General features: G+C 46.3%; 1 protein-coding gene across 1 annotated transcript; it reads right to left on the bottom strand.

Annotated features, from left to right (window-relative positions):
- Window positions 1-12,816: 12,816 nt before the first annotated feature.
- On the bottom strand, window positions 12,817-27,788 carry Efnb1 (ephrin B1). Its single transcript, XM_042694912.1, has 5 exons — window positions 26,944-27,788; window positions 16,938-17,215; window positions 15,948-16,040; window positions 14,921-15,046; window positions 12,817-14,680 (listed from the first exon to the last, which is right to left on the bottom strand). Exons 1-5 carry the CDS (start codon window positions 27,069-27,071, stop codon window positions 14,268-14,270), a joined length of 1,038 nt encoding a protein of 345 aa, XP_042550846.1. The 5' UTR covers window positions 27,072-27,788; the 3' UTR covers window positions 12,817-14,267.
- Between the last annotated feature and the right edge of the window lie 43,783 nt (window positions 27,789-71,571).

Raw genomic sequence — 71,571 nt, forward strand, 5'->3', positions numbered from 1 at the left:
TGGGCACTGTCCCTGAGCTTCTTTTGCTCGAGGTTAGCACTCTACCAATTGAGCCATAGCACCATTTGTGGCTTTTTCTGTTTATGTGGTACCGAGGAACTGAACTAAGGGCTTTGTGGATACTAGGCAAGCACTCTACCACTAAGCCACATTCCCAGCCCTGACCTAGTTATGAGTAAAAATATTAGAAAGTCTTTTCTGCTCTCTGTGTTATGGGAATCCACTGGGAGTTATTGACTCATTCTTGGGGAAAAAAACCCAAATTAAAAAAAATATCTATAGAACACAATGGAAGTCTGGGTGGTCAAATGTCCAGGCTCTGGCTCTATTTCGTATTGATGGGAGCTACCTTAATCCAAGTATGAAGGGATCAAAGCCATCCTTAGCAGATCAGAGTGGAAATGGGGAAGAGAAGGAGCTTCTGAAACAGAAACTCTGAGTTTGAAACCCCAGCTCTAACACTGAAGGATTGTGACGCCAGGCAAATTCTACGGCCTCAGCCTCACCAGGCCCCATCAATATACAGGGAGAATATGCCCTCCCTTATAGGAAGCTTAGAGGGATTTTGTAATATAACTCATTTAAGACACCCTTGGTTACTCAGAAAGCTCCCTCCCACCTCAGCCCCCTGCTTCCCAGTATAAGCTGTTTTCAGGCCAAAGAGCCAACTTGGCAAAGAAGGGGACGACAGTGACTATGAGGCTGACCAAGCCTGGAGATGTGGCCTCCACTTCAACAGAGAACAGAGTACATAGCAGAGACCTTGGATGAAGTGGAAGGGGCAGGAGGGGGTGGTAGCAGATGCAGGGCTGGGGAAGGGGAGGTGGAGAAAAAGGGGACCTCTGAATGGAAAGGAAGGGAAAGAGGAGGCAGGAGAAAGGAAGTTTATTATTCTTCCTGCAGACCAATCATGGGGCTCCTGGAGTGTCAAATTCCCGCTCCTGCAGCCAGATGTGACCTGTTCCTGTTATCATGGAATATTAATCAGAGGGGCCCTTGGGTAATTGGGGAGTTTTGATTAGAGAAATAGCCCTTACAATAATAAGCAGGCAGGAGCCTAGGGAAAGCCACCCCCACCCCTGACAGCCCACCTCTCAGACTCAGTACTTCTGAAGCCCAGAACCCTGGACTGATGGGCTGGAAAGTACAGAGAGAAGCATGGTACCATTGCTGGTGTGGAGACCAGGGTTGGACATTGGGGCAGTGGGGGGTGGGGGTGGGGGGAGACGCACAAGGATGGTTGACAAGAATAGGACTGGAGATGGGGGGTGGGGGTCTGAGGGCCTGGGACTGGCCTGGCTTCACTCACCTCCCCATCAATCATCACATTAGCTGTTCCTTGGGCTTCCCCCTCTTCAGCCCCCACTCCAGCCAACCCTCTGCCAGCACTGCTGCCTCAGGCTCTGGCCCTGCTGGGACCCCAACTCTGATGCAGGCTGCACATGGCCCCTGAGCTCTGTATATTTGGATGGTTAATGAATCTTCCTGTTTGGCTGAACCAGGCTAAAGCCTGAAATGGAGGGAATGATGGCAAAAATGGGAAGTGGGGAATCAACAAAACTGCCCCAGCTCTGAATACTCACTAGTTGCAAGGAGCTCAAACTCAAAGCCCAGCTAGAGTCCATGGGGTCCATTTTGTGGAATCTGAAAGGTGGCTCCCAATCTCACCATTACCCTCATAGCCCGAGAGACAACAGCGTGAAAACAGAGACCTTGGATGCTTTTTTTTTTTTTTTTGGTCAGTTGTGGGGCCTGAACTCTGGGCCTGGATGCTGTCCCTCAGCTCTTCAGCTCAAGGCTAGCACTCTACCACTTGAGCCGCAGCACCACTTCTGGCTTTTTTCTTTTTGCTTATGTGGTGCTGAGGAATCGAACCCAGGGCCTCAGGCATGCAAGGCAAGCACTCTACCACTGAGCCACCTTCCCCACCCCTCTACAGAGGATTTTTATATGGGTATGCTAGTACTGGGGCTTGAACTCAGGCCCTCAAGTCCTCACTTGGCGTTTTTGCTCAAGGCTAATGTTTTACCACTTGAGCTACAGCTCTGCTCTTTCAACTTTTTGTTGGTTAATTGGGGATAAGAATCCCTCAAATCTGGGCTGGGAAGGTGGCTCAGTGGTAGAATGCTTGCCTTGCATGCATGAGGCCCTGGGTTTGATTCCTCAGCACCACATAAGCAGAAAAAGCTGGAAGTGGCACTGTGGCTCAAGTGGTAGAGTGCTAGCTTTGAGCTGAAGAGCTGAGGGACAGCACCCAGGCCCAGAGTCCAGGCCCCACAACCCGACCAAAAAAAAAAGAATCTCTCAAATCTGTCTGCTTGGACTGGCTTCAGACTTTAATCTTCAAACCTCAGCCTTCTGAGTACCTAAGATTTCAGGTATGAGCCACTTGTGCCAGTTTTACAGAGGAATTTTGAAGAAGACTGAATGTGTGTTACACTGGAAAATGTTCAATGTTCTTGAAGGTACATTTTTTTTTGAGAGGGGTCATGTGCATGTACATATGTGCATGCAAATGTTCAAATGTGTGCAAAACGTAAATGCACAGATTTTAAAAACTACCCAGGGGAAGTAACATTCAAAATGCACTCCAGTTCTTTCAAATTAAAAAATCACTGAAGAGCCACGGGAGTATAATGCAAATCCCTTACATAGGCCTGCCATCCACACTGGAATTGCTGGGCCAGAGGATGCACACTTTCATGCTGTTGATGTATCTTATTATCTAAGTGGCTTTCAGAAAAGCTGTATCAATTTAAACCTCACCAGCATGAGACAGTATAGAAAGGAGCCACTTAGCAAAGCGTCCTTCTCTCCAATATTACCTGAAGCTCCAGTAACTGTGCCAAGGATAGAAATGAAACAGTCTCTAGGACCCAGGTTTTAGTTAGTGAGCTTCTCCTTCTTGCCCTGCAGCCAAAGTTCCAGGTCACTGTCAGAGTGAATGTGCAGCTTCAGAATTGGATGTCTGGTTATCCAAGTCTGATTGGGAGGAGCCCAGGTTGTGGGTGGGAGAAGCACTTATTCATTATTCATCAGCTCTTTACTGAGACTCAGGTTCTCTGCCCTAAAGGAACTAACATTGTATGCATGTGAATGTGTGCATAATCTGGTACTGGGGCTTGAAATCTGAGACTCCTGTGGTTTTTTTTTTTCTGTTTAAGGCTGGTGCTCTACCACTTGAGACACCCCCACACACACTTCCAGCTTTTTTGCTGGTTAGTCAAAGATAAAAGTCTCATGAACTTTTCTGCTGGCTTCAAACCTTGATCCTCACATCTCAGCCTCCTGAGTAGTTAGAACTGTAGGCATGTGCTACTGACATTCTGGCAGGAAATGATGGCTCTTTACATAGAAGTACCCTTGATACTTTTACAAAATAGTTTGTGAACATCATCGCACTCACGTTCAACAGTTAAGGAAGAGCCAGGCACTGGTGGCTCACACCTATAATCCTAGCTACTCAGAAGGCTGGGAGCTGAGTATTCCAGGTCAAAGCCAGCCCAGGCAAGAATGTTACTAAGACTCATCTCAAATGAATTTCCAAAAAGAAATAGGAAATAGAGCTGTGGCTCAAGTTGTAGAGCATTGATCTTGAACAAAAAAGGCTCAGGGATATTGCCCAGGCTCTGAGTTGAAGTCTCAGTATACACACACACACACACACACACACACACACATACACACACACACACACACACACACACACACACACACACACAACACACACACACACACACACACACAGCTAAGGAATTGGCTTAAATGGTACAAAGCTTGCCTAGCAAGCATGAGGCCCTGAGTTCAATATCCAGTTTCACATTGTGTGTATGTATTATGGGTATAAATATCACAATAAAAAAACCCTGTATAACTAATAAATACTAATAAAAAATCTTAAAAAAAAAAAAAGAGAAGAAACACAGACCCGAGAGAAGAGGTAACATATTTGAGTATTAGTGGCAGATTCAAGCCTCAAGTTCAAGTCTCTGGACCATGATCATAGGCTTTTTACAGCAGCCTGGATGTTCCTCCCCTTAGCTTTTGTGAATCAAGGCTGGGCAAGCTAAGCCTGCCACTGGACTAGGGCCTGGAATAGCTTGCAGCCCACCATCAGGGTACTTTTATCCGTATCATAATTTTCTGAGATGGCTGCTACTCTCAGTCTCATCTTTCAAATAAAAAAAAAAACATATTCAAATGGGATTAAATAACTTGCTTGAGATATCCTAATTCCAAAGAGCTAAAGCTAGACTGGCAGCTGAATCCAGGCTCTCAGCTCTCTATCACACTATATTGCCTTTGTGGTCACATAGCCAACATCAAGGCACAAAGGACTCAATCCTCATTCCTCCCAACCTGGCACCACCACTTCACCTTTCTATTTATTTGTGTGCTGGTCTTGGGGCTTGAACTCAGGTTCCAGGAGCTATCACTTAGCTTTTTCATTCAAGGCTGGTGCTCTACCACTTGAGCCACAGCTCTACTTCTGACTCTCTGCTGTTTACTTGGAGATAAGACTCTCATGGACTTTCCTGCCTGGGCTGGCTTTGAACCCTGATCCTCAGATCTCAGTCTTCTGAGATTACAGGTATGAGCCACCAATGCCTGAATCTCCTTAGTGTATGTGGACTCTGGATTCACATTTCTTGGGTTCAAATCCTTGCTTTATAACTTTCTAATCATGTGCCCATGAGCAAGGTACTTTCCATCTCTGAGTCTCCATTTCCTCAGTCATAAAACAGTACTAATCCTAGTCCTACTACAGATAAGGACCTCACTGGGCTATCACTACCACAGGAGGTGTCAATGAAGTAATCCACATGAGGTATTGACCAAGGTGCCTGGCCCATAATAAATGTTGGTGTTTATGGCAGGGTAATTTAAAGAGACATTGACTCTCCGAATTGGCTGCATAGTCATGTGGGCAGTATCAGGCAGGAACAGAGCCCTGCAATGACTATCCCAGCCCTGCCAAGCCCCTTCAATTGGACCAACATTTCAAAGGTTAATTGACAATACCTGTGTGTAAGGCTCTGTGCTGGGTGTCCCTGAATGCCTCAATGTGATATTGAGGAAACACAGTCCCTGCTCTCTAGAAGCTTACAATCTAGTAGAGAAAACAGACACAAACATATAAGAATGTGAGCAGAAGTGGGGTGAGGGATGCGTATTGAGCACCATCATGGCCTGCGTCAGAGTCAGACATGTCCATAAAAGGATTAATTGTAAACTGGGCATCAGCAGCTCATTCCTGTAATCCTAGCTACTCAGGAGGCTGAGAACTGAGGATCACAGTTTGAAGCAAGCCTGAGCAGGAAAGTCCCTGAGACTCTTATCTCCAATTAGCTACCAAAACAACAACAACAACAGAAGTAGAGCTGTGGCTTTAGTGGCAGAGCACTAGCCTTGAGCAAAAAAGCTCAAGGACAGCACCCAGGTCCTAAGTTCAAGCTCCCAAATGGGCGAGCGTGCATGCACGCGTGCACGCGCGCACACACACACACACACACACACACACACACACACACACACACAAGAATTAATTGTAGTTGGTGCCAGATGCCAGTGGCTAATGCCTGTAATCCTAGCCACTCAGGAGGTTGAAATCTGAGGGTTGCGGTTCCAAGCCAGCCTGGGCAGGAAAGTCTGACTCTTATCTTCAATGAACCAGTAAAGAGCAGGAAATGGAGCTGTAGCTGAAGTTGTAGAGTGCCATCTATGAGTAAAAAAGCTAAGGTACAGTGCCCAGGCTCTGAGTTCAAGCCCCAATACTGGCAAATAAATAAATAAAATCAATAATTTTAAAAAACAATTTCAGTTTGCTAGCTAGGAGCTGGGGGAGGCATTTCTGGATGATGGAAATGCACTGAGAAAGCACAGAACCTTAAGAGTCTCTGTCTTGAGTGAGGTACCACGAGTAAGTTGATGTTATTGGGGTGTAAGTTCTAAGTGGTGGTGTCAGGTAGAGGCAAGAGATGGGCAAGTACCTACAAGGCATGCATGCTGAAAAACTGATGAAGAATAGATAAGTTGGAAAGATAAACAGAAATGCACAAGATCATTTACAAAATACATTTTGTAAAGGTCATTCTGGCTGCTGTTTTGCAAGACAAAGGGGGTGGGATGGAGCCATCATCCAGGGAAGACATGAATTCAGCTTGAACCGAGGTAATTGATGAGGATGACATGGGTCAAAAATAAAAGGAGTCAAATGCACCTTCAGGGACTTATCTGAAAACAGGTTTCAAGGTTAACTTGGGCGTTTCTCGCTTAGGACTGACCATCTGTGGCCAGACCTCAGTGGAGCTGGGAGCAGACACCTGTGTTCTGTAAACCCATCTTTTTCCCTCTTTTGTGTTTATTTTTGTTTCCTTTCCTTTCCTTGTAAAGTTCATTTCTGAAATTTCCCCCATCTTGTTTAGTTAAACTAAAAGGAAGAAATTTTTATTTTCTATACTCCAGCTGGGACCAGTGTTCCCAGGGGCTCCCAGGGCCTAGGCTTTGCTGATGCAATTCTAGCAGTGACCTCGTACAAACCTAGGGAGATCTTCTAGGGCTCAGACTGGAGCAGGCTTGACAGAACTCCTTGGGCTATAGGAGAGCAGTTAGGCTAATAGGAAAGGAGAGGGGGGGGAAGGGGGAGGGAGAGAACTGAGTGCATCCTGCTTATTGCATATTTCAAAGGAGAATGGTTCCCTTCCCTGGGCACTGTCCATAAGTCATGGACACTTCTAACTTTTTCTTCTCTGGATTTCACACTCCCAGGACCCACGGAGGGGGCCAGATGAAGGGATCCCAGGGTCCATAATAAACAAGCTGTGATGGGAAGAGGTGGGGGGGTGGTAATTGAAGAGGCAATGGGCTGGAAGTCAGAAGACCTGGGTGAGGGCCAGTCCTGATGAACTCTCTGCGTGACTTGGGCAGTTCCTGCCTCCCCTTGCTGGGCCTCAGTTTTCCCATCCATCCAATAAGGGGGCTGGTCTCCAAGGTCTCAAAATGCCCTAACAGCTTGAAAGATTCCATTCTCTTCTCTGAATCTACCCAGGGGGAGGCCTTGGGGACTGGGGCACCAGCAGGGGCTGAGAATTCCATAGCAATTTGCATGTGAAAGCATGTTACTGCCATGGCTATTAGTGTGTGCTGGGAAGGGGAGGGGGGGAGACTGAGGACCAGGCAAGGACAGCTAACTGTCAGGCGGAAGGAAAGGGGAGGGGAGGAGAAAAGAGAGAGGAAGAAGAAAAGAAAGAAGAGGAGGAGGAGGAAAAGGAGGACAAGGAACAGGAAGAGAGAAAAAGAAGAGGAAGAGGGGAAATGGAGTATGCCTGGGGAGGTTGGACAGCCTTGCTCAGCTTCCAGAAATGGATAAAGTCCATAGATCTTTAGGCCTCTGCTCTGCCTGGAGATGCTCAATCCTGAGTCTAGGTCACACACCAATGGGTCTTGTCCCTACAGATGCCCTGCCAAACTGCCATGCAGATGAGTGGCTTCATTGTTGTGTGAAGTGCAGAGGGGTCTCCAGGGAAGGGAGTAGACCAGACCATTGGTAGTCTTTGAATTAGGGCTCAATCTCCCAGGGCCATATTTTCTTCAGGGTTATACAGTGTCCTTTTTTTTTTGTCGGTGTTAGGGCTTAAACTCAGGTCCTAGGCCCTGGCCTTGAGTTTTGTTTTGTTTTGTTCAAGTCTAACACTCTACCTCTTTGAGCCACAGGTCCATTTCTGGTTTTCAAGTGGTTAATTGGAGATGAGTCTCATAGACTTTCCTGCTTGGGCTGGCTTTGAACTGTGATCCTCAGATTTCAGCCTCCAAGAGTAGGTAGGATGTCAGGCGCCAGCCACCAGTGCCCTGCTATACTGTGTCATTTTAGCGATGTCTTATGTAAGCTTATTCTGTTTGTCAATATAAATATTGTATACATATTTTTGGTTCACACATACATGTGCATAACCATACACACTCTCCTAGGGATTCTGGGAAAACAAAGCAGTGTGCAAGAAGGGCAGGCAGCTCTGGCTAATGAGGCAAGAAGCTGGTTCCTAGGCCTGACTCTGCCAGCACTGTGTGCCCTCTGCGAAGTCCCTTCTAGACTCTGGGCCTCAGTCTCCTCCTGATGAGATGATCTGGGAGATCTCAGGAAAGCCCAAGCCCCACCATGTCTGGCCCCTGACTTGTCTGGTTTTACATGAGCAGACACAAAGGAAGCCAGTGAGGCCACTAGTCCCCAAGAATTCAGAAAATGTGGGGTCTTCATTGCAGGCAAGGATTTCAGGAACTATCTTGGCTTCTCCTGGAACCTGGAACTGGTAGAATCCCACAGTCTCCATAGGGATCTAGCCAGAAACGTGGGGGATGCCTTCTCTCTCAGTAGCTCTTCACCCAGCACCTCTGGGAAGGCTGCAAGAGATCAGCCACAGGGCCAGAGGAATAGGCAAGAGTTGAAGACACCTCTGTGACTAAAGAGAGTTTTCTCCAAAGGCTTTGGAAAATGTTTATCTTAGGGATGGTTTTTCCTCAGGAAGTAGGCTTATAGCTACAGGGTAAGTTCCTGTGTAAATGTTTAGAAACATTGCAAAAGAGCTGCTTTGGTCTTTTGGTTGGTGATGATGGGAATAGCCAGATCTTGGGGTGTACTGTCAAAGCAGCAAGAGTACTCAGGTAAGCCTTGTAAGCATAAACCAGTCTACTCCATTCCTCACTGGAGGAACAGTATCTACCATTCATTGGTATTCATTGCATGCTATGTATGTTCAACATTTATTGAAAAAAAATACAATGGATAAATGACTAACTTTATTCAGCGCTTTTTTTTTTTTTTTGGGGGGGGGGGGTCCAGTCGTGGGGCCTGAACTCTGGGCCTGGGCGCTGTGCCTCAGCTCTTCAGCTCAATGCTAGCACTCTACCACTTGAGCCACAGTGCCACTTCCGGCTTTTTTCTTTTTGCTTATGTGGTGCTGAGGAATTGAACCCAGGGCCTCAGGCATGCAAGGCTAGCGCTCTACCACTTGAGCCACAGCGCTACTTCCGGCTTTTTTCTTTTTGCTTATGTGGTACTGAGGAATCGAACCGAGGGCCTCAGGCATGCAAGGCGAGAGCTCTACCACTGAGCCACCTTCCCAGCCCCTAAATGACTAACTTTAGAACTCCACTTTTTCTGTTCTTTTAGGTCTGAGACTGGGACTCAAACTCAGTACCTGCCACTTTTGCTCACTGGCTAGCACTCTATCAACTGAGCCACAACTCCAATCCCTAAAACCTCACTTTTTAATTATTATATCCTCCAATCTGCCTGACATTTCCACAACCCATTTACCACCCATACAGAGCTAAGTTAGCCAAGCAGTCAAAGACCTCTCTGGTAGCCAAGCATGGTAGTGAGCATCTGTAATCCTAGCACTTGGGAGGTGGAAACAGGAGAATTGTGGGGGGGAAAAAGACCCTTTTAGAATAGGAGACACCTGAGACCAGGAACCTCATCTGTCCTGTTGATCACTGTACTCCAATCCCTAGACTACCAACTGACATTTGGGAGGCATTCAGCAATGATTACTTTTGCTAAATTAGTACATCTAATACTATCTCCAAATTATCAGACAGGAAAATCAAGGCCAAAAGAGACAGGGCACTGCCTGCCCATTGTTTTTTTTTTTTTTTCCTTTTAAAATGAGTCAAGGCAGCATGGACAGGCCCTTAGGTCTTCAGCCTCTCAGCTGGACCAGAGCTTTCTCCCCTGGATTAAAGAGCCCACGGTAAAGTCCTCCCACCTTCCCATAGCCCTTCCCACGTTCTTCATTCTCTCAACTCCCAGCTTTCCCTCTTTTATTTTCTCTGCCAGCTCCATAATTAGCCATTGGAAACAGAACCCATAATTATTTTCTCCCCCATGCCCTTAAATTGCTTTCATTTTGGGCTCTGTGACCCCTATCCTGGGTGGGGCTGGGCTCCCCTTCAGCATCTCCCCAAGGGGGAGAGCCAACTTAACAAGCACCAGCTGGGGCTATAGTCCCCCCCACACACCCATCCAATGCCAGCTGTGCAGGAGGCTAGCAGCAGATGGGCAAGGAGGGTCCCTAAGCAGGCTGGGGCTGACTCAGCTGGGGTGTCAGTGAGACTGTGACGTGCCTAGGCAGGACAGGAGGCTAGGCAGGCAGGCAGGCAGGCAAGCAGGCGGGCCGGATTTCCGAGAGTGATTGATGCCAGGTGGCCAGAGGGCCGCTTGCTCAGCAGGGCCCAACCTAGGATGGCCCAAGTTGGGTCTGGATCATTCTTGACATTCTTCAGCTTACCTTCATGCTCCTGTTTAGACAGTGCCAGGCCCTCCACATTGGTTGTGCCATACGGATGTCAGATGTCTCCTGAGAGCTTAAAATTGACCCAGTGCTGGTAGACACCAGTGGCTCACGCCTGTAATCCTAGCTACTCAGGAGGCTGAGATCTGAGGATTGCAGTCCCAAGCCAACCAAGCAGAAAAGTATGAGACACTGTTATCTTCAATTCGCCACCAAAAAACTGGTATCTCAAGTGGCACAGTGCTAGGGCTGAGCACAAAAGCCTTGAGCCCTGAGTTCAAGCCCCAGGACCAGCAAAAAAAATGACCTAGTGCCAATAAAGTTACAAGCACTTTGGCCTTCCAGTTTGACGACGCTTGTGCCTTTAGGAAAACCAAGGCCTGCACCTGCTCAGTTTGGCTTCATAGGCAAACAGAGTTCAGCCTGCAGAGGTAGACAGGCAGCCCCAACCTCACCTGGGAAGCATCCTCTATCCCTGACTCACCAGGAGCCTGTGCCCAGCTGGGACAGGAAGGAGTGGAGGGTGGGGCCTGTCTGGGGCCTACCACTGAAGGCTCACACCTCCTGCCTCCAGCTAGCTAAGCTCAGTCCCTCCCTGACCCAAGACAGATGGGAAGGGAATGGAGGTAGGGAAAACTCTTGTTCTTCAAGATTCTCAAGAAAGAGGCAAGAAGTTGGGGAGTAGAAGAGAATGGGAGTCACACCCCTCACTCTCATTTACTCCTAGTGTAATAAAAGGTCTAATCTTGAATCCTAATACCCCTGTCTACTTGATGTGCATTTGGGGGCAAATTATAGCCCCTAGTAGGGTGTCTGTTTCTTCCTTTCAAGGGTGAGGCAAATAATTCACCACCTGCCACCCTCACAGTGGCATTTTAGAGATAAAATATGTGTTGGACACTGTGAAACAAGGAATACAAAGTAGTGCCAGCTACAGCATCCATGCTGGGCAAGACCTAGTCACAAATATCCTGGGCTGTTGGGTGAACTCTTCATGCTTTCCTTGGCCCTCTCCTAGTGTTTTACTTTACATGCCCACAGCTTACTCCCTAGACTCCCAGGGACTCCATCTCCCATGTGTCACCAGCAAGGACAGCTGGTACCCTGTAGTGCAGGGTGGGGTGGGGTGGGGTGGGGTGGGGTGGGGGGAGGACTAAAAGACTCATCTAACCTGGGTCTAGCATTACCTCAACTGGAGGTAATAATCTGGCCTGAACCAGCCCTAGTTAGAGACCCCCAGCACAAGCCAGGCCCTACTCTGGGCAGGCAGTCAAACAGCAGAGGCCTCATCTGATCCAGGCACTTCCTTTGGTTAATGAGAAACCAAATAAACAGCCTCTGCCCCAGCTGGCTCCAGGAGCACCCCAGCCAGGCCCAGCCTTGCTCTAGCCCAGCCTCCTCCCTCCTGCCCTGCCCTGTGTTCCCAGGGCTCTCCTCCCCCTTCCTTCTCCATGCATTCCCTACTTCCCACAGAACCCTGCCTGCTCCTTGGATGGCTTACTGGGGTTTTCTGCACTGGATCCCTTAACTCACCTTTCCCTTCCTTCCTCCTTTCTTCTCTTGCCTTCTTACCCATTTTCAGTTATGGGATTTCACTTGTCCTCCTCCTCTGACATATGTGTTAAGTGTCTTTATGAATAACCCCTGAAAAGCCCTACAGGCTGCTCCAGGCTGAAGCAGGAAGGCCCTGGGCCGACAAGCCTGCAACTCTGTTGAAGGATAGAAGCCAAATCATCTTGAGGGCTTTCACTTCATTCTCTGACCTGGGCAAGTTACTCATCAGCCTGTGGGAGGGAGGTTGGGTGCTCAGGGCTGCTCTAGCCTGAGGGCCTCCACTACCGGACAGAAGCCCCCAAATAGATCATGGTTGGAGCTATGCTGTTGCCCAGCTCTGAAGACAGGAAAGAGGAGTTCATTCTGTCTGGAAAGTTAACTGGGAAGTCTCAAAACACCCTAGTATTCAGTGGGAGCAGCAGAGGCTCAGCTCTTGGGAAGTTATTTCTATCCACCTCCAGGCATCCTGAGGCAGGGCAGGGCTGGGCCTGCCAGCAGGTCCAGATCTAGCCCCAGCCAGGTGGTGGCACTACCTGTAGACACACCCAAGTCCCCATGGGAACACCTCCTCCCCCCATCAAACCTTCTTCATTGAATGTGCTGCCTATGGCCTGTGACAGGATAGATTGGGGGGGGGGGGGGATGGAAATGGACCTAAGCTCATTATAGCAGAACAATAGGGCAGAAAACTGGGGGGGGGGGGGAGGAACAGAGTGAGATGCACAGGCACTTGAAATGTCTTGCTCCCCTTGGATAGCACCCCCTTCCACTTCCCCATACCTATCTGGATGAACCATGATTTGGCTATAGGAAATCTCACACATGTGTGCATGTACACAAACACACTCCTGTGTACACAAATGTTCACAGTTCACACTCAATTCCCCAACACCATGACACCATTTTACACCCAGTTCTCCATGTGGTTAATTTTTTTAGTTCTCATTTTTTTCTAAGAAAAAAGCAACAAGAAAATAATTCGGAGTTTATACAAAACATCTTTACATTATTTCTTCCAAAAAGACTAGTATTTACACAAATGGCAACAGAAACAAAAACAAAACAAACAAAAAAAAACCCCTTCCAATTGCCACCTGGAAGGGGCTGGCTGTTCTCCTCTCTCTCCCACCTGGCACTAGGGTGGGCAGCCGGCCAGGAGGCAATGTGGAGGGAGGTGGCTGGTAGAAGGCCCAACTCCTTCCTTCCATGGCCACTGGGAGTGCCTTCCTGCAAGGCTCACTGGAGTCTGTTAGCAGCCATGCTAGCAAGGAGCAGGGGTCAAAGTGCACTGCAGGCTGGCCCAGCCCCAGGCAGCCTCTTCCTCTTTCCAGGCCCCAGCCCGTAGGTGGGGAGGGGCAGTGGGAACCAGATTGGGTAAAGGTACCCTACTTGTGCTAGAACCCAGAAAAGAAGCGGGCCACCTGGCTTTATACCCACATAGGTCTCCACCTCGGGTCTCTATTTCCCTACCAGGCCAAAGAATGCCAAAGTTAAGAAGAGAACAGGGCGGTAGGGAACTCCCAGCTCTGCAGGGCAAATAGCCACCTGGGCACCTCATCTCCCTCCACCCCCCATGAGGTCATCTGCCTGAAGCAGCTCTCTTGTTCCCCAGGCAACAGCCAATTAAGACATTAATTACTGTGAGAGTAAGAGAGGCAGGAGATGCCCAAGAATCCCATAAGGATGGGATTTTTTTTTTTTTTTGGTGGAAGGGTGGCAGCCATTACCCCACTGCCAGGATGAGCTTTATGGAAGGAGGGTCAGGAGTGGATGGTGGGACACTTTGCCCAGTAGCACTCTCCTATTCCCTTGTGGTCAGGAACAGCCCTGGCCAGCCCTCCCCCACACCCCACCCCTGAAATACCAAGGAGTCTATAAAAGAAATGCCATCCTATGCTTCCTGGCTGGCCACATCCTGCCCCAGGCCCTCCTATACTGGGTCAGGCCAGGCTCAGAAAGCCTGGGGAGGGGCTACCTTGTACATTTTTTCCATTTTTATTCAAAAAACAGATGAAAATGAGTTGACAGCTAAAAAAAAACGAACATAAAAGCATTAAAAAACAGTGATGATGATAGTGGACGAGCAGTCCTGGGAAAGGGAAAGGGGGTGAGGGAGGGGGCAGGGCCAGGGGGCTGTCTCCCTGCCTACTGTCCATCAGTGTCCAACCCTGCCCTCCAAGAAAGGGCGCCCCCACAGAGCCCACAGGCCTGGCCAGAGGGGGAAGGCACGAGAGCATGGGGGTCAGGGTCACAAGCACCCCCCTCCAAAGCCCAGGGGGCAGGAAAAAGGGGAATTATAAAAGCCAAGAAACTACAAAACTAAATACAAAGGTGGGCACAGCTGGCAAGGGGAAGGGTGTGGGGGACAAAGGAGAGGTCCATCCAGGCCATCTGTCCCTCGGGGCTCAAAGCTGCTTTGGGCACTCAGACCTTGTAGTAGATGTTCGCTGGGCTCTGGGGTGGCATCTCCTGGACGATGTAGACGGGGTGCCCGTAGTCCCCACTCACCTTCTCATAGTGGGGGCAGTAGTTGTTCTCTGTAGTCCGTAAAGGGATGATGATGTCGCTGGGCTCAGTGCCCGCTGTGCCACTACCCCCTTTAGGACTGGCCAGGGTACTGAGTGACAGGGCAGCGGCTCGCTGCTGTGTGTGCTTGCGGTGTCGCTTGCGCAGCTTAAGTAGTAGGACGGTCAGGAAGATGATGATGAGAAGGAAGATGACACAGCCAGCACCAACGGCTGCAAACAATGCCACCTTGGAGTTGAAGAAGCTGTCGGCGTCCCCGCTGCTGCCCCCACCTGCACCTGAGCCACTCTTCTCTTCCTGGTTCACAGTCTCTGAGGAAGGGGGAAGGAAAGGAAGGAACGGTCAGCCTGAGGAAGATGACGTGGCCAACACAAATGGCCACAAACAAGAGATGAAGAAACAGTCATGGTTCTTGCTGTCACCCATGTTTGCCAGGAGATACATAGCAGGTCTCAGGCTGGACTCAGCCTGCATTTCTTTAGACACAGGGCAAAGAAGGCAACTGAGCAATAATGACTTCTGCCCTTTAAGAATCACCTGTCTAAACTTACCATGCTTGCCATCAGAGTCACCCTGGTGGCCCCGGCCAGGGGCCTGGGTGGCTGTCTTGACAGTGTTGTCTGCCTCCTTGCTGGGCCGGCTGGTAGTTAGTTGCTCAGGTGTCACAGCATTGGGATCTGAGAGCAAGGAGACAGGTGAGAAGGTGGGACTCAGGATTCTGCTAGCATGAACACACTTAATCACGCTGGTGGCTCACGCCTGTAATCCTAGCTACTCAGGAGGCTGAGATCTGAGGATCGCAGTTCAAAGCCAGCCCGGGCAGGAGAGACCGTGAGACTCCTATCTCCAATAAACCACCAGAAAACAGGAAGTGGTGCTGTAGCTCAAGTGGTAGAGTGCTCGTCTTGAGCTGAAGAGCTGAGGGACAGCACCCAGGCCCAGAGTTCAAGCCCCACGACCGACCAAAAAAAAAAATAAAGAATGGCCTCAATGCTAGAAGGAATCATGTTGAGCGAGGTAAGCCAAGAGCAAAGAGACAAACGGTACATGGTCTCCCTGATAAGTGGATGCTAAATCCAAAATGTTAGGTGATACGACAAAATTAACAGGACTTAAGAAACAAAGAACTCCCACTCATCTGGTCGAACCACTACTAAATATCCCCATGCTGCTGATCACATGTATGGTGTATATGTGTACACCGTTATATGTTATTGACTGTGATAGACAATTTGCTCCAGGAAACTTAGAATGAACTTGTGACTTTAAATGAGCATCATTATTCCATAATACTGTGAAATTTGGGAAATTATGTAATCACTTAATCACAATTAAAAAAAAAAAGAACCTCGGGGAAGGTAGGAAGAGAAGGGATGGTGGGGGGAAAACAATGGAGGGGGTAACAAGGCTCAATAGGAAGTGTACTCATTACCTTGCTCATGTAACTGTCACTCTCTGTATAGTATATTTACAATAAAAAATTAAAAAAAGAAGAATGGCCTTAATATTGGACCTCAGCTACTCAAAGCTCTGGCCCCTCCCTCACTCCCAACATACCCAGTCAGCCTGAGTATTTACCTTGTCCAACTTTCATGACAATCTTCATGGTGCGTGTACGGCATACACCTCCCTCCCGGTTCTCCAGCCCCTCCAGGCTCCCATTAGATGTGGCTGCAGGAAGATACCAAAGCAGATAGAAGTTGGGAAGAGGGAACATGTCTGCCATCCTTACCCAGAAACCCCAGTGCTGCCTCAACAACAGTAACACAGAGTCATCTAGGAAGAATGGCCTAGAATGGCTACTAGGGGTGAAGTGTGGCAAGCAGCTCTGATTTACTCATGAACCCTTCTTCTGCTTTCCCTCCCTCTTCACCTCCCTCCCACTAAGAATAAAGTAGCCCAGTTCAGCCAGGCCAAGCCCAACCCCTCTCTATGGGCTCTGCTCCTCATAAGTAGGCAATACTAAGGTGTGCCTTCTCACTGGGAGCTGCTTCCCAGAGGGCAAGCAATGAAACTGGCATTATGAAAGGGGCTTTGAGAAGCCTGGAAGGAATTCTAGATTGGGGGTAAGGAGAACCAAGCTGAAGTCTCAATCCTTTCTCTAACTCATTATGTGGCCTACAGCAAGAAGCCCATTCACCTTTCTGTTTTTATGCTGGGGATGGAAGTCACAGCCTTATAATACCAGATAAATACTACTACTGAACTATATTCCCAGCCCCTGCTCATCTTTTAGGCCCTCAGTTTCCAAGGAAGAACTGTCTGATCCCAAAAGGCTCTGCCAACCTAGCCATTCCCAAGAAAGAGAGAACGCAACATGATCAGAGGCCTCTTCCACTCAAGCCCTGGAGCCAAGGCAATCTGGCAAGAGGCCACATGGTGATTGTTGGGTCCAGAATTTCAAGGCCAGGCAAGGAGGAGAGCATGCTAGTCTTCAAAGGGGATCAGATCAGGCAGAGCTTCAACTGTGTGAGGTAGCTGGGCACCACACTGAAGCTCCCACTACTGTGAGGAGGCAGGAAGCTAAGCTTAGGGAGAAAAGCATACAATGTGAGTATAGGGACTCACAGGTAATGTAGTAATCATGGTACTTTTTGAACTCCAGGCCCATGTAGTTGGGGCTGAACTCCTGGAACTTGATGGTAAAGCGGATTTCTTGCTGTGGTCTGTTGCAGGTGACTAGCACGTTGGGGTCCAGCACAGTACTGCAGGCAGCTGCCTGTTCTGGCCGTACCAAGTACAGCTTGTAGTACTCATAGGGCCGCCCCGCTTCTGCTCGGGGGCAGATAATGTCCAGCTTGTCTCCAATCTTCGGATAGATCACCAAGCCCTTCCCACTCAGGAACCTGCCCAGGAGAGAAGAGATGGTCAGCCTCAGGGTTGCAGGGCCCAAGATATCACAGAACCAGGAGAATAATCCATGAGAGGCTGGGCTGGGGCAACATGGTAGGAATGGTGAGAGTAGGCCTTCCACTGTTCCTTAAACTTCATGTTGGGGGTGGGGAGACAGAAACACACTGCCAGCAGGGTGTGGAAGGGGTGGCCCATAGGCAAGGCTGCCAGGCTTTGAATGCTTGGCAGGGTGGGGCACTGCCTGGCTGGGGGAGCCCTTTGTCCTAATGTGGCATTTCCGCAGGGGACTGACGTGGCCAAATGGGCTGGGTACCAAAGTGTCAGGCCCAGGCTGCCTGAAGGTGGCACCTGAACCCCTCCCCCAACAACTCACATTCTTTCATGGCTGCTGCTACCTACCTACCTAGACACACACACACACACACACACACACACACACACACACACACACACACACACACACACACACACACAAGCCCACACTTGCCTTAGCTCCTACCCCCGCAGATCCCAGCCAAAGGCTAAGGGAGGCTCAACCTGTCTGGGACCCATGTCTTCCCCTCCCCCTCCCCCTTGCTAATCTTGTGCGTGATAGGGGAGGTAGGAAGAAACACATCACTCAGCCAAGAGATGGGGGCCATGGTTTCTAATCAGATATATCCTTATAAATATCCTATTGGTGACCCCTCCTCTCATAATGTAAGAGTTTGAACCTTCAATCTTGAGTAGCCTCAAGAACAAAGAGAAAGAAGAAGGGGTCTAACCAGGGCCAACAGATTATAGTAAATGGGGCCCCAGAACCCCATTCATCACCTCCACACCACTCCTAGTCGAGATCCTTAAAGGACATAGAAGAAGACCTTAAGCATGGGTTTTAGTGTTAAATCTGGGGGAAACAAGAGTGGTTGGTGGCCCAGGATCCCCTGGGCATTAGAAAGTACATTAAGAATAGAGCTCCGTTGGCTTTTTTCCAAGCTGGGGCACAGCAGAGCTAAGAGTAATGTGGTACCATGTTAAAGAAAGGACATAGCTCTGTGGTCCTGATGAGCCGTCTAGTATCTCTGAACTTCATTTCCTTCACTTACACACTGGGGGTGGGAAGAGCCTTATCAAGGTTGTGGAGGGGGAAACAAAAGTGCATGGTCAGCACCTAGCAGCACACAGTAGGTACTTATTATGCTTAAATACTTCTTAGAAATAGTATATCGAGGTGCCGGTGGCCCACGCCTATAATTCTAGCCACTTAGGAGGCTGAGATCTGAGCATCACAGTTCAAAGCCAGCCGGGGCAGGACAGTCCATGAGACTCTTATCTCCAGTTAGCCAACAGAAAACTGGAAGTGGAGCTGTGGCCCAAGTGATAAGAGTGCTAGCCTTGAGCTGAAGAGCTGAGGGATAGCAACCAAGCCCAGAGTTCAAGACCTATAACCAACAAAAAAAGATAGTCTATCATGAAGAAGTCAGATACTAATAGGAAGTACCTGAGAGTCCCATCTCATTTTTAGTAGGCTGGAAATAGGAAGAGCTGATACAGTCCTATAGACTATAAATTTGTTTGCCCCAGAAAAGTAAATGGTGCACACTACAGCAATAGGTATCCCCAAATAGCTGCAAGTTACATGTGCGGGTAGTGTTTCAAAAACAGCTAGGGATGGAGGCAATACAAGGAAGACTGATGGGCCTTCTGAGCACAATGGTCAGAGATGGTTCCACGGGAAGGGCAGGAGGAGGGTAGGTTCTGGGAGAGGGATGAGAAATCAATAGATAACAATAGTAGACAACAGGGTCTGCGACATAAAACCTAAGGGATTGGAGAAGGTAGAGAGGAACAAAAATCAATTAGGTCCAGATTGAAAGCTCTCAAGGACCACCACCAAGCAATGTAAGTTTCATCCCACTGGTTACAAACCCACTGGCAGAAAGGACAATGGAGGGATAAAAACAAGCTTTAAAACAAGCTAGTCAGTGCCAATGGTTCACACCTATAACCATAGCTACTCAGGAGATTGTGATTTAGGATCAAGGCTTCTAAAGAACCTGGCCAGAGGAAGGAGAAACAAAGGAGGAGGCAACAATGTTGATAAGAAATGTACTCATTACCTTGCTCATGTAATTGTAACTCCTCTGTACAGTATTTTCACAATTAAAAAAAAAAAAGAACCTGGCCAGAAAAGTCCTTGCAACTCATCTATAATTAGACAGCAAAAGCCTGAAGTGAAGGTGTGGCTCAAGTGGTAAGAGTGCCAGCCTTGAGAGAAAAAGCTAAGGGACAGCATCCAGGTCCTGAGTTCAAGCCCCAGTATCAGCAAAAAGAAACAAACAAACACAATGGAGAAGAATATTGTCCAGTGTGGCAGTACATAAAGCGATATAAAACAGAATACCAGTATATAAAGCTACCATAATCATCTGGAAAGAGAGTGGTTCCATTTCCTGAGGGCCAGGATACAGAAGAGACAAGCACTGAGGGCCTACAGGAAACTCTGAGAAATGTCTTCACATTGTTAATTTCTGTCTTCATCCAAGGAAGGGACTTAATACCTCACTAGGTGAGGAGGGAAACTGACCAAGGGAATCATGTAGATAAAGAAAATCAGGGCTGGGAAGGTGGCTCAGTGGTAGAGCGCTTGCCTTGCATGCCAGAGGCCCTGGGTTTGATTCCTTAGCACCACATAAGCAAAAAGAAAAAAGCCGGAAGTAGCACTGTGGCTCAAGTGGTAGAGCGCTAGCCTTGAGCTGAAGAGCTGAGGGACAGCGCCCAGGCCCAGAGTTCAGGCCCCACGACTGGAACAAAAAAAAAAAGAAAAGAAAAGAAAAAAAAGGAAAATCAGCCCTCCATCAACGTCATGTGATGCTCCCCTAAACTGAAAGCTGCCATCTTGAGGTGCAGGATGGTCAATGAAGCTAGCCAGCACCAGAGTAAGATGGCTTCCCCTTTGCTCCCTAAGTCTCCATCTCCACAAGGCCAGAAAGGAAGTACAGATGCAGTAGAGTCCCAAATAAACATTTAAAGGTGAATTCCCCTACCACATTCACCATGCAAAGCTTCCAAGTTTCATCAAAGATTCTGTAATTTCCAGGGCATTTTTTAACTTTCCAGTGCTCACACTCATTCTGTCCAGATGGCAGAATTAAATTATTTCTAACATCTTAGAGCCCAAAGGAACTTTAAGAGACCCACCCAGTCCAGGCTCTTCACAATGTGAGAGGAATGATGTGATGAACATTGTCATTGGAGAGAGATGCACAAATCCAATCAGGAGCTTAGCCCACCCAGGATGGCAAGCCTTAGGATAGGTTTGCGCTCGGCTCGTGTGCTCTCTCTCTCTCTCTCTCTCTCTCTCTCTCTCTCTCTCTCTCTCTCTCTCTCTCTCTCTCTCTCTCTCTCTCTCTCCCTCCCTCCTTCCCTCTCCCTCTCTTCCTTTCCCTCTCCCCCTCCCTCTCCTTCTCCCTCTCCCTCTCTTTCCTTCCCTCCTCTCTCTTTCCTTCCCTCCCTCTCTCTCCCCCCCTCCCTCCTTCCCTACCACCCCATCTCTCTCTGTCTTCTCTGTTGTGGTATCTGAACTCAGGACCTGGGTGCTGTCCCTGAGCTTTTTTGCTCAAGACTAGCACCCTACCACTTTAAGCCACAATACCACTTGCAGTTTTCTGGTGGTTAATTGGAGATAAGAGTCTCACGAACTTTCCTGCACTAGCTGGCTTTGAACTGCGATCCTCAGATCTCAGCCCCCTGGGTAGTTTAGGATTACAGGCGTGAGCCACCAGCACCCGGCTGAATCCCTAGGATTCTAAGAGGACCTCAACACCTTGACTGATCTTCGTACAGTTGCACCTCAACAATACATTCAAATGTACCTACATATTGGGCATGGAAAGGGGAAAAGGCCAGCTTACTCTTGGCCCTAGATCTCTCAGCAGAGATTCATCTGCACTGCTCACATTCCAGAGCCCTAAATCAGAATAGGGCTTTTTGCTAACTCAGGGAATCTACCTTGAACCCAGAGACACAGAGAAAACAGATGTCTACATGGTGGGGGAGGGGGAGAAGAAAGGACTATTGCCCCCAACACCCCTCAGAGTCTCTCCAACCTTAGTGAACAGACTTCATAAATATTCATCAGCTCATTTGCATAGCAGCTGGCAGAAAAACCTCACCTTCCTCCTCTAAAGTGTGAAAGGAAAAGGGGCTTGATGAGATCTGCATCCCTGACCCCAATCCTCCACACTGGTACTTTCTTAGTATCCTCCCCCTAACTGGGAAAACATGGTCTGCAGGAAGCCCAAGAAAGTACCAGGGATTACAAGGAGTAGCATTGTAGACAGTGAGAATGAAGCCTGAAGCCAGGTACAATGCTAGTGATACCCTACAAGGAACCCAATAAGCTTCTCTTTTCCTCAACTGGTTAGGAATAGGAGTAGGAGAGAAGAGGCAATCTGTAATTTAAACTTTAAAAAGTCTAAGTTCATTTCAAAAACCCACATTTCAAAAACTACTACCCCCCCCCCCTCCATCAAGCCAAGCTTTCTTGCCTGGGGCCACCCCCAGACAAAGCCCTTTTCTGGCAAATAAGGGGATTGACATGGCCCAGCAGGAAGCCTGAAGCAGGTCTCCATGGTAACCTGAGGTCTTCCCTCCTTAGCCTCTGATATCCCTGGGACCCCAGGGAGCCACCCCAGGGAGTAAAAGGACGTGGGGTGGCAACCTGAATTATTTCAGCTCCTGTCTTATGGAACTGCCCTTTCCTTTCCTCTCCAGCTCAAATCCATTTGTCTTTCGACCTTTCTACCTATAAGTATCACCATGACTGCTCAAAAGAATCCTGGGACATGTAAAGTTGAGAGAATCTGGTGACAGTAGCCCCCAAGGTCCTGGACTGGTCAGAAACCAATGGCTCCCACTCTCTACCTCACACATCTTTTGTCTAGATGGGCCTTTCTTCCACCTACATGTGATTTCCAGGGGCAAAATTTGTGGCTGGAACAGTCATGGCCAGGACACTGTCCACATCCGACCAGGTCTTTACTTCTTTCCCTCTAACCCTTTCCTCAGGTTCTAGTGACTTGTGGTCAGAGAGTGACCAAACAAAAAGCCTGATTCCCAAGTTGTCCAAGTCCATGTGTGACAGCAGACTCTAATCCATGGCCTTGATTTACTGGCCTCACCACTACTGGGCTTACACCCCTCAGGGTAGCAAGAGTAGTGGAGGGCAGACCCCAAGCCAGAACTCAAGTCTGCTCTCATCCCAGCTAGGGTGGGGAGCCCCCAAATTAAAGGCTCCTCTTTCACTCCCCCAGCTCCACCCAGCCCCCAAGGCAGCAGGAGCAGGCCTGGCGTGTCCCAGCAGTGCCCGCCCAGGCGTGGGTGGGCAGGAACAGCAGCTGGGTCCTGGCACACACACAGCTCTGTGGAAGGCAGAGGAGAGTCCCAGAGGAAGTCACCCTCCCCACCTATGTGAACTATGCCCTCTCCTCTCTGTCTCACCTGGCCAAAGCTAGTATGCTAGAGGCTGAACACCCACCCTTACCAGCCCATTGTCTGCTTTGGTGGGTCCCTGAGAGGAAGAGATAATCAGTCCAGAGAGGAACTAAGGGAACTTCTCAGAGCTGGTACTAAGTTGGTCGTCACCTAAGCAGGCTTCCCTAGGAAAGTTAAGTGAAGCTGGAGAACTTCTAGCCTTAAACAGGAAGAGTCTGAGTCACAGTGCTCACCCACTTGTGAAGTGAGAGGGAGAACCCAGGGGCAGCAGGGAGCCACAGCCTCTTCCCAAACCCCACCTTACATTCCTGTCTCCTCCAGATTCCAAAGCAGCAGAATGGGGTGGAAAGAAGAAACCGAGATCCTAACTTTGTTCCCTTTAAACAAGTCATTTCTCTCTTCTGGGCCAATGCCTCCTTATCTGGAAAATGGGGCCAATACCTACTTCCAGGGCTGTTGGGAGTATCCAATGAGATCATATATGAAGATACGTTGTAAGTAGCACAAAGCTGCCTGCCTATTACTTAGCACACCAGCCATGCAGTATCATTTAAGCTGAAAGTGCTTACACTCCCAGGCTGCTAGCACCCAGCCCCAAAACCACTACCACAGAACCCACTTGGGAAGAAGAGCTTCTATGGCCCACAGGGATTTTCAAAATGTAGCTGTTGAGTATCCCCCACTTCAGTTCCCTTCACCACCATCCTCCAAACCTGGGTTCTCATGGCAACCACAAGCCTCCTAGCTAGCAGACTCTCCTCCTAGCCGTAACCCATGCAAACAGTGATGCACAAGGCCTGCCCATCCCTATTCACCTGGATTAATGAGACAACAGAAAGCCTAAAAGGAAGAAAGGGAACCCTGGCTTTCTGCCTCACAAGCCCTTCTTACCCTAGTCTGGCTGCCCTTTGTGGGGGCAGGGAAGCAAGGGAACAGGGTATGGTAGAGACCTCTCGGCTCCCAGCACCCTCAGGCCCCCCACCTGTAGCCAATCAGCCAGAATAGAAGAGGTCAGGTCCCTAACCACCCCGGAAAGGGGCCCCCTAAGTTGGCCTCCCCTAAGACTATGAGCTAGAACAGCTGGGAGGGGGCTGGGACCAAACCCTTCCACTTGAAACAGGCAAGCATGGGTTGGGGTCTGCAGCTGCCCCCTCCCATGCTAAGTCAAGGGTCCTGGATGTCAAGAAGAATCTCCACGGCTGCCCCAGTAAGGAAGGTTTGTAATGTGATCTCAGGCAGGGTGGGGGAACCTGAGTGGGGAGCAGGAAGGGGTCAGAATGGGACTGAAACTGAACTATAGCAGCTGGACTTGGCTGAGGACTCAAGTGTGAGGCCTGCCGGCTGCCCAAACCACCCCCCACCCCCCACCCCAAGAAGGGAGTTGGGGGGAGGAGGCCACCCTGGGACCATTTAAATTACAGTCCCCCAACTAGGCCAGCAGGAGCACACACTGGTTTCTACCAAACTCCACTTGGGAACAAACCCATCTCCCTACTCTGCACTCTTGGGGTGAATCTGACAAGAGGGGCCCAGGAGGCAGAATCTGCCACCCAGAAAATACCACCCTAGAAGGCCTCAGCACCAATTTGGGAGAAAGGACTGGAGCTTTCTTGCACCTTGGAACCTAGAAGCAGATCCCTAGCCCCACCACTTCTTTATTTTGATTTTTTTTTTTCCCAAGGAGGAAGCAATTAAGCAGAGTTTATAGGCACTAAGAGATTTTTTTTTGGGGGGGGGGGTGCCAGCTCTTGACAGGGCTGAAGAGAGAGACCAAAAGCCAGGAAAGAGGGGAGGGAAGAGAGAAAATGAGCCTGCGAGGGAGAGGGAGAGCACGGGCATGTGCAAGAAACAAAAGGACTTGAGAAAAAGAGGCAGAGAGTGACTAAGAGTGAGAGGGAGTGTGAAAGAGGGAGAGCTGCGAGCTGAGCTGGAGAGGGGAGGTGAGCGGGAGCTCAGAGGGTGTGAGAAGGCAATCCACACACCCGGGTCTGGGCCTGAGAGGGAGAACTCACTGGAGCAGGAGGTTTAGGGGAAAAGAGACAGAGGCTGTTGATTGGAAAAGCTGTGGCAGCAGCTTGAGGGTTGGGCGCGGTGGCAGCCCCTAGAGCCCAGGGGGAAAGGAGGGCAGTGCTTCTCTCCTGTCCTGCCCCACACCCCACACCAACACATGCAGCAGACATAGGCTGCATTCCAGACCCCTGAGCATAGATGAACTCTGGAGGGGTGGGGAGCGCACCAGGATCAGTCTTGAACATTTCCAGAATCTGCTGTATTATAGCATGGAATTCAGGCAGGTTCTGCTGAGTTGCCCCCCTCTCCACCCCAGGATTCCTGTCCCAAGCTTAAGGTAGAAAGGGTAGAGGACAGGCAGAGGGAATACACCTTCCACCTCCCCCCCTCACAAAATTTATAAATGGGTCCAAATCACTCTAAACACAAAAAGAGAGAAAGCTCAGAAAGATCTAGTTCCTCCCAGCACCCTCGACTCTGCAGGAAAGCTCTTTTCCAGCTGTGGAACTGCTTGCTATCTCTGATTAGAGACCAGAGAGAGCAATTAGGTCACTCCCATGAGTCCCTAGGATGGGCTACCCGAGGCAGATTGCAACTCTCCAGGCTCCACAGCATTTCCAACCTCCACCCTTACAGGGGAGAAGCTAGCACTGCTAAACGTTTGTCCCTGGGCTTCACAGCCTCAGGTCCCCCAACTATTTTGGGCCCCCACAGTTAAAAGTACTATACCCAATTCGATACCATAGAGGTAAAATTCTTTGCAGTCCTTTTCCTTTTAGCCAGGCAAAGCCCTCCACCCTGATCCTGCTTTAGCCATCTCCCCCACCCTAGCTTAACCCAAGGGGGAGAGGACCAAAGAAGCTGCCTTCTCCCATGTCAGGGCTGAGACATGGATCCCTTTCCCAAGCGTCCAAGGCCAGCAGGAGCTGGTGTAGTTAGTGGGAGCCCAGCAAGTGTGGTCAAGGAGAAAAGTGCAGATACAGAAATCAGAGCATAGATGGGACAGGTCAAGCCCTCCCCCAACCCTGGTTTCCCGCTAAACTGGGGTTGTTCACACATTGCCGGGTCCTCCAGAAAACAGGGAAGAAGAGCAATTTTGACCCCGAGTTCCAACTCAAGTCTCCAATGCCAAAAGAGGAAAAAGGTCCAGAGGTCACTACAACAGCCAGGCTGCTCCTCACAAACAGCCCAGAAACCACTGAGCCACCGCCCTGAAAGGTGTGTGTTGTTCCGGGGTGGGGGGGGGAATTATGAGGGGGTTAAGAGAAGAAAGAGAGAAAGAAAGGATTTCCTTTATATCGCCATCCCCCCCCCCCTCCAATCCCTTTGCAGAAAGCTACGAACGGCTTCTCAATCCGAGGGACTTAAGGGGGGGGGGGGGGGGGCAAAGGGACCTGCCTGGGCAGGAATCGCTCACTTCCCACCCACCTCCCTCGCTGGCTCCACTGCCACTCTCCGCCCGACTGGCCCTCGAAGCAGTTCCACTGCCGGCTCCATTGGACCCCCGACGGGCACTGGATCGAACCCTCACACACACAACAACCCTCTCCCACTCCGCCCCTCTCCACCAGCCGCCTTTGTGAGCCTGGGAGCGGCGCCCGCCTTTCTACCGCCCCGGTAGAGAGAAAAGGGGTGGGGGGGGGGCGGCAAAAGGAAAAGCCAGGGAGGCAAACAGACAGGGAATAAAGAAATGAAAATGCAAGGAGTCGGAGAAGGGACCCGGGCGCAGCCACCCGGCCCAAGCCAGGCTTGGGGGTCCCATGCCGCGTTTTCCCCACACCTAAGCAAAGGAAGAACTTGTGCGGTGGCTTTCCCCCCTCCCCCGCCCGGGTCAAGCTTGCTCCCGGAGCTGCTCTCGCCGAACCCCACCACGTTCCCAGGGGCCTTGAACGGGGCTGCGTTCTCTCCCCCACCCAGTTCTCGGGTGCGCTCTAGAGTCCTCATCTGCCTGAAGCGACCATCCCGACTCTCAAGTCCCAATGTGCGGAAGCAAGGGCCGGGAAGCTGAGGGGTCACAACCAACCGAGCTCAATGGCCCCCACCCCACCCCGACGCACCCTTCCTTGCCTGCCCGCAAGAGAACACTAGGAAAAGAAAAAGCTAGAAACAAAATGGGGCACCACTCCTCTAAACACCTCCCGCACTCACTCGGAGGGTGCGTGGCCTCACCTCCAAAAGCGGGGGAGGGGGGGGGGCACCTCCCATTCCCTGGGACCAGACCAGATAAGTTACTCACTTGGGGTTGAGGGAGCTCCAGGACACGGGCTCCAGGTTCTTCGCCAGCGGTGTGGCCAGCCGGCACAGCGTTAACACGACCATTGCCACAAGCCACTTGCTGAGCCAACGTTGCCCAGGCCGGGCCATCTTCCCGGGGGCAGGATGCACTGAGGGATCCCCTGGCGCCTCCTCAGCAAAGCTTGCGTTGCCTGCCTGTGCCGCGCTGCGCTCGCTCCGAGCCACTCAGGCGCCCATCCTCCGTAGCCGCCGGCTTCGGTGTCGCTCTCCTCCGCCCGGCCGGCCAGGAGGACTCACTGGGCAGGCGCCCCCAACCCTGGCATGAGCTGCGGCCTCCGAGGGCTCGGCGCCCCCGGGTGATCCCGCCTGATTCGGCTCGGCTCCCCGAGACTATCTGGGACTCCGCGCCCTCTTCCCGATAGGATCTCCCCACCGAGGATTCGTTGACGGTCCAGACTCCTCGATAGTCCCGGGATTGACACCCCTGCGAAGAAGCGGGGATCTCCCGTAAACGCGGGCTCGGTCCCCAGGCTCCCGATTGGGTTGCCCTGGCACGGGCTCCGTTCCTCCGTGCCACACTGGGACTCCGGGCTGTGCTCCCCTAGACAGCTTCTACTTCAGCGCGGGTCCCCGCTTAGTGTACTTAAAAGACCAAGGAGACACTGCCGAACCAGCCAGTCTCATCAGTTTACGCCTCTGAAAGCTCGGCCCGGTAGCCCGGCAGCCCCGTCACCGAGTGCTAGTCTCCCGGCGGTTGAGCCCGAAGGTCTGCGGCCACAGCTAGTCGCACACACCTCCCACTGCTGTCCAGCGCGCATAGACTCCCTCCGCCGCCGCCGAGCTTTCTACTCTCCTGTTCAGGCGAGCGCAAAGTCAACCCTGCTCCGCATAGCCAATAGCAAGCTCCGGAATGGGGTCCTTGCCCCATGCCACGCCTCCAGAGCAGGAAGGGGGCGGGGCTTCGGAGAGCTCTTAAGGACGCCGCGCTCCTGATGGCACCAATCTGAGTGTGCGGTTCTTGCGGTTTTGATTGCGTCCTGCTTCGTCCAGTTCCCAGAGCGCTCTGCCCGTGGGAAGTTAGCGCTTCTCAAGAGCAGCCGGCCTACTTCTTCTTCCCTCGACTCTGGTCAACAGCCAGGCCGACTGACCTAGGCCAGACAAGCCCTATTCCGTGTACCCTCGAGAAATGAGAATACTTCCGCACCAACACACGCCCTGGAAATCCTTGTCCGTACCCACTCTGTGGAAAAGATGGCCTGTGTGCTCCCCGACCAATACCACACAGGGCTCTAGTGACCTTTCTAGTTATGGCCCACAAAGACACTGTCTTCTTGTACTAAGCCTAACAAAACGGGTGATGGATGGATATTTGGTAGGCTCAAGTATACTAGTGACAAATCCTGTCTGCTTTCCATCCAGGATCATGTAGAAGCGTTGTGGGCTTTCCTTCCAACCTTGAGATTGATCATTAGCATGCACTGAACCGAACAAAAGTGGGGGAAAGTGAGTTTTTCTTTACTTGATACCAAGCGCTCAGAATCTTTAAGAGGTACCCGGGAAGAGCACAGATTTCGAATCCTATCTGATATGAAAGAACGGGCAAGACTCTAGCAAGAGTGCCTCTATAAAGAAAGATAGCTTGAGGGCTAAGAGGGAAAGGCTCAGGGCAGGAGCCTTTTACAAAAGCAAAAGCATACATCCTGGCTCTGAAATGCCCAGACTCCAGTCTTCTTGGCCTCACCATCTGGGCCTTTGTCTCCCAGCCCTGGCCCATTCTCTCCGCCCCTTCTTGCTTCTTTGCTTATAACTTGGCTCCATCCCATACATAGCTCAGACCCTCCCGGTCTGACCTACTCTCTTCCTTAGACCCCAGCAGAGACACTCACGAGCTGATGTCTCCCCCTTCTGGCCCACTATAGATCTGCAGGCACGTGGGACAACCCTGAAGCTCACAACCAGATTGACATATCCAAGCCTAGCATACCTACGAGCAGCATAAACAAGCCTGGCATACCTAAGCCAAAGTTTGAATATAAGACCTGAGACAAGGTGGCATTGTCAACATTCGCCATCTGGTGGCAGGAGGATGGGAAAAATTAGAGAAAGATCTGGTGTCAGGAGGATGGGTTGCGGGTTAGCTTTGGGACTGCCAGGGATCGAAGTCTCCCAATTGCATGGTTTTTGTCATTGTGATTAGGGATTATTTTGGAGGTGGGGTGGGAGGAGTTGGTGCTGGGCACGTAACCCAAGGCCTCAGGCTTGTTGGACAAGGGCTTAACCCTTGAACTAAATCCTCAGTTCACCTTGATACTTCTTTGTGGAGATAACAAGGTGAGCAACACTCCCTCAGGCGTGGCCACATTTAGTTGGAGGAAAAAGGCTGGAAAACATTTTGGTACAAGAGAAAATAGACACATATGCTTCTCATCAGCTTCCCATCACCCGTGTACCTGAATTCATAACTTTGTATCAGTGCTATAGCTTCAATGCTTTGCCACCTTTATGGAGTTTTATATCCATTCTATCTCCCTTGATGGGAGACTTAGCTACTGGGTTTCTCATGGCACCATCTGGTGATGCCTGTGGCAATAGAGGAGGACCTCTATTTGGGGAGAAATAAAATGGTAGAAGCTGAGCTTCTTCCATTAGAGATAGCCTTGAGGGTGAGATGACTGTTGGCAGACAGGGAGGAGCAAGAGCTGTCTAGAATTTCCTGCTCCCAGCTGGGGAGTAAGCAAGAAGAGATATGAACAAGGTACAAGGACACAACACACAGTCCAACTGGGAGATTAGGATTCTTGGCACGCACACCAGGATCTCACAATTTGAATAGAGAAAGCAGCATGCTGCTTACTGAGTACCTACTGTGTGTCAAAAGCCTTAGCTGTTTTTCCTTTATAGCCCTGTGAGATGACTTCCATGATTCCCATTTTACTTAGGGAGAAGCTAAGATCTGGAAAAGGTGGGCAAGAAGTGAGCCATATAAGTTCACTGAAGTGATCAGTAAGGGAAGCAGGACTTAACTCCTGCCATCTTGGTCCCCATACATTGTGCTCATTGCCTCTGTGCCATACTCATGGCACATTTCTAACCCCTTTCTGTTTTTTCTGTGTTTGTTTCATTCATTCCAGATTAAAAGCTGGTTCATGCCTGGCAAGCAGCAGTCTTACACAATGACCATGACTGTACTCATAGTCTTCCTGAAGGTTATTAGGACTGAGAAAGGAGATAGATAGATAGACAGACAGACAGACACACACACACACACACACACACACACACACACACACACACACACACACACACATAATCACCTGCCCATAGGCCAAAGTTTTGAAGTAGGACCATCACTGACAATCTGAGAACTAGCCTCAGATTCTCTCTCTCTCTCTGTCTCTCTCTTTCTCTCTCTCTCTGACTCTTTCTCTGTCTCTGTCTCTCACTCTGTCTCTCTCTCTCTGTCTCTCTCTCTCCACAGTTTTCATGCCTTGTGCTCCTGGGGAGAGCAGCCCCAAACCAAGCATGAGATAAGGGTGATGTGGCTTCGCTGCCAAACTCAAGAAACCTGGGCAGACAGAAGTCATTCCTGAGTGTGCCAGCAGCTAATCCTGAGTGGGAAGGGTGGCAGAGAAAAGGAGAGGACTATACGTCCAGGCCTGCTCCTCATGCTGGCCACCCCTGCTCATGGCTTAGCCTGTTTGCCTCAACCTGTCTATGCTACAGGGGCCTCAGGAGCTAAACCTTACCTCCTCCCTGCCACAGCCAGGACGTGTGACTCCAAGTTCCCACTATAACCTCACCCTGGAAGTGCCTCAGACATTGTGATTCAGGCCCCCGAGGTAGGGGAAAATGACTTTCCAGGGGAGCCTGAGAGAGAAGGTCAGAAGCCATGGGGGATGGTGCCTTCTCTTACCTAAGCCTTGTCTATTTCTTTGTCACCCCTCCCAAGACTCCCAGGTCATTGTGTCAACACACATATCATACCCCCCCACACACCCACACAAGATTCAAGTCCCCCATTGTTGCTGAACACTAGCCTTGTGTTGGGCTAGTGCTGGTGCCCCACCAAGCCTCACGCATGAGAGTGCTAAGAATTGAAGTGCCTGGGGAGGAAGGACACTCACGGACTCAGGGATGGAAAACATGTGGGCCCTGCAGGAAATCTCAGGTGTTGTACTGTCTCCTGAAAAGCTAGAGAGAAGTTATTTCAAAGCTCAGCTGCCTACATGAAAGGCAGTGGGGACCAAACTTCAGAGCCAGGGAGTCACTGTTCCTTGGGCATGGCACCTCCTCTGATTGTGCTTTGGTTCCTCTCTCTATCTTGAGAGCATCCTCTGCCTCACAGGGCCATGCCAAGGGCTAAATGAGATAATGTACATGAAAGGCTTAGCATGGGGCCTGGCCCCACCATGGTGCTTACTAAATGGAAACTCTTATTCTTTCCCAGAGCCTCCCACAGAGACACTCTCATCCCCAGACACACACGTTTGCACCCGTTCACACACGCTCTATGTGCCACACATGCATATTTTCCAGCTCCCTCGTATTCTTGCACTCGAAGACCAGTTCCCAGCAGGCTCTCATTCATTGTCTCCCCTGCCTCTGCCCTCCGCACCAGGTAATAAACCTGAGCTCTACCCTCGTGCAACTTAGAGTCTTCACCTTGGCCTTGACCTCTCCCTGTCTGGCTTGTACTTGGAGACACAAAGGAGTAAAGCAACTCACCCAAGGCCACACAGTCAGGGACAAATCAGGATTCCAACCTAGCCCATCTGGCTAAACCACCAGCGTTTTCATACTGGTATCCCAGAGCTCTGGAAATGAGTGTGTGTTAAAGTGTAAGCCTTGGTGAGCCACCGGACTGAGCCTGATTGAACACCTGGAAAAGCAGGCTGCCGGCTCAAGGAGTTAAGAATCTTAATCAGAGGCCCACGGCAATGCCAACATCACCTCTGCACCATCCCCCCAACCCCGTCCCCATCTCCTGTCTGTCCTCTAGAAAGCTTTCTGCCAGACTGTCTGCACCTTCCCTGAGCTAGACACATCCACTATGGCTGGTGCTTTGCATAATCTTTATATCAGCGCTGGTGGTGTGGCTCAAGTAGTGTAACATCTGCCTAGCTAATGAAAGCCCCCCAAGTTCAAATCCAACTACCGCCCTCCAAAAAAGATGATTATCGTCCCAATGTTCCTGGTGTTGTTTTTGGTAGACTTGGTATAGAGATGGGCAGGATGAGGCTCCAGACTTGATCTGGTTGTATCCCCTACTGCCTCCATACAAAGTCCAATATTGCTTAGCTAGCTGATTCTCCTGCCTCCATACTTCCCTTTTCTCCCACTTGCTTTCTAGCTCAGTCCAATGGGGCTGCTGGCGCCACCAGGCTTCCTTCCTCCACCAGAAATCTCTCACTTTTTCCCAGGTCATTCAACATCCTAGGTCAATCTCAGGACAAGTTTAAGGTGCCACCCGTCTTCTTTCCTGCTCCTACTCCACCTTCCTGGCATCATACTGCCCTAGAGCTAAGGCAAATGAAACCCCAAAGAATGGATGGGCTGAGGAAAGAATGGGTGGTCCCAAAGGCCAAAGATTCAAACTTCATTTTTAGCTTAGTCCATCCTCATCTTCACCCCATTCCCACCCTACCCGCAGGCCTGGTTTATGGATATTTAAATTAAAGATAGTCTTCATCTGCCTAATGGCGGCCTGCCCTTGGGTCAAGCTGATGCATTGATGACAATGGGGATGAAAGAGGTCTGCTCCCTTTTCCACCTTCTATCTTTATCCCCTCCACGTATCCCTTTGCCCCGTCCTGGACTCCTAGACTTCTGTTCCAAGCCTTCGGGACCTGTTCAGGCCTTCTCTTGCCTTTGAAAATGTCCTGGACAGGACATAAGAGAGCTTGGGCATGGCTTCGAGTGCCTGAAAGGTAGACAGGGCTCTGAACTGAAACTGGGACCTAGACTTCTCATCTTTAGGCATTCCTGGACTCTTATGTTTCACTGAGCTGGGCTTAGCTTTATCTACATTCCCTCTGACTTGTCTGCTCTCTGGTCTAGCCGACCACATCCTGGGCAGGAAGTGGGGAGGGGGAGTCTGCAACCCACCTGTTACTCCCTCTCTCTAGTTACCTGGGGAATGCACCAGGAGGGGGCCAGGCCATTCATCACTGTCAGGCACTGAGGGATTTGGGGGAGGGGAGTAGCAGCTGTGCCCACCTGTCACTGACCCCAGCCTAGCTCCTTATCTCAGGGGTTAGTAGGCCAGCCAGAGCGTAATAAAGGCTGGAGACATAGCATCTTGGCCCAGACCTACTTATGGTTCCTTAGTAAACACACTGGACATGTCAGTCAGGCCCTACCCACACAGGGTTCCCAAGGAAGAATAGCCCAGGCAGGAGAGACTGGGGAGCAGAAGGAAAGAATGGGGAGCTGTTTCATTATCTCTCAGGCCCTCCTGACAACCCCCACACAGACAGAACATGAACCTTTAGGAGCATCCTGAGGACAGATAAGGGACTGGACCTAGCTGGCCAGATAACTACTGGCAGATATATGCCACCCATGTTTGCCATCTTCTAGCTGTCCTTGAGCCAAGTCAATCAAGGTCACTGACATTGAAACCTCCCTTTCATGCTTGCAACTGAACCTAACTTGGCTTTGAACTCCCTAGCCCCACCAGGAAGGCCCTAGTACCTGAGCTCATTGTACCTCTCCACAAAAGCCAGTTTCTTCCTAGGCTTTCAGTCTCCCCAACCAGTTCTCCCAGGCCTCCCAACCTACCAGTGTCCAAGGAGGGGATGAGGTGAGGCTGAGGCTCTGGCAAAGCTCAAGTGACAAGCGACCCATCATTTTCCTAGTACATAGAACTCTCCCTGGCCTGATTTTTTTGTTGACTTTCACAGCCCCTCCTGGATGTAGAGCACATCCTATGGCTACCTGCGCCTCATAGAAAGGCTGGGACAGGTGTCCTGGCCATAGACGTAGGTAGAGAGGAAGTTTGGAAGTCTCTGAGGGAAGAAAGCACCTGAGGAGAAAAGCACTCCAAAGAGACCGGTGGGTCTCAGAGGTAGGGAAAGACCAACTTTGGACTTGTCCTTAAAATCAAAGAGGAGTTGGACACTGGTGGTTCATGCCTGTAATCTTAGCTATTCAGAAGGTGGAGACTGGAAGATCATGGTTGAAAGTCAGGCCAGGCAGGAAATTCAGTGAGACTCTTATCTCCAATTAACCACGTGAAAACCAGAAGTGCAGCTTGTGGCTCAAAGTGGTAGAGGGCTAACCTTGAGCAAAAAAGCCCAAGGAAAACACCTAGGCCCTGAGTTCAAGCCCAGCAACAGGAACAGCAAAAAAAAAAAAAAAAAAAGAGTAGCCCCCAAGGAAATCTCCCCCGTTTCCCCCCTCCCCCCCCCCAGCTGCTCTATTCCTCAATCTCTGTCGCCCTCTAGTGGCCAGCTCAATACTTCCAGCGCTAAGCCTAGTCTCCAATAGGAGACTAGAATGCAGACAGCTTTCCATTGCTGACTTGGGCTGAACAAAGCTAGGAACAATTTGCTTTCTCTTCGTTCTCCCTCCCAAACTAAAAAGTCTACTGCCAAACACCAGTGGCTCATGAGTGCAATCCTAGCTGCTCAGGAAGCTGAGATTGGAAGATCACGGTTAGAAGCCAGCTCAGGCAGGAAGCTCTTAGCTCCAATTAACTACCAAAAAGCTGGAAGTGGAGGTGTGAATCAAGTGGTAGTATACTAGCTTTGAGTACAAAAGCTTAGTGACAGCACCCAGGCCATGAGTTCAAGCCCCAGGACACTCTCTCTCTCTCTCTCTCTCTCTCTCTCTCTCTCTCTCTCTCTCTCACACACACACACACACACACACACACACACACACACACACACACACACAAGTCAGTCTGTGCAGGTCATCTTTAAGCACCCACTTCTTAATAGCCTTCCTTTGAGCTCCAGAGCTTGAGAGTGTTGCCTGGGGTCACCATTTACATTGTGATTATTTGTGTAGTGACTAGTCAGAGGTGGAAAATAGAAACTGTTCCTTCTTTATCTTCAACAAGCCGGAGTGCAGGGATGGGTATCCAGATTATATTCCACAAATGTTAAGAATGGTGGTGGCAGTGACAGCTACCATTTATTGAGCACCTACTACATTCCAAGTGCTTTATATCTATGCTGTTCCAGAAAAGTCACTTTATATACAGAGCCAGAGCTCTCAGGAGTAATTTGAATGACATCACCTGTCTAGTAAAAATGCAGAGGCCAGAAGTTTGATGTGAGCTTCAAGCCACAAGCAGTAGTACCTCCTATGTGACAAAAAGAACTAGAAAGGATATGAGATGACTATGGCTCATTTTCTGACAAGCATGACATAGTGTGGGCCTTAGTCATGACCTGTATTTTATTTGGAGCATGTTAGGTTTTTAAAAAGAGGTAGCCGAGTAAGAACAGCACCAGCACGCACGTGGTATTCAGGTAAGGGGTAGGTTTATTCAGTAGACCTGCTGGACCAGGCAAGGGTGGCACTCCACGTGGCTGGGAAAGGCCTGGGAATGAGAGAGAGCTGGGAAAGAGAGGAAAGAGCTAGAAAAGAGCAGAGAGAGGGGTAAGAACAGTAGCACTCACGTGGTATTCAGGTAAGGGGTAGGTTTATTCAGTAGACCTGCTGGGACCAGGCAAGGTTGGCACTCCACGTGGCTGGGAAAGGCCTGGGAATGAGAGAGAGAACTGGGAAAGAAAGAGGAAAGAACTAGAAAAGAGCGGAGAGAGCTAGAAAAGAACAGAGAGAGAGCGTCTGGGCCTGGGCTAGCCCTTATCTAGGGTATGGGCAGAGAAAGGTGTGGCCTTTCAGATGTGACCTCTTCCAGGTGTCTCAGTTGCCTAGGTAACGCAGGTACTGGGTGGAGACTTTGCTGCGGGGAGGGTGGAGTCTGCTCGCCATCCAGGAGCGGACCTTACAGAGCATAGATGTTCTTCTCTGCATCCTGCATCTTTCTTCTCCCTCCTAACCACAGGGCATGATCTTCTCCAGTTTGGTCATTTAACAGAATGACAAACTGCCCAGTTCAGATGGGAAGTCTCCCAGATCTCACACAAGGAATCTAGGACCAGGTAAATTGTATCTATAGAGTGGTCACCTAGTTGGGAACCAGTGGCTCACATCTGTAATCCTATCTACACAAGAGGCTGAGTTCAGAGGATTGGGGTTCAAAGCCAGCCTCAGCAGGAAAGTCCATGAGACTCATCTCCAATTAACCAGTGGAAAACTGGAAATGGAGCTCTAGATCAAGTGGTAGAGCACTATCCTTGAGCAAAAGAGCTCAGGGACAGTGCCCAGACCCTATGTTCAAGCCTCAAGACTGGCACTAACACACACAAAGAAACCATTGCTGGCTATCCCTAGCAGCATGGGCTGTTCTACTGTCTGATGCTTGAAATGATGAGAGATGTCTCTGAGTGATCCCTGCTCCACTTTTTTTTTCTGGTTCTGGGGCTTGAACTCTGGGCCTGGGCACTGTTCCTGAGTTTCTTTGGCTCAGTGCTAGCACTCTACCACTTGAGCCACAGCACCACTTCTGGCTTTGAGTAGTTTTTTGGAGATAAAAGTCTCATGGACTTTCCGACTCTGGCTGGCTTTGAATTGCGATTCTTAGATCTCAGCCTCCTGAGTAGCTAGGATTACAGGTGTGAGCCACTAGTGCCTGGTTTTTGTTAAAAAGTTTTATTGTAAGCCGGGCGCTGGTGGCTCACGCCTGTAATCCTAGCTACTCAGGAGGCTGAGATCTGAGGATCGTGGTTCAAAGCCAGCCCGGGCAGGAGAGACCGTGAGACTCCTATCTCCAATAAACCACCAGAAAACCGGAAGTGGCGCTGTAGCTCAAGTGGTAGAGCACTCGCCTTGAGCTGAAGAGCTGAGGGACAACGCCCAGGCCCAGAGTTCAAGCCCCACGACCACAGAAAAATAAAAATAAAAAAATTTTTAAAAAAGTTTTATTGTAAAGGTAATGTGCAGAGGGGTTACAGTTGCATATATCAGGTAATGAGCACATTTCTCTTTGCTTTTTTTTTTTTTTGGTCAGTCACGGGGCTTGAACTCTGGGCTTGGGCGCTGTCCCTGAGCTCTTCAGCTCAAGGCAAGTGCTCTACTGCTTGAGCCACAGCGCCACTTCCGGTTATCTGTTGGTTTATTGGAGATAAGAGTCTCAAAAACTTTTCTGCCTGAGCTGGCTTTGAACTGTGATCCTCAGATCTCAGCCTCCTGAATAGCTAGGATTACAGGCGTGAGCCACCAATGCCCTGCTACATTTCTTTTTGAACAGTGTCACCCCTCCCTCATTTCACCCACTTTTTTCCCTTCCTGACTCCCTTCTTCCCCCAAGTTGTAAAGTTCATTTCCAACATAGTATCTAGTGAGTATCACTGTTCCATTGGCTCACCCTTGGTCCCATTGTTTCTGTGATTCCCCTTCCCTTCTCCAACTCAGATAAACTTATATACAAGACAAAGGGTACCAAAATTTAAAAAAAAAAAAAAAAAAAACAGAGACATCAGGGGGTAAATCAAAAAGAAAAAAAGGGAAATAACTGCAAACAGTAAAATAATTTTAAAAAACCCTCTTGTTTCCATTTCTTGGAGTTTATTTCAATAAGGATCATTTTATATGGTCATAAGCACATAGCTATTGAGCCCTTGTGATCCTTTCCTAAGAATATCCTTGGCATATTCTAGTTATTACAAATGAGGGAAACCCTGCAACCTAGGTTTCTTTGGGTCTGGTTCGCTTCACTTAATATAAGTTTTTTCTGAGTCTTTTCCATTTCGTTATGGATGGGGCAATGTCCTTCTTTCTGATGGAAGCATAGAATGTCCCATTTATTCCATGCACATGGTCAGGAAGTACCTTTGAGTAGAAGAGACTTCCCCAGCCAAGTCTCGCTATTTTCTTTCTTTGGTCTTAGCCTAGTACCTGATGTTTTTACTCATTGGCTAGTGCTGTACCAACTAAGCCATGCCCATAACCCCTCTCCTCCAGTCTTGCTCTTGTCCAAGTTTGCCTGAGAGATTTCACTTCGCTCAAGCCTTGTGACTGACCCTGGAGGAAACGGAGGCAGGTCACTCTTGTCCAAGGAAGCCCACCCATGCGAGACTCGGCAGGCAGTTTTCAGCAGTCCTTAGTGGGAAGAGAGTCTGCTGGGACTCAAGAGGAAAAGAACCCACTGTGGCGGATCCCCAAAGTGGGTATACCCCTCCCCCTCCTAACCTGCCCCCCTCCTCTGACACATTGGAAAGCAGACAGCCGGTTCCATTTCCCAGCCAGCTGGCAGATTTCACCTGGACTTGCCATGGGCACTTTATAAAGGCATTTTATGGTCAGAGTGGATGATTGGCAACACCTGCTTTTAAAACCAGCCAGGCTGAAACGACCACTGGTGGAACTAAGACCCAGGGCTCTGGGAGTGTGACCAGCCATTTTGCTCTCCTTTAGTGCAGAACAGAGCTGTTTCCAGTGGAGGAAGCTTGGCTTGTCCCCCCCCCCCCCTCCTCCAGGCCCTCCCTGGAGGCCCACTGCTAGGCTAGCAGCATGGTGGTCTTCCCCTCCAGAAGAAACAGTTAAGTTTGGGATGTGTGCACTGCCACTAGTGACTGACAAGCTGTTCCCAGCCTGGCTGATTAGGAAAGCCCAGAGGTGTGTACTCCATTCAGAATATCTGCGCCCCAAGGAGCTCCCTAGAGCAGATGGGCTCCCACGCTGGCACTCAGCACATAGCAGAACTTCCAGAAAGCACGCATCTGCAGCCAGCCCCGAAGACATATACACCTCAACTGTTTCCTTGATGAAGTCAAGCACTACTAAAGTCAGGGGTATCCAGGTGGGCATTGTGGGGGCACATGTTACTCCATCTAGGTCAGTAGAGACTCCTGAATGGGGTAGGGCTGTTCAGGAGACTCAGAGTTTGCTGTAAAAAAGAGTTATGTGACTGTGTGCCAGTGGCTCATGCCTGTAATCCTAGCTACTCAGGAGGCTGAGATCTGAGGATCACAGTTCAAAGCCAACCCCGGGCAGGAATGTCTGTGAGATGCTTGTATCCAATTAACCACCAGAAAGCAGAAGGGTGTGCTGTAGCTCAAAGTGGTAGAGTGCTAGCCCTGAGCATAAAACTCAGGGACAACACACACACCCTGAATTCAAGCCTCACAACCAAAAAAAAAAGTTATGTAAAGCATTTATGTTTTAAGTGCTAGGGAATTGTTAGTCCTTATTAGGTGTCTTTTGAGTCTTTTCAAATATTTATTCACCATTCATATCTCATTTCCACCTTACATATTCATCTTTTTTGCCTTTGTAGCTTTTCCTTTTCCTTATTAATTTGTAAGACCAATTTGTATACTAAGGATGTTCTTTTTCTTTTTTTCTCAGATCCAAGACCAAGACTCAAACTCAGTACCTGCCACTTTCACTCACTGGCTAGCATTCTGTCAATTGAACTATGCCTCCAACCTCAAGAATGTTCCTTTTTAGCTAGGCGTTAGTGGCTCATGCCTATAATCCTAGCTACGCAGGAGGCTGTGATGCAGGGGATTGAGTTTTGAGGCCAGATCAAACAGAAAAATCCATTTGACTCTATGTCCAATTAACTAGCAAAATGCTGGGCTGCAGGCATGGTAAAACCCCAGCTAAGCAAGCAAGACAAGCTTGGGAAAGGACCTAAATTCACCAGTATGAGCAAAAACAGAGGGGGGAAATGGATACTCATTTTGATTGAGACTGAGATTTGGGTTTGGTGCACAAATTATTTTAATTATATTGCCATTTTTCAGGTGATTTCTCACTTTATGACACTTTTTTCTTTTTTCCTTTTTTTTGTGGGTCATGGGGCTTGAACTCTGGGCCTGGATTCTGTCCCTCAGCCCTGCAGCTCAAGGTGAGTGCTCTACCACTAGAGCTACAGCGCCACTTCCAGCTTTTAGAGATAAGAGTGGGGCAGGGGGATGGGAAGGGGAAACAAAGGAGGAGGCAACAATGCTTGATAAGAAATGTACTCATTATCTTGCCCATGTAATTGTAACCCCTCTGTATGGTATTTTCACAATTTAAAAAAAGTTAACCACATTAATAAAATGAAATAGTTTTTTAAAAAAAAAAAAGAGTCTCACGGACTTTCTTGCCTGACGTGGCTTTGAACCGTGATCCTCAGATCTCAGCTTCCTGAATAGCTAGGATTAAAGGTCTGAGCCACTGGCGCCTGACACTTTATGACACTTTACTGAAATAAAGTGTGCCCCTTAAACCAGACACTCAAAGTGTAATCCTAGCTGCTCAAGAGGCTGAGATCTGAGATTCAGAATGGAAACCAACCTGGCTGGTAAAATCCATGAGACCCTTATTTCCAACTAACTAGCAAAAAAAGCAGAAGTAGACCTGTGGCTCAAATGGTAAAGGGCCAGCCTTGCACAAAAAAAGTTTAAGGATAGCGCCCAGGCTTTGAGTTCAAGCCCAAGTACCAGCACAAGCAAACAAACAAATATATAATAGTTGCCTCTTTAAACTTTATAGATCAAAAGGCCAAAAGTAGTTCAGTGGTAGAGTGCTTTCCTAGCCTGCACAGGGCCCTGGATTTGAACCCCAGCAATGTAATAAACAAACAGAAACTTAGTGCACACATCAAAGGTACTTAACACATTTGCATAGCTGTGTAAACATCACTACTGCCTAATTTCAGAACATTTCACCACCACCTCCCCAGTAAACCTCCATCCATTAGCAATCACTACACACTTCCAGTCTACTCTCCAGCCCCTGGAGACTACCAATGGATTTCCTTTCTCAGTAGATTGGTCTGACTACTTCATATGCATGGAAGCATACACCATACAACATTTTGTAACTTTCTTTTCAAGTAGTATATATATATATATATTCTGTATTCTAGTACTGGAGCTTAAACTCAGATGCTAACACTTGCTCAGTTGCTGGCTCTCATCCCAGCTGGCACTCTCCCACTTGAGCCACATCTCCAGCCCTGCTTTTTGCTGTTTATTTTGGAGATGGAGTCTAGTGGACTTTTGGGCCCATATTAGCTGTAAACCTTTATCCTCCAGATCTCAGCTCTGAAGTAGCTAGGATTACAGGCACAAACTAGCAGTGCGCCCTCCTAAAGTAATTGTTTTATTTTGTATTCTGACTGACAATGTGCAAAAGTTCTCATTTGTCCACATTCTCCCAAACACTTGCTAGTTTCTGTTCATGTGATTATAGTTGTTCTAGTGGGTGTGAACTGAAAGCTTATAGTTTTGATTTGCATTTCCTGATAGTTAATGATGCTGAGAATATTATCTTGTGCCTATTGGCTATTTGTATAGCTTCCTTAGAGAATGTCTATTTGGGTATTTTATCCATTTTTAATTGGTTGTTTTTTATGTTGTTGAGTTGTAAGTATTTTTTAATACATTATGGATATAAATTGTAGGTAATTTTCTCCCCTTCTGAGGATTATCTTTGTACTTTCTTGATAATCTTCTTTAAAACATAGTTTAAATTTTTTTGTTGAAGTTCAATTTATTTGTTTTCTCTTTTCTTTTTTTCTGTCTCCTTCCCTCTCCCTCTCCCCATCTCCCTCCTCTTCCTCCTCCCCTCTCCCTCCTCTTCCCCTTCTATCTCCCTCTCGGCTGATATGAGCCACAGCTCCACTGGTTAATTGGAGATTTTTAAAAAATCTATTGGATTTGTATGCTCAAGGTGGCTTCAAATCTCAATTCTCAGATATCAGCGTCCTGAGTAACTAGTATTATAGGACTGAATCAGGTTTTCTTTTTATTTTTCCAGAGGCAACGCAAGGTTTTTGTTGTGTAGACTAAACTGCCCTCCTTAGCCTCCTGACTTCTGGGATTACAGGTCTGCACTACCACACCCTACTTCTCTTTTGTTTCTTGTGCTTTGGCTTCACATATACAAATCCATTTTCAAGCTCAAAGTTGTACCAATTTACTCCTATGTTTTCATCAAAGAGTTTTATAGTTTCCAATTTTACATTTGTACATTCCATCCATGTTGTGTTATTTCTTATAGATGGCACAAGGAAGACGTCAAACTTGAATTTTTTCCATGTGGATATTCACCTTGGTTGAAAAGACTTTTCTTTCCACACTAAATTGCATTGCACCCCTGCTTAAAACCAATGGATTGTAAATATGAAGGGTTTGTTGTGCTTGGACTTTTATTTGTATACCATTGAACTGTCTTGATTAGTAATACCTGTGGGAGGATATTTTTATACCAATACTGGGACTTGAATTCAGGGCTTGAGCACTGTCATTTGTTTTTTGTTTGTATTTTTTTTCTTTTGTTTTTTTTTTTTTTTTTTTGCTTATGTGGTGCTGAGGAATCGAACCCAGGGCCTCATGCATGCAAGGCAAGCGCTCTACCACTGAGCCACCTTCCCAGCCCCTGTTTTTTGTTTGTATTTATTTATTTATTTATTTATGCTTATGGCTGATGTTCTAGGACTTGAGCCTCATTTTTCCTGGTTTTTGGTGATTCAAGAAACTTATAGATTTTCCTGCCTGGGCTGACTTTGAACTGTGATCCTCAGCTCTCAGCCTCCTGAGGAGTGAGGATTACAGGTGTAAGCCACTAGCACCTGGCCCTGTGGTAAGGTTTGAAATTGTGGTGTGTGAATCCTCCCTCAAGACTGTTTCGCCTAGTCAGGTCTCTTGTATTCTGTATGGATTTTAGATAAGAAATCATCTGGGATTTTGATGGGAAATGCATAGAAACTGTAGGTAAATTGGAGATAATTTTTTGTGCTGGTCCTGGGGCTTGAACTCAGGGCCTGGGCACTGTTCCTGAGCTTTTGTGCTTGAGGCTAGTACTCTACCACTTGAGCCACTTCTGGCTTTTGTGGTGGTTAGTTGGAGATACGAGTCTCACAGACTTTCCTGCCCAGACTGGTTTTGAACCACAATCCTCAGATCTCAGCCTCCTGAGTAGCTAGGATTACAGGCATGACACTGGCTTTGAAGATATATTTTAAAATACAAACTTTTCTATTTCATGGAACATAGTGGTTGTTTTTATTTACTTAGATCATATACCTTAATTCTGTATACTTTTGCTTTGATTAAGAATGTTTTGTAGTTTTCAGAGTATAAATCTTGACCTTCCTTTACTAGTTTCATTTATATTTTACTGTTTTTATATGTTTGGAAATGAAATTTTCATCTTACTTTCATTTGGTATTGTTCATTGCTGTGATATGAGAAACATGTATTTGTGCAGTGATTTTTATTGTCACATAGTTGCCTTTCCATTTTAGTAGATTCCTTGGGGTTTTCTATGTACATGCTTCATATAAATATGGAAGCACTTACTTCTATGTTTATCTAAACACACTTTATTTAGTTTTCTTGCTATATTGTTCTCACTTAGAGAACACTAAAAATTTCAGTAGAAGTGGTGAGAGCAGATGTCCTTTTCTTGTTCCAGTTTTTCACCATTAGGTACAATATTGGCTGTGGGGTTTTTAATTCATGTCCTTTCTCTGGTCCTAGTTTGTGTCGTTGTCTCTTCATTGTAAAAGGATTGTTGGATTTCACGGAATATGTCTTCAGATATGATCCTGTGGTTTTTGTCCTTTGTTAATATGGTATATTATATTGATTATCAGATATGCATTCTAAGGATGATTCCCAATTGCTTGTCCTTTTTATACATTACTGAATACAGTTTACTCTGCTTTCTTTCCCTTTAATGTCTTTGCCTGACATTAGTTGGGAACTAGTCCCTCATTACTAGTCAGAATTCTTCAGAGAAACAATAGGAGAATAAGATAGATAGGTAGGTAGATAGATAGATAGATAGGTATTCTGCCCTTGAGATTATACAGAATGATGAATCCAAAATCTGAAAAACCAATACTGTAGTTTGAGTGCCAAGGTCAACTGTCCATTTTGTGTGTGTGTGTGTGTGTGTGTGTGTGTGTGTGTGTGTGTGTGTGTGTGTGTGTGTGTGTGTGTGTGTGTGCCCATCATAGGGCTTGAACTCAGGGCCTAGGCCTGTCCCTAAGCTTTGTTGCTCAAAGCTAATGCTCTACCACTTGAAGCATAGCTCCACTTCAGGCTTTTTTGGTACTTAATTGGTGGTAAAAGTCTCATCCACTTTCTTGCCTGGGCTGGCTTCAAGCAGTGATCCTCAGATCTCAGCTTCCTTACTAGCTAGGATTATGGGTGTGAGCTACCAGTGCCAGGCTCAACTGGCCATATTTTAAAATATAATTTTATTGTTGCCATTAAAGTGTTATACAGTGGGGTTACTATTTAATAAGTCAGATAATGAGTCCACTTCTTTTTTGGACAATGACACTCTTCCTTCACTTTTCCCTAGTTTCCTCCTCCCATCCTTGCCCACAACTTACATAGCTCATTTTTCACACAGTGCATACTGAGTAGCATGATTGCTTTTGTTCACCTTTCCTCCGTGCCTTTCTGAAGTCCCATCCCTGCCACCACCCCCCCAAAAGAAGACAATCATCTGTCCAGTTTGAGGCTTCAGGAAAAGAAATTCTCTGTCACTCAGGAGAGGATTAGCCTTTTGTTCTCTTGAGGTCTTCCAACGATTGATTGCTTAACTTATCCCCATTACTAAAGGCAATTGCTTTACCCAGTCTAAACATTTCAATGTTAATTTCATTTTTATAAAAGCCACTCTTATTGAAATACACATAATAACAGGGTTCTGTTTTTGTTTTGCTTTCTTTTTTTGAGACAAGCTCCAGCTATATAGCCAGGCTGGCCTGGAACTCTTCCTAGATCCTCCTGTCTCAGCGTCCCAAGTGCTTAGATTTTAAGCATGCCCCACTATGCCCAGCTCTTAGAATAAAATTTGACCAAACAGTAGCTATCTAGTAGCCCAGTCAAGTTGATGTGTAAAAAGATTAATCAAAAGTCCACTGCTTGCTAGAGATAAGGCCCCAGTGATAGAATATTTGTCTGGCAAGTACAAAGCCCTGAATTCAAATCACAACACTACCCAAAAAAAGCCCACTCCTATCAATTTAGCATCCATATGTGTTTCCTTAAATCAAACAGAAGTCCCTTATGTATTGCAGGAGTTAATTTCAGAGAACCCCCAATAGGTGAAAATCCACAAAGTAGCAGCATTATATTTATTTTATTATTTATATATATTTTAAGACTTTAGGAAGTGGTGCTGTGGCTCAAGTGGTAGAGCACTAGCTTTGAGTGCAAAGAAGCTCAGGGACAGCACCCGAGCCCTGAGTTCCAGCCCCAAAACTGACAAAAGAAAAGACTTTATAAACACTTGCTGCTCTCCTATAAACCTTTCCTACTTTTATGAAACTTAACATTTTTAATATTTTTATTAATTTTTAGGCAAAAATAATTAAAATCAAAATATTATACAAATACCTATATATACTGCAAAATCCTGTGATATAGCAAAAACTCTGTAATAGAGAATTATTTTTTTAACGTGATGAAGTGAAGCTTCAATAAGTGAACCACAATATAATGAGGAAGGACTGTACTTATGTTCCAAAGATAGTAACAAGATCATAGTTCTACCTAATATGAAACAATTGTCCTGTGTGCAACCCCAAATGCACTAACTGCTTGCCCAAAAGAAGCAACAAAGTCCTTGAGTGATGTTTACTGTTTCCTCAGTATCCCACAACTTAAATATTAACGATTTAATGTTAACAATAACTTCAGACACTATGATACCCAAATCAGATCTCTCTAGGCCTCTCTTTTATATTTATTTAATTATTTAGTCAGTCATGAGGCTTGAACTCAGGGCCTAGGTGCTGTCCCTGGGCAATTTTTGCTCAAGGCTAGTACTCTACCATTTGAGCCATAGCCCCACTTTTGGTTTGGGGTAGCTCATTGGAGATAAGAGGAGTCTCACAGACTTTCCTGGCCCAGGCTGGCTTCAAACCACAATCCTCAGATCTCAGCCTCCTGAGTAGCTAGGATTACAGGAGTGAACCACGGGAGTGCAGTTTGGCCTCTATTTTATGAGGGACACGGATATTGGATTTTGGATGCCCCCAGATAATCTAGGATGGTCTCTTTATTCCCAAATCACGAATTGAAATCACGTCTGCAAAGAAGCTTTTCCAAATACTACATTGTCCGCACATTTTAGGATTTACAAAGTAGGCTTAGTTTTCTCTCCATTACCATTCACTCAATAGAGAGGATAATGAGTTGGGTGGAAGGGGATGAGTATCAGGGGAAGAGATAGCACTATTGTGCTATGTTTGCCCCAGGCACCAGCTCTTCACAGACATTATCTCACTGAACTAGCCCAATCCTCTGAGTTGTTGCCATTTACTCTTGAGGAAGCACTGGTGCACAGAGGTTGTCACTCATCCACATGGGCACAGCTAGGAATAATAGTGCATGACTACTTCAAAATCTAGTGTCTCCAGCTACAACCCTCAACCTCTTCCTCAGACAAGCTTGAGCCTGGGGTTCAAGAAGACGCAGTGGTTTCATATGCATCTTTTGTTTTTGTGTTGGTACTAAGGCTAGAACTCAGGACCTGGATGTTGTTCTTTAGATTTTTTTGCTCAAGGCTAGTGCTCTACTACTTGAGCCACAGCTCTGCTTCTGGCTTTTTGGTGGTTAATTGGAGACAAGTGTCTCACAGAATTTTCTACCTGGGCTGCCTTTTAAGAGTGATGTTCAGACTTCGGCTTCCTGAGTAGCTTGGATTACAGGCATGAGTCACTGGTGCCTGGCTATTTTAAAAACATGTAAATATGGCTACTGGAAACCTGGGCTCTGGGGACAAAGTGACTTGGGGTTCACTTTTCTGTGTGTTTCCTATAACCTATGTAACCTCTTTTGAGCTTCTATTTGCCCTAGGATGAACTTGGGAGAAGCTACACATTCAGTCACTAAGTGGCCACTGCATTTCAGGCTGTTATGCTATCAGAACTACATTAGGTGCTGTGCAAACTGAATGAGCTCATGCATTCTGCATTCTTGCAGAGACTGGTTATTGTTATCACTATGCAGTTGTCATTAAGAGTAGGTGACAACCGGGCACCAGTGGCTCACGCCTGTAACCCTAGCTTCTCAGGAGGCTGAAATCTGAGGATCACAGAAAGTCCATGATACTCTTATCTCCAGTTAACCACCAGAAAACCGGAAGTGGTGCTGTGGCTCAAGTGGTAGAGTGCTAGTCTTGAGCTGAAAAGCTCAGGTACAGTGCCTAGGCCCAGAGTACAAGACCCATAACCAACAAAAAAAAGGAGTAGATGACCAGAAGGCATTATGTATGTTTGTAGTAAGACCAGGATAAAGTTTCCAAGGTAAATCAATTCAAATGCCAGAGAGCCCATGTCACTGGCAGGTAAAGGATCAGGGCCACAAAATCAAGCCATAGACTCTTATTACAGACTGCATTGACCCCAGATGAACACGAGAGGGCATACATCACTCACAACACCCAGACAAGCCCAGGGCACCAATTCTAGTTTCCACTACTGTGGAAACAAGCCGAGATCCTGTCACTGGGAAGGAGCCTGAGAAAGGGAGAAAGAGTAAAGGATTAAAATGATCCTGTGTAGGACATGAAAAAACTGATTCCTTGTATAGCTGAGGGCTCCCTGTGTTAAGGTCAGGAGGTCACTTTCAGGAAAGTGATATGACTTCTTGGACTTGCTGAGTCTTAAGAGAGCCTTTGAAGTGTGGGTGACACTTGATAAGGAGGAGATAAGGGAGTGCAAGGCACTGAAAGATGACCACCACAACATCATCATTTTGCTAGACCTACTTTCCAGCCCTTCAGTACAGCAGGAACATACAAGTAAAGGCCCAAGCTGTAGAATGGATCTTTCTTCCTAGCAAGAAAAGATGAAAGCACTAGTGGCTCATGTCTGTCCTTAGTACTCAGGAGGTAGATATCAGGAGAACTTGGGTTCATGGCCAGCACAGGCAAAAAGTTCACAAGACCCCCTTCTAAATTAATAGCTGAGTGAGTGTAATGATATACCCCTATAATGCCCCACCCCCAGCTATACTGGAGGATCACAATTTCAGGCCAACTTGAACAAAAATGTTTGCAAGACCCCATGTCAACAAAAAAACACAATGTGGTGGTACATGATGAGAAGCATAAATAGGAGGATCATGGTCCAGGTAAGCCTGGGAAAAAAGCAAAACCCTATATAAAAATTAGCAGAACAGGGCTGGGAAGGTGGCTCAGTGGTAGAGCGCTTGCCTTGCATGCATGAGGCCCTGGGTTCAATTCCTCAGCACCACATAAGCAAAAAGAAAAAAGCTGGAAGTGGCGCTGTGGCTCAAGTGGTAGAGCACTAGCCTTGAGCTGAAGAGCTGAGGGACAGCGCTCAGGCCCAGAGTTCAGGCCCCACGACCGGACCCCCCCCCCCCCAAAAAAAAAATTAGCAGAACAAAAAGGGATGGAAGTGTGGGTCAAGTAATGGAGCACCTGCTTAGCAAGTATGACTTTCAGAGTTCAAATCCTAGTAAAAGAGCAGACAAAAGCGATGAGTATGGGATGAGTATACTTCAAATCACAATTCCTGTGAAGAGGATAACTCTGGATAATGGAATGGAAAGCTGGAAACAGGTGGGTGAGAATGGTTCCTTTATAGGCAGGCAAACAAGATGTTATTGAAGCAGCCATATCTGAGCTGAGATCAGGATGATTGGGGAAACCAGGAGCCCTTGCCAAACTCCCTTTCAGCATAGCAAGGCTTATTCCACCTGCACTCAGACTCAGCCAGCTCTCCATTTTCTCTGTCCTCCTCCATCTTTCCCCAGCATCCTTTTTATCTTCTTCTCCAGACATTCTTTTTCTCCTTTTCTGGTAAATCTACTTCAGATCTGCAGGGTATTTTTCAATTTTTCTTTAGACATTACCATTTCAACAAATCTGAAGTTCCCAAATCAAGCAAAGGAAACTCAAGTACTAAAGCATCTTAGAAGTGACAAGAGAATAGGGGACAGTGAGTCACCACCTATGATTTACCTTGTCACATTGGCGAAATTGAAATAAAAACAACTTCAGATGGGTGCTGGTGGCTCACGCCTGTAATTCTAGCTACTCCTCAGGAGGCTGAGATCTGAGACTCATAGTTCAAAGCGAGCCCAGGCAGGAAATTCCTAAGAGTCTTACCTCCAGTTAATCACCAGGATACCAGAAGTGGTGCTGTGGCTAAAGAGGTAGAGCGCTAGCCTTGAGCTGAAGAGCTGAGGCCTTGAGTTCAAGCGCCATGACCGACCAAAAAAAATTCACAAGAATGTTGTACAGAGCAATCTGGTGCTATGGTTTCAATGTTCCTGTCCCCAAAATCTTGTGTTGAAATTGAATTGCCAGTGCAACTGCATTGGAAGATGAGACCTTCAAAGATGATTGAGTCAGAAGAGTTGTGTCCTCCTGAATGTGTTAAGGATATTATTCTGAGAATGGGTTTGCTATAAAATTTGCCCTCCCTCTCTGTCTCACATGTGTTAACTTGCTCTTCTGCCCTGTTATGATGTACCAAGACGTGTGCCCTTGCCCTCCATCTTGGACTTCCTAGCCTCCAAAGTCATGAACCAGATAAACAACTTCTGTTTGGGCTACATTTAGCCCAAATAGGGGTATTATGTTACAGCAGCAGAAAACAGACAAGACAACTAGCTACTACATACTCAAAACATATTAATTCTCCTTTCTCCCCATTAATCTACTTTTACTCTCTATCCATTTGCCTCTTCCAACCATTTCATTAAAATGGAGTCAAATAATGTGTAACCTTTTTTTCTTAACCTAAAAACATGCCATTACAAAGATTATGTACAGAGGGTTTATCGTTTCTTTTTGTTGTTATTAGATTGTAAGATAGTTTGATTTTTATGTTTTTTATTGTAAAGATACTGTACAAAGGGGTTATAGTTACATGAATAAAGTAATGACATTTCCTATCAAGAATTGTTACCTCCTCCTTTGTTTTTCCCCTGCCATCCCTGCCCTCTCACCTCCACAACTACCCTCTCCCCTGCCAAAGTTGTTAAAGTTCATTTTCAACACCTTGTACATCTCATTGTTACAAGGGGTCAAACTGTATACTTATTTAAGCATTTTGTTATTTCCCTTACCCTCCCCAAATTAGAAAAATATATACAAGATACAGGGCACTGGAATCAAATACCGTGAAAACAGGGGTTATATCATGGGGGAAGAACATACCAAAGAAACAAAAAAAAAAATCACACAGCACATTATAAATACATCAAAAACAATAGCAAGAATGACCAAAACACTTGTGTCCCTGTCTTGGGGTTCATTTTGCTTAACATCATCTTATCTGGTCATATGTACATAGCTTTTGACCTTTTCTGCTTGTACTAGACATATACTAGTTATTGCAAATAAGGGAAACCATGGAACCTATGTTTCTTTGCGCCTGGCTTACTTCACTTAATATAATTTTTTCCAAGTCTTTCCATTTCCTAACAAATGGGGCAATGTCATTCTTTCTGATGGAGGCATAGAATTCCATTGCACATATATACCACATTTTCTTGATCCATTCATCTATTGAGGGGCATATGGGTTGGTTTAATATCTTAGCTATGGTAAATAATGCTGCAACAAACATAGTTGTGCTGGTAGCTTTAATATAGCCTTGTTTGTCATCAGTTGGATAAATGCCCAAAAGTAGAATTTCGGGGTCATAGGGGAGCTCTATGTGGAGTCTTTTGAAGAACCTCCATACTGTTTCCAAAGTAGTTGAACAAGTTTACACTCCCACCAACAATGCAGTAGGGTTCCCTTTTGGCCACACCCCCTCCAGCATCTGTTTTATTAGATTTCTTGATTCTAGCCATTCTAACTGGGGGTGAGGTGGAATCTCAATGTTGTTTTGATTTGCATTTCTTTTATGGCTAGAGAAGTTGAGCATTTCTTCATGTGTCTATTGGACATTCTTATTTCCTCTTCAGAAAAGTTTCTCTTTAAGTCTTTAGTCCACTTATTGATTAGGTGGTTGTTTTTTTGAGGATTTGTTGTTGGGGGATTTAATTTTTTGAGTTCTAATTACATTTTAGATATGAGACTCTTGTCCTTTGTATGGCTAGTGAAGATCTCCCAATCCGTGGGCTTTCTATTGATCTTGCTTGCTATGTCCTTTGCCATGCAAAAGCTCTGCAGTTTCATGCAATCCCATTTGTCCATTTGATTTGTTGGGCTTCTGGGTCTTTATTAAGAAAATTTTGGCCGGTGCCAAGGAACACTAGAGTTTCTCTTATTCCTTCCTGTAATGTGTTCAGGGTGTCTGCTTTGACTTCAAAGTCTTTGATCCATTTGGAGTTGATTCTGGTGCAGGGTGATATATAAGGATCTAGCTTTAATTTTTTACAGGTGTTTAACCAATTTTGCCAGCACCATTTACTGAAGAGAAGGCCTTTCTTCCATTCAATTTTTTTAGCTCCCTTATCAAAGATTAGGTGGCTATAGGTCTGTGGGTTAATTTCTGGGTCTTCAGTTCTATTCCATTGGTCGTGAGATCTGTTCTTGTGCCAGTACCAAGCTGTTTTGATTACAATGGCTTTGTAGTAGAGTTTGAAATTTGGTATTGATATTCCCCTAGCACTGTTCTTTCTGCTAAGGATTGTTTTTACTATTCGGGGTCTTTTATTGTTCCATATGAATTTTTGGATTGCTTCCTCTATTTCATTGAAGAATAAGGTTGGATTATTGATAGTTATCACATTAAATTTGTAGATAGCCTTTGGCAGTATTGCCATTTTCATGATGTTAATCCTCCCAATCCAGGAGCATGGGAGGTTTTTACCACTTCCTAAGGTCTGCTTTAATTTCCTTTTTCAGGTTTTTAAAGTTTTCATTGTAGAGGTCCCTCACTTGTTTAGTTAACTTCTGGGTATTTTATTTTTTGTATGGCTATTAAAAAAGGAGTTGCTTTCCTGATTCCAGCTGCGCTCTTCTTATTGTTGGCATAGAGAAAAGCCATTGATTTTTGAGGGTTAATTTTGGATCGTCGTTTCTTAAGTTGGGTAATGAGTACATTTCATTTGGGACAATGTCACTTCTTCCTTCACTCTCACTGTGTGACCTTTTGAGCCTGATTTTGGTTAACATGAGGTCAAGGCTCATCTGTAGTGTGGTTTGTATTCATACTGTGTTCAGTTTCCTAGTCAGATACAACAGTTCATTGCATGGCTATAGTATATACAGTTTATCCATTCTTCAACTGATGGACATGTGGGTTCTTTTCTTTGAGCTGTCATGACTAATATTAGTGGAAATGTTTGCAGATAAGTTTGTGTGTGACATGTGCTTTTTAAATTTTGCTTAGATATATACCTATAAGTGGACCTGCAAAGGTGGATGGTAATTCAGTGTTTAACAATTTTGAGGAACAGCCAGAATGCTTACATTTCTTCCTCCTAGTTATGATGATGTTGTAATACACTCTTTGAGCTTCCTGAGACTTGCTTGATTCCCCCTAATTTCTGGATAAGATGTTGTCGTGATCATTCCTTCAAAATGTATTCCACTCAACATGGCACAAGCAAAGCCCTTCACACATACAAATCTGAAAAAAGTGGGGAGAGGGGTCACTGACATCAAGGCGCTCACTATGAAGAGAGGGAAACAGATACCTTAAGTCCAATCCCATGTGATTAGAGATTCAGCTGACAGTGAGTACAAAGGAAAGAGCAAAGTTCTTCCTGTGTGGTATCAGGGAGAGCTTCCTGGAGGAAGGTGACATTGGCAGAATCTGGAATAAGAGTGGGCTTATCAGAAAGATGAGAGTAAGGGATGTGCCAGGCACAGACAAAAACTGTGGGACATGGAGGACGGAAGGACATAGAACCCACCATGCTGGCAAATGGATTGGTGTGAACAGAGCACCAGGCACTTTGATGGAAAAAAAAACTAATTATAATGCTGGTAATGTAAGTCAGAGTCTTGAAGGGACTGGAATGACAACAAGAAGACTTCATCATTTGGCAAGGCATGGTATTACATGCCTCTAATCCCAATATCACAGGCTGAGAGAGGAGGATCTCAACTTCAAGGCCAGCCTGAGTTACATGATGACTTTGAGACCAGTGTGGATTATATACTGACATCCCGACTCAAGTAACAACAACAACAACAAATGAATTAAATAATTTAACCTGTGTCAATGGGGAGCCTTAGAGAGATTTAAAAGCAGGAGTGAATGTGATTAGATGGCAGAGTTTAAGAAGTACCTTTGAAATAAAAAATATGTGTATATGGTTACAAAATCAAAGAGCAAAAGTATTTACTATAACAACCAAACAGGTCCTTGTCCCGCCTTGTCCCATACCTTGCCCTCTGGTGTTTTAGTTGTTGTCTTGATAATTAGTTTCTTCATTTATCAGTAGGAATATGCATAAGGTGCTAGTTCTTGAACTATCTATTAAACACAGAACCTCTTTTACTACTTTTAATTATCAAGACTGATTGTATTTCTAAAAGCATAATCAAATCTTCCATAGTTTCTCTATAGGTTGATTTTTAAAACAGAAAATAAGCAGTCGGGTTGAGGGGTGACAGTGACTTACATATGTAAACCTAAACTACTCAGGAGGCTGAGATCTGATGATTGAAGCTCAAAACCAGCCCAGGCAGGAAAGTCCATAAGACTCTAATCTCCAATTAACCAGCAAAAAGATGGAACTGGAGGTGTAGCTCAAGTGGTGAAGCACTAGCCTTGAGCAAAAAAAGCCAAGTGATATCCTGCGTTCAAGCCCCAGTACTGACACACAAAAAAAAGAAAATAAACAATAGTTGTGCAATTGTGGCTGTGTATTTTGTGTTTCCTCATAGCCAAGTGGTCTATTATGCAGTCTTTCCTTTTCCTACACAGCTTTTTGTTTTCCTTAGGTTTTTCTTTCTTTTCTTTTTCAGAATAAGGGCAAAATACACACACTAAATGTACTATGCTAACATTTCAATGTGTACAATACACTGGCAATGAATAATTACTTCATGCCATCATGTCCACTCCCAGATCCCAAAACATTTTCATGTTCTCAATGTGAAGTCTTTTTTTTTTTTGCGTCCAGTCATGGGGGCTGAACTCTGGGCCTGGGCGCTGTCCCTCAGCTCTTCAGCTCAAGGCTAGTGCTCTACCACTTGAGCCACAGCACCACTTCCAGCTTTTTTCTTTTTGCTTATGTGGTGCTGAGGAATCGAACCCAGGGCCTCAGGCATGCAAGGCAAGCGCTCTACCACTAAGCCACCTTCCCAGCCCCTCAATGTGAAGTCTTATACCTTTCCCCTCTCCCTCTAGTGCCTGGTAATCATCAATCTACTTTCTTTTTTCGGATTTACCTCTTCTGGATGGGTTTTAGAAATTTAATTATATGATAAGTTGCTTTTTGTTTGATTTCTTTCACTTAGGATACTGTTTTCAAAGTTCATCTACTCTACACAGCATCATGTACTTGTAATTCTCCTCTTCCTCCTCCTTCCTCTTCCTCCTCCTCCTCCTCCTCTTCCTCCTTCTCCTTGGGTTTTTTTTTTGGTTGTGGGACTTGAACTCAGGGCCTGGACACTGTCCTTGAGCCTCTTTGTGCTCAAGGCTAGCACTCTACCACTTGAGCCACAGCACCACTTCTGGTTATTGAATGGTTAATTGGAGATAAGAGTCTTGCAGGGACTTTTCTGCCTGAGCTGGCTTGAACCACAGTTCTCAGATCTCAGCCTCCTAAGTAGCTAGGATTATAGGCATGAGCTATGGTTGCCCGGCTTCATTCTTCTTTTTTGTATGCTAGTACTTAGGCTTGAACTCAGGACTTCGCACTTTTGCTTAGCTTTATTGCTCAAGGCTAGTACTCTACCACTTCAGACACATCTCCATTTCTGGATTGCCCTGCTTAATTGGAGATAAGACTCTCTTGGATTTGTCTGCCTGGGCTGACTGTCTTGAAACTGTGATTGTGAGATCTCAGATTCCTGAGTAGCTAGGGTTATAGGTATGAGCCACTGGCTCTGGCTAATAATTCATTTATTTGGCTGAATAATCTTGTTGGTGTGTGTGTGTGTGTGTGTGTGTGTGTGTGTGTGAGAGAGAGAGAGAGAGAGAGAGAGAGAGAGAGAGAGAGAGAGAGAGAGAGCGAGGCCTACCTTATGTATCTCAGGCTGCCTATAACTTGTGCTGTTTCTGTTTCAGCCTCTCAAATCCTGAAATTGTAGGTTTATACTACTATGCCCAACCATGGCTGAATAATACTGTATTGTATGGATGTCACATTTGCTTATCCATTCACCCTTTCCTGGAAATATGACTAGTTTTTATGTTTTGGCTCTTCTTAATAGCGCTGTTATAAACATACATATACATATTTTGGTTTGTACAATATTTTTCCATTTTTGAGGGATATAAAAGTGATAGGTCATATATTAATTCTATATTTAAATTTTTTGAGAAGCCACCAAATTGCTTTTACAGGGGCTGCATCATTTTACATTCCCGCTAACAACACATCTAATTTCCAATTTTTCCACATCCTCTCTAGCACTTGTTACTTTCTGTTTTTTAAATTATGGCCAATTTAGTGGAGGGAAATGATAACTTCAGTTTTTATTTGCATTTCTGTAATAGCTAATGATGTTAAACATATTTTCCATTGCTTCTTGCCTATTAGTATATCTTTTTTAATGAAATGTCTATTCAAGTCTTTTGCTTTAAATTGGCTTTGTTTTTCTTGGATTGTAAGGATTCTTCATGTATTCTGGATAGACCCTTATTATGTATATGATTTATAAATATTTTTCACATGTGTGGACATTTTTTTCACTGGATAATTTTCTTTTGATGTATAAAATTTAAATTTTGATAAGGCCCAATTTACTGGATTTTCTTTTGTTGTTTATAATTTTAGTATCACATCTAAGAAGTCCTTGTTAGAACCAAGGTCGTAAAGCCTGTCAAGTAGGGTGGTGCCCATCTGTAATCCCAGCACTTAGAAGTCTGAGGCAGGAGGATCATGAGTTCAGTCCAGCCTGAGCCACACAGCAAGAACTTGTCTCCAAAATAATTACCCCTGTTTGTTCTTTTTAAAATATTTTAGAGAAAGGGTATACCCATATAGCCAAAGCTGACTGTGAATTGATGATCCTCCTGCCTCAGTCCTCAAGTGCTAGGTTACAAGTGTGTACCACCATGCTGGAATATATGCATTCTTCTAAGACTTTAAAATTATCTAATATATGCAGCATAAATAAGTCACTCATTAGTTATTGTCTAGAATTTTGTTTATTTTTTTTGGGGGGGGGGTCCGGTCTGGGGCCTGAACTCTGGCTGGGCGCTGTCCCGCAGCTCTTCAACTCAAGGCAAGCGCTCTACCACTGAGCCACCTTCCCAGCCCCGAATTTTGTTTATTCTTAAGGCTTAGATTTGCATGGTGCCTTTTTGCTCATAGTGCCTCCCATGTTGGACTGGCCAAATTTCTAGGGCTGAATAGACAAGCATGTCTGGTGTGCACCAGACCAACACTCTAGAGGGAAAAAAAGATGGAGAAAGTGTATGTGGAGTGAGTGAATTGTCATGAGAGTGAGAGCAATTGGTAGTAAAGTGGGAGAACTAAGGATAAATTTTATTGGGCATAGAATTTTTGGTTGGCAGTCTTTTTTTTTCTTTCTGCACTTTGTGTGTGTGTGTGTGTGTGTGTGTGTATGGGGCTTGAACTCAGGACCTGGCCACTGTGCCTTAACTTTTTCACTCAAGGTTGGTGTTGTACCACATGAGCCACAGCTCCACTTCCTGTTTTGGGGTGGTTATTGTGTTGTGCGGTGATTATACCTTAAATCAGATATAAATCCAGTCCCGAGAAAGACAGAGAAGCCATTTTGAGAGGTCAAAATTTGGAGTTTTATTGGAGCACTAGCTGTCTGCAGGCAGCCACTTACAAAGACCTACAGCCCCCCATCCTGCCCCACAATTTGCACCAAGCTTTATTTTTTATTTTTTTATATTCTGGTCACTCATGAGGCTTGAACTCTGGGCCCGGGCGCTGTCCCTGAACTTTTCAACTCAAGGCTAGCGCTCTACCACTTGAGTCACAGCGCCACTTGCGGTTTCTGGTAGTTTATTGGAGATAAGAGTCTCATGGACTTTCCTGCCTGGGCTGGCTCTGAACCGTTATCCTCAGCTCTCAGCCTCCAGAGCAGCTAGGTGTGGGCCACAGGCAAAGGCAGCACCAAACTTAAAGACAAAAGCCACAAGTTGGGTGGAGACCAAGGCTTACCAAAACAGTGTCTATAAACACCATACTAGGAGCACAGCATCCTGGGGTTAAACAACACAATGTATGCACATATTCCCCAAAGCAGGGCCCTCTTGGCCCTACCCATTGACCCAAGCATTTGCAATTCAAAGGATGGCTTGTCTTACCTCTAGGCCTCAGAGCTTGATGGACAGCCTCCATTTCCTGGCTAGGCACTAGGATGACTGTATAAACAACCAGCTCTCAGTACTTGGCCAGGCCCCAGGATGGCTATGACTCAGTTTCCTTCAATTGGAGGTAAAAGTCTCTCACTTTTGTCTGCCTGGGTTGGCTTTGAACCATGATTCTCATAGCCCAAACCATTGAGTAGCTAGGATTGGCTCTTTCATGTTTTTGCACGAAAATATAGTCTTCTCAAAGGCGTTTGCAACCATCTCCAGAGTAGATGATATGCTATGAAACAAAGCTTAACCAATGAAAAAAGATATAAATAGTAGAAACTGAGTTTAGTGACTACAATGGAATGAATATGGAAAACAAAAGCACAGAGAAATTTAGGAAATCCATAACTCTGTAGAAGAGCACAACAAACTCCTACATAACCAATGATGCAAAAGACAAATCAAAGGGGAATTTGAGAGTACTTTGAGACCGGTATAAGTGAACCCACAACATGCTACCACTTACAGGAAGCCCCATATCAGTGATGAGAACAAACTCCATAGCTGTAAAATGCTCATATTAAACAAGAAAACAGGCTGAGCACTAGGGACTCACACCTGTTATCCTAGCTACTCAGGAGGCTGAGATCTCAGGATTACTGTTTCCAAGTCAGCCTGGGCAGGAAAGTCTGTGAGACTCTTATCTCCAGTTAATCAGGAAAAAAGCCATAACTGCAGGCATGGCTAGAGTAGTAAAGCACCAGTCATGAGTTAAAAAGCTGAGCAAGAATAGGAGGTCCTGAGTAGAAAACCTAGTATCAGCACGCACACACACACACACACACACACACACACACACACACACACACAATTAAAACCAAATAGAAGGAGGAGCAGTAGAAAGGGAGAGAGGAGGAAGAAGAGGAGGTAGAGGGAAAGATAAGGAGAGAGGAGGAGGAGGAGGGAAAGATAAGGACAGAGGAGGAGGTGGAGGTGGAGGAAGGGTCCTGTGAAGCCCGGACAAAATATAATATAGCCATTTTAGGTTTAGATTCCATCCTGTTAAGGCACTATAACTGGAACTCCAGGAACTGTATCAGCAACTCCCTTGAGCCCAAATTCCAGGAACAACCCCCTTTACAATAAATTCCACTAACTACAGCTAAGTTCTAAATGTTCCTGTAAGGTCAGCTCCTGGATTGCTAGCAGACTCCACCCTCCCCGCAGCAAAGTCTCCACCCAGTACCTGCGTTACCTAGGCAACTGGGACACCTGGAAGAGGTCACATCTGCATCCTCTGAGGTCACATCTGAATTTGATGTGGCCACACCTTTCTCCGCCCATACCCTAGATAAGGGCTAGCCCAGGCCCAGACTCTCTCTCTGTGTTCTATTCCAGCTCTCTCTCTGTTCGTTTCTAGCTCTCTCTCTGTTCTATTCTAGCTCCCTCTCTGTTCTATTCTAGCTCTCTCTCTGTTTGTTTCTAGCTCTCTCTCTGTTCTAGCTCTCTGCACTCTCACTGCTCTATTCTAGCTCTCTCTCTCTCTTGCTGTTCTTTTCTAGCTCTATCTCTCTCTCTCTCTGCTCTCTCTCTGATCTAGCTCTTTCCTCTCTCTTTCCTCTCTTTCCCAGCTCTCTCTCTCATTCCCAGGCCTTTCCCAGCCGCGTGGAGTGCCAACCTTGCCTGGTCCCAGCAGGCCTACTGAATAAACCTATCCCTTACCTGAATACCACTTGCGTGCTGGTGCTGTTCTTACTCGGCTACCTCTTTTTAAAAACCTAACAGTTCCTACAAGAGAAAGACCACTTGGTCCAGCTCAGATCATCTGCTTTAGCCAATCATTTTGAAGAGCATCAGCCCCATGAACCAGTCAACCCCCAGTTCTTGGTCAGTTTCTGCCACTGGTAAAACTAATTATCTTTTAGAATTATTTTATGAATTTCTTGTGGTGTGATAGGATTTTCTAAGTGATGCTATGGTGTATAGAATGCCCCTGAAACCCTATAAAAACCCTGCTGAAGGAACTCAACTCTGACCCGCTGCCTAGGTGATGGTTGTAAGTTCAGGCCCGAGCTTCTAAAAACGACTCTCATGTGCTTACATCGGAATCAGCACCTTGGGGGTCTTTGGGAATCCTTATCTGGGCATAAAATTCCTCTTCCTGAAGCCAGACTGCAGAGCAAACCGTGGAAATCTGACACCATAACACCAGTTCACAGCAGACCTGCCCCACCTGTCCAAGGGCCATGTGAAAGGTGGGTTCTGCACACTTACTCAGAAGCCTACACTGAGCAAAGCTTAGACATGGGATTCCTGTCTCTGCTCACTCAGTCAGTTGTGGCTCATCCAGTGGAAGAAAAGTCACACAGAGAAGAGGTTTGGTGCCTGTAGCCTGGGCCCACCCCTTGCTTGCTACCTTACCTCTCTGATAATAATAGCAAACATCTGTTGAACACTAACAATGACCCAGACTTTGTTCTAAGCCTTTTTATTCAGTAGCTCAAGACTTTGTAGCCATACAAGGTGCTATTATTTATCAGTGGCTGTGTCTTACAGAGAGAGAAACTGAGGCACAGCCTGGCAATGTGCCTACGTTTAGACAGCAACTGAGTCAGGATTTGCATACCAGCAGTCTGACTCCAAAATCCCACTCTGTTATAAGAAATGATGAGCTGGCGCCAGTGGCTCATGCCTGTAATCCTAGCTACTCAGGAGGCTGAGATCTGAGGATCACGGTTCAAAGCCAGCATGGGCAGGAAAGTCTGTGAGACTCTTTTTTTTTTTTTTTTGGTCGGTCGTGGGGCTTGAACTCTGGGCTTGGGCACTGTCCCTGCACTCTTCAGCTCAAGGCAAGCGCTCTACCCCTTGAGCCACAACACCACTTCCGGTTTTCTAGTGGTTTATTGGAGATAAGAGTCTCATGGACTTTCCTGCCCGGGCTGGCTTTGAACCGTGATCCTCAGATCTCAGCCTCCTGAGTAAGCTAGGATTACAGGCTTGAGCCACTGGTGCCCGGCTCATGAGACTCTTATCTCCAATAAACCACTTGAAAACTGGAAGTGGCACTGTAGCTCAAGCGGTAGAGCGCTAGCCTTGAACTGAAGAGCACAGAGTTCAAGCCCCACAACTGACCAAAAAAAAGAAAAGAAAGAAAGAAATGATGAGACAGATTTGCTGGATGTTAGAGTGAACAGTTTATCAATGACTTCTCATAAGCCCATGACAGATATCTGATGAGACTCATTTTGCCAGTGAGGAAAGAACTGGAGTTACAAAAATGAAAATGGATTTATCCAAACTACAAAGCAAATCTTCAGCTTTCTGGGTTAAATGCCTAGAGCTGAGTCCAGTATCCTACAATGGAGGTCTTCAAGGGCCATAGCAAGCAAAGGAATGAGCCCAGTACCAGCAATCAACTGAGCTCAGACGTGATCATGTGAATCTTCAAAGTCTTAGTGAAGTAAGATCAGGTCTGGCCGGCGCCATATTACCCACATGGTAGATGGTAGGGTCTGGCATCTTCATGCTGAGGGAAGGAAACGCCCCCCCTCGACCCCCTAACCCCACCCCTTTCACCCCCCACCCCCGCCCATCCCAGGCTACAGGCATGCCTGGATCCCTGGAGGCAGGAGCAGGCACTTGGCTGATAGGTTACTGAATCTGTAAGTCCAGTCCATGGGACTGGAAATTTCCTGTGGACCTGACCCCTGCTCAGACCCTATTTAGGCCCGGACTGGCCCAGCTGCCATTATGCCATGCTACGTGTTTTGTGCGACCTGTCCTGTGTCCAGTCTCCTGGCTAGTCTCTAGTCACCATAGCTCTCCATCGGAGCTAAATTGGCATGTTGATATTGTTTTTATTCTTCCTTTCTTCTCTAACATGTTTCCTAGCTGTGTTATGTGTATTTGAGGGCTGTAGGCCTTTGTAAAAACTGGCTACCTGCAGGCTGCTAACTATATAATAAGGACTCCAATATTTCACATTCCAAAATGTGGCTTCTGGGATGATTCACTTTACAACATTAGAGCTGAAACAGTCTCTGAAACAAATACCCACTCATCAAAGATGGCAAACAGAGAGGCCCTGTGCTATTGTTGCCTGCTGCCTCACCTGTGGCAGACATACTTACCTCCCAAAAGACTCACCTCAGCACATGTGGGCTTCAGAATTGACCTCGAGACTGTGCTACAGCCAACTTATTAGTTATGATATAAACTTTCATCCTGCTCTGATCTAATCCCCTCATTTGACAGTGAAAGAAACTGAGGCACAAAGCAGGGAAACAAGTCAGAATAGCTAACACCAAGAAAACAATTACAAATGTTTGTGAGGATGCAGGGGGAAAGGAACCCTTATACACTATTGTTGGGAATGTTGTAAGCATTATGCACACCTTTGGTCCTCAGCTCCATCCAAACCTGAACTCCTCTCAGCCCTGGAGTTCCCACCATACAGCTGGCCATTCCCTCTCTCCATCCAGCCCAGACCTACCTGAGCACCCACCTACCTCACTTCCTGCCCCTCAGACCCTGCTTCTACCTGGATATGGACAGGTGCCATGTGCTCCCTCTGGGGGGAAATATGGCTCCTACAATAAACCTGATAATAATCTTTCTCCTGTGCCTGCCTGCTTCTGTGTGGTCCCCTGGGATGGATGTGAAGGATCCCTTCATTTTGGTGGACCTGTATGGGATAGGCTCCTTGGTAGATTTGTTCCCCCTTCCACTTTGGATTGGGGCACTAGCTTCCCCTGGACATAGCCTGAGGTCCTACATTGCTGTTACCAGAGGACCACCAAGGCAACTTTCTCCTGACCCAGCGCTCTACCTGTTGCCCATCCAACACTGGCTAATTAAGTCCTACTCCCAGGTAAGCGAAGAGTCTAGAGGCTTAGATTTCATTGTACAGGCTCTGTGCCACTGTCGGGGGGGGCCCTCAGGGAGCCCCCAAAAAACTTGGCCAAGTATCTAAGCTGATGGCCTCCATGGCCGATGGCCTCCGTGGCTGAGGGATGTGCCATGGAGAAATGTGACGACATTTCCCACTGGTTGTTTCCCACTTTTTGAGCCAAATTGCACTGCTGAGGATGCTCCGCAGCAAGCTTTTGGTTCCAGGTCACTTACCAGGGAAAGGACACAACTAAATTTCTTTGCATTAAGGCCGCATGGGTCTTGGTGAGGCCCCATCAGAGTCAAATTTGGACCCCAATTTAAAACTCCACTTCTGTTGTTGGGGGAGCCAAAACTAACTCCATTTTTAATATACCAGGAGTTTCCCTCCCACCCTGAGAATCAAAATACCGGTTTCTTACAAGTCCCCAGGGTCAGGAAATAAGCTGTTTGTTGAGACCCCCAGGAAATATGGAAACTGTTGGGAAAGCCCTTATGATTGTTGTGATAAGGTTGTGTGATGTATAGCCCTGTTTGGTTATCAATAGCCCAGACAGGATCTCAATAGCCCAAACAGGAGCTGAGCCCTGTTTGGTTATCAATAGTAAAACAGCTCAGCCCCCTTTGCCCTTACAGGAAGGAGCAGCCTTATCTCTGCTCCCAGGAGTGAGAATATCCGCCTGCTTTGTGTGGGGACCCCCAAATTCACACGCCAATTCAAACCAGAATGATAGGTTAGTTCAAACAGATACTATGAGACGGACTGTAACCCCATTGGCCACTGACATAAATATGCAATCTTTGTGTGTGTGTTACAATTCCATTGGCCACCTGCATGTGGCCAGGCTTGACCACATGGATTTTGCCTTTAAAAACCCTAGCTTGTGGGCCATTCAGGGTTGCAGTTTCAGCTCCCCAGTCTGTGATGATTCCCTGGCCGGTCAGCTATCTACTTCCCCAATAAAGTCATCTTTTTACATGAGGCTGTCTCATGTGGTGGGCTCTTTTCCCTATAACACTGTGAGTACTCAGGCAGGTAAAACTCTGTCTCTGTCTCTGCCTCTGTGTCTCTGTCTGTCTCTCCCTTCTCCCCTTAAACTCTGTCACTTGCTGTTAAGGGTTAAAATTAGCTTCAGGAAACTTCTCCCTTCTTCCAACTAGACAATTGGGACAAAACTAGAGTTGAGTACTGGGTGGGTCAAATTTGGGCTCCAGGGAATCCCCACCCAGCATTCTTTAATACAAGAATCTTATATTCTAAATGCCTTGGTAAAACAAGCAAGCCCTGGAAAAATGTAACCCAACAAAATACTTGGTTTAAAAGTTTGTCTTTAAAAAAAAGTTTGTCTTAAATTTTAGTCATCTGAGAGAGTAAGATTGACAAAAATATCTCTTGCCACTCAAAAATTCAGGAAAATGTAGTCTGGCATTCATTTTGCACACTTTAAGATCTTTGAACACAATATGTATGTAAACTTGTTGAGCTAAAACTGTCATCATTATACCAAAAAAAAGGATGAGTTTAAGTTTAAACTCCCAAAAAAGGTCAACAAGTTTGGATATTATGAATTTAAGTTTAAACTCCTAAACCAGTTTGGATATTATCAAAAGTGTGAAAATTATTGCATTGTTTTAAAGAAAGACTTTAGCTAAAAGGTTTTTGGTTCTTTTTAAGCATGGAGAGCATTAAATTCTGTTAAATCTTCTCTAGCATTGACCATGTGGCTGATGTGCCATCTTGGCATCGCTGTAGCTCAGCTGCTGTGTTTCACACCAACTCGATTTTGCAAAGACTCGACTTGATTCTGTGACCCTCCCCTGTGACCTGACCAGCCTACGTGCCATTATGCCATGGTACATGTCTGTTCATGTCTTGTCTCCTGTTTACTGGAAAGTTTCTTGTTGTTGGAAAAGTTTTTGTTTTAAACTGATCACGTGGTTCCATCATAATTAGGCAAATAATACCGCTAAAATTCCAAACACTAAACGTCCAATTTAAAATCTAAGCGTGCTCTACAATCTGTGTACAAACATGTCTATTTGTCTATATGTAAAATATGTAAATGGTTATGGTTCCAAAGTTACCAAGTATTCTGCTTGCTAAAAATCTTTGTCAATGGATTTAATCTGTGATTTAATCTAAGTTGCTTTAAAATTTTTGAGATCTGATTACAAGCCAAAGAAAAAAGTGGCAGTTTTAAAAAGCCTTAGGAAAGAAGTTAGAAATGATGGTTTCCTTTGCAAAGTAAATGAAATTGGTAATTAAGTTGGCTGTGATTCATGTCATTCCTTATATCCATTCCTTATATCCATCTGACCATACCTCTGACCATGGCTGGTACACTAAGGCTAAGGTTTTAATTCTCCATTTTCTCCCCTTGTGCACCAATCAACTCCCTTTAAGATCAAGACACCACAGTGATTCAAGATGCAGTGTGCTCCTGTGAATGGGAAATGCCCAGGAAACAAAACAATGTTGTCACAGCTGCCTAAACCAGTGGCACCAGCCTGCAGAAGCCAGTGTGAACCAGGTCTTTAACCAGTATATGTAGAAATTTTGCAGGTAACCAGCAGGAGGTGTGACAGTCCATACACACTTGGAGATGCCACAGCCTCGCCCAGACTCTGGCCTTGCTCCATCACACATAACCAAAAGCCTGCTAATTTGGGGTAAAGAAAAAAAAACAACACTAGCCACGTCAATTATTTGTTTCTGTAACGTTAATCCCCACAAGCTAGACCATATGGGGTGTGTGAACAAAGGATATAAGTTGACTTCTATGCTATTTTACAATTGGATGTATTTCCAAAGGAAAAGAGATGCTGAGTCTAGATTCTTGGTACAGTGCTAGTGCATTAAAAAAAAAAACAAAACTGCTAATTTCCTAAAGGTAACTCAGACTGCAGAAAAAAAGTGGCCAGTTTAAACCTTCCGCCAAGAAGTAAAGGGTGTTGCCCAGTGTTTCAATGAAACATTTAATGCAAATTAAAGGGACTTTAGAAAAAAGGGATTAAAAATGGTACTTTATGAAGTACTGGGGAGTGGCTGGCCTCCCAGACAAAAAAGTTTAAAAGGTAAAACTGTTCTAAATGTTTATCAAAATGATTATTGATTCCACTTTGCCCTTATAGGTTGTTTTGGTAACAGTTTCCAGCAGGCCCACAGTATAAGACAGGACAAGTTTGTCCGATGTAATGTTGGCCCTTAATAAGTTCCAGGTAAAACTATGCTGATCACACTACTTCCAATGATCTTCTTTGTTGCTTTTGACTGAAGTAAAATGGCCATTTGTAAATTGATCTGAGAACTGCAGTTTGAAGCCAGCCCAGGCAGAAAAAGGTCCCTGTGAGATTGTCATCACTAATCTGCCAGCAGAGTGCTCAAAAGCAGAGTTGCTTTGGAGCTCAAAGTGGCAGAGTGCTAGCCTTGAGCTGGAGAGGTGAGGGACAGTGCTCAAACCCTAAGTTCAAATCCAGAGACCGACCAAGGAGAATGCCAAAGATGCATTTACCCCAGCATGGAGAAAGGCACTCCAGGGACCCTGGCAATGTTGGAACACCCAGAGGCAATTACAAGCAACTGCTTGGATGGCAAAAATGGTGTCCGATCCTGGAGTCACTTGAGTGTGGCCCTTCAAAAATTGATCAGAGCCAGAAGGTAATGGGAAGATAAGTTTGTAAGCATGCCTAATGCCTAGGTCTAATTTGAGAGGACTTGCCAGTCATCTGTGATAGAGGTCAGTAAAAGCTAAGGTTGTAAAAATGTGAGGGAAAATTTAAATCCCAAACCTTCTGTATCTGCTGAAAGTCCTAATTGGCAGTAACTTTTGAGCTGGCACCCACCACATAAATTCATCTGTTAAAAAAGCTTGTAGAAGCTGGGTGTCAGTGGCTCACACCTGTAACCCTAGCTACTCAGGAGGCTGAGATCTGAGGATCGCAGTTCAAAGCCAGCCCAGGCAGGAAAGTCCGTGAAACTCTTATCTCCAATAAACCACCAGAAAACTGGAAGTGGCGCTGTAGCTCAAGTAGTAGAGTGCAGGCCTTGAGCTGAAATGCTGAGGAACAGTGCCCAGGCCCAGAGTTCAAGCCCCATGACTGAAAAGAATAAAAATAAAAAATTAAAATTAAAATTCAAAAAAGCTGTAGAGCTGAGATTATGTCCCTATTGAGATCTGTCTAAAGGCCTACACAGGTAGGCATTGTTGGGGCCACTAGAAATCAGATTCTTCCACCAGCCAGAAAATGCTTTTATAAACCAGGGTGTTAAACAGGCTATGCTGCTGTAGCCCAAGAAAAAGCCTGTACATTTGTTAAAGGTTAAATGTTGTATATAAGCCACTTTAAATAGGCTACTCAGAGGCAGTGGGCAGTACTTAGAGTGCCAATCAGTCGCAGGCTAAAAGCATCTACTGGGTTTTATTAAAAAAAACTCTGACAAGTAATTGTTAACAAGTTATCGGTAACCTCTATCTTATTGGTCTCCTTGTTGCTTTAAGTGGAAATAAAAAGGGGTTTTGTAACAAAGACTCCTTTTGCCACAGTTCAAAGCCATCCCAGGCACAAAAAATCCCTCTAAAACTCCATCTCCCAGCTAATCAGCAAGGAGCCAAGCTGGAGGCATGGCTCAAGACTCACCTCTAAGTATTCAGCCAAAGGCTGAAAGTGGTATTGTGACTCTAAGTGGTAGAGCACTAGCCTCAAGCAGAAGTGCCCAGAGACAGTGCCCAGACCTTGAGTCCAAATCGTAAAAAGCCATCTGGGACAAGCTATCCCAGCAACGGATGCTGAGATACCCACCAGGATAATAAAGTCAGTCCTTATAATGGAAAACCACGGAGAGGAGTAAGAGGAGATGACATCCTAAATAGAGTCACTTTATGCTCACCCTTTCAAAATTAATCAGAGCTGGGAGATCAAGAGAAACAGTTGTTTGCCCACCTAATGTCCATACCTGTCTACCTTCTAACTGGACAGAAAGTCACAGCCTTGCCTTTGTTACCTGCTATTTGTATTTATAGTAGCATACACTACTCTGGGAAAGAGGCTAGTGAGGACAGGTGGCCAGTGAGAAAATATCCTAAACATGCAAATAAGTACCAGCCCATATATCCATGCTCTGAAAGAAACTGAGCAGTTGGTGGGAATTTGCTTTCTCCTGGTTTCTTCTTCCATTTTGGTTTCCGTTTTCCATGATGATGCATGCCACAGGAGAAGGACTGGCAGTTCTGAGAGTCTCTGCTACAGAAATGTGAAAAATTATTTATAAAATACAAGAGGAGTGTGAAGTACCATCATACTCTGATGGTTTCTGTGCTAGGCTCTGTATTCAAGGCCAACCTCAAATGTTTTCAGGGCAGGATGTACTATTCCATTACAAATTGTTTTGAAACATCTTTAAAGTTTATGCTTTTTTGGCTATATATGGCACTTCAATGACATTGTGGGTGGTCATGTCATTGGAGTGCTGGTAAAGGGCCAAATTTAGGATAATGATTCAAAAACACCTGCAGGATTTAGGACCCATGTGTGGGAGGGAGTACATCATCTACCCAAGACTTCAGAAATGGAAGGCACTGGGTCCCTCTGTAGCAATCGAGATGCTTCTTCCACAATGCTTTGAGGCTTTACCTCAGGGCAAGGGGCCTAATGCTCAGGCTGGCACTTATTTTCTACCTATTTGTTTCCTGTTATAAAGCTTTGGAATTATGAGGCTAAGGACCATGACACTATACCCCAATGTAGCCAGTTGCTGGTGGTTCATGCGTGTAACCCTAGGTACTCAGGAGGCTGAGATCTGAGGATTGGAGATTCAAAGCCAGCCCTAACAGGAAAGTCATGGGACTCTTCCCTCCAGTTAACCTCCAAAAAATCAAAATGGGAGGCAAGACTCAAGTGGTAAAGTGTCAGCCTTGAGCAAAAGAGCTAAGGTACTACACTCAGACCCTGAATTCAAGCCCCAGAACTGGCACAATAAAATAAACTAAAATAAAATAAGCTGTCTGGAGCCATAGAGCACAGAGCAGCATTTGTAGAAGAGCTGGAGCATATGACCACTTTCCAGCCTTCTTCAAAGACAGAGCCATACAAGGGCCTTTGCCTCCTCAAACTACAGTGTAACCCTCAGGAGAGCAGACAATAAGACATGCAGCCAATCAGAGCCCACCTTCCATCAAGTGATTCTCCTCCCACTGCTGAAGGCAGTTCAGCAAGGTGAACAGACAACTCACGCAGTCAAGAGGTGGTAGAGACAGCTTTCACAGTAATTCTGTGCCCAAGATTGGTTCATGAAGTCTTCTGAAACACATAGAGCCACTCTTTTCAAATCAATACAAGTGGGAGTAATCTGGTGTAAAGTGATTTTGAAGCGTAGTGGATAGAATTTCAGTTTGGGGGGCCAAATAAGAGAAAAAGAAGCAAGGAGGGCAGGCCAAAGGTGAATGGGATAGTGTGGAGAGCATAAAGGTAAGTATCAGTGAGGAATAAAAACTAGAGCTTCGGCCCTTAGCCCGACACAAATATGGACAACTTAAACTTTACTTCCCAGGGCCTCGGTTTCCTCATCTGAAGCATGGAGACCTACTGTGCAGAATGTTGTGGAAATCTGATAAGAAAATACAAGGAATGCTATTGAAATATTTTTCTAAGTCATAGTAAACAATCAACAGGTAGCAATTAGAACTTCTTAACAGAGGGGGAGAAGATCAAGTTGAGGATGGTAATTTGGGCTGGATCATGGACAATCATGGATGCCTCATGACCAAATTTGGACTTTCTCCTGAAGATACTGGAGAGCTATCTATGATTAGTGAATCAAAAAGTGTCATGAGCTACAGCTGTGTTCTAGGAAGATCAGATTAGCAAAGTTACGGTACAGCCTCTCCTCGAGAGGGCTAGAAATTCTGACATTTCTTTCATGGTCAGAAAAGATGGGAACATTTGGTATTTGGTGAATTTGACAGGGATAAAGCAGTGGTAGATTGAGTATCAAAAAGGTCTGCTGTGGTATTTAGTGTCATGGGAATGAGTCTGTGCATGGGGGCTGCTCTGTTCTCTGCACCCCCAATTCTTCCACTTCCTTCATAACAATCAGACCTGAGGACACTCATCTCTAATGATGTGGTCTTGGTCATGGTTTGCTGCTATAACAATGAACTTGGCAACTGAGGAAAAAAGTTTATCTGACTCATGATAAGGCTGAAGGCTAGTAGATACAAGGAGGTGGCCCTGGCATCTGTCTGTGCATCATAAAATTGGGGAAAGGAAAAATGGTGAGGGCAACATAGCAAGAGAGGACAGGGGCAATGATGAGCTATTTTTATAACAACTCTCTCAATAACTAACTCAATTCTGAGAAAACAACATGAATCCATTCATAAGGCTCAGGTATGTGACTGATTGGGAAGCAAACTGTATTCTAAAAATGACCAATAATGCCAGAAACAACCAAAAGCCAGATGCCAGTGGAGCACACCTGCAATCCAACTATTCAGGAAGCTGAGATTTGAGGACTGCAATTTGAAGCCAGCCTGGGCAGAAAAGTCCATGAGACTCTTATCTCCCAATAGTCACCAAAAAGTTGGAAATGGAGCTGTGGCTCAAGTGGAGCACCAGCCTTGAACAAAAATGCTCAGGAACAGGGAACAGCACTCAGTCTCTGAGTTCAAGTCCCAGTGCGCTCTCTGTCTCTGTCTCTCTTTGTCTCTCTCTCTCACACACACACTGGAGCTGTGGTTCAAGTGGTAGAGCCCCAGCCTAGCAAACAAGAGGATCTGAATTCAAATGCCAGTATCGCTGCCCCCTGCAAGATAATATTGCTGCCCTATTTCATACTAGCTTATTTATGGGTTCTATTTTACTCCTCAATGGATTTTTTCATGTCTGTCATATGCTTCTTCACTCATTACTTCATCTTGCTCTGAAAGGTTCCTCCATGTATCTTACCATTGCCTCTGCTGAGGAAAACCAGATAGCAGCCCACAACTTGGCACTCTCTATCTTCTACCTCAGTGTCGCTAAGGACATTCTTTCACCTGGGTGAAAAAGACCTGATGTGTCAGGGCCAGGCAAAGAGGGTTCAGCCCTACGGAATTTAGTAGCCTTTGGGGGCTACCACTCTTTCTTCTGGCCTCACCCCAAAGGTCAACCTGATTCCTCAGGGGCTCAGGGGCTGGCACTGTTTGGCCATTGTAGAGCTGCGGTGAATTTCCCCAGCTGTCAACTTGTACCACCAGTGGTAGTAGTTATTGCCAGCTCCTAAGCTGTTGGTATTGGGACCCTGTGCTTATGTAGCCAACTGTGGTACATGTCTCAAACTTTAGGTACCAGGATTGTTGTCCTATAAGACTCACCCTTGGCTCTTCACAGCCTTTTCCCTACTGCTGCTTTGACTTTCAACCTTCCTTTGCCTTCTCTGTATTTTTTCCATCCTTCATCACTGCCTCTCAGCATTACTGTTACCATTGCAGGTGCCTCTGTTGCTGTTCTATTGCTATCCTCTGTGTTAGCAGCTCACCCTGTGACAAAAATCACAAGCCGCCAAAGAAAAAGACCACTAGGGGAAAGCCTTTTATTAGAGTTGATGTTCCAGTCACAGCGGGGTGGGGTGGTGGGAAGGCTGCACAGGAGGATTTTTTTTTTCTCCAAAAGTGACTCTTGACTCTTCACTCCAGAAGTGAACTGAACCATCAGGTTATATAGCTGAGGTGCATATAGCATAGGTGGGCATATAAATGAAGGATTATGTTTACACCAATCACAATAAAGCTTCCAGTACTACAAATCACATCCCTCACATAGAGACCATCAGAAGTCCAACATTGCTGCCAATCACTGTCTTCTTGCTGAGTTAATAAGGAGATGGTTCCTCTCACATACTGAGTGAAAATAGCTGCAAGATCATTTAAAGATCATCAAGGCTTGCATTGACCCTTGGTTGCTAAGACCATTAGAAGTTGTCTGAACCAGTTGTCACTGGAGCAAGATCTCTTTGAAGCAGTATATATGGTTGTAGTGGACCTCTGCAGCTGTTGGGAGTGTTCTTAGAGTTATCATAAAGTGTTGAAAACCATTACATTGCCATGGAGGCAGTCTAGCCTATTGCCAGAGAAGGGGAGGCCTAGCAGACAATTCCCAGCTCAAGGCTGTCAGGTCCAAATGGCCCACTCCTACTAGTTTTACTTATTCACAGAAAAAGAAATAGAGAAAAGGGAAGGTGCTGACAGTAATGACTTAAAGTTCAAGCCCAAACTAATGATCTCACCAGTATTTATCAGTGCTTATCATCATTTAACAATGCTTAATAGTTATTTGAAG

The sequence above is a fragment of the Dipodomys spectabilis genome, unplaced genomic scaffold (genome assembly GCF_019054845.1).
Source record: "Dipodomys spectabilis isolate Male_0828 unplaced genomic scaffold, ASM1905484v1 ptg000176l, whole genome shotgun sequence".
Classification (NCBI taxonomy): Eukaryota; Metazoa; Chordata; class Mammalia; order Rodentia; family Heteromyidae; genus Dipodomys; species Dipodomys spectabilis.

What these genes read in the sequence shown, in the direction of transcription:
- Efnb1 (XM_042694912.1), bottom strand. Translation starts at nt 27,071, where the DNA reads ATGGCCCGGCCTGGGCAACGTTGGCTCAGCAAGTGGCTTGTGGCAATG. An exon ending in CCATGATTACTACATTACCT is followed by an intron (nt 16,041 to 16,937) that starts GTGAGTCCCTAT and finishes ATCTTCCTGCAG; the next exon opens with CCACATCTAATGGGAGCCTG. An exon ending in TGACTCTGATGGCAAGCATG is followed by an intron (nt 14,681 to 14,920) that starts GTAAGTTTAGAC and finishes CCCCTTCCTCAG; the next exon opens with AGACTGTGAACCAGGAAGAG.